This window comes from Juglans regia, chromosome 8, assembly GCF_001411555.2.
Source record: "Juglans regia cultivar Chandler chromosome 8, Walnut 2.0, whole genome shotgun sequence".
NCBI lineage: Eukaryota > Viridiplantae > Streptophyta > Magnoliopsida > Fagales > Juglandaceae > Juglans > Juglans regia.
In genome coordinates, this window is record NC_049908.1 from 2066486 (window position 1) to 2136288 (window position 69803).

Consider the following 69803-nt stretch of genomic DNA (forward strand, 5'->3'; position numbering starts at 1 on the left):
CTGCAAAATGGCCCATTCGGCAGTTAGATATCTCTAACGCCTTTTTGCATGGAGATCTTCAGGAACGAGTTTTTATGACTCAACCTGTTGGATTTGTGAACCCCGATTATCTCTCTCATGTCTGTTGCTTGAAGAAGGCCATCTATGGCCTTAAACAAGCACCCAGAGCCTGGTTTTCGAAATTAAGCACACGGCTCCTTGAGATTGGTTTTACCCAATCTATTTCTGACTCCTCTCTCTTCATTTACAAACACTCTTCTATTACCCTGTATTTTCTAGTGTATGTCGACGATATCATCCTTACGGGATCTTGTCAAACAGCCATTGCATCGGTTCTCAAGTCAATCAGTCAATCCTTTCCAGTCAAGGACTTAGGTCCACTTCGTTTCTTCCTTGGATTAGAAATTCAAAATTGTTTAAATGGTCTTCATCTCTCTCAGACCAAATACATTTGTGATTTACTTCGAAGGACCAAGATGGACCTTGCCAAACCTGTCACAACTCCCATGGCTTCTAATATAAATCTTTCCCTTTCCGATAGCGCTGCGTTCAGTGATCCTACCCTTTATAGGAGCACTGTTGGTAGTTTTCAGTACCTGTCTCTTACTCGTCCAGATGTGGCCTTTGCTGTGAACAAGACTTGCCAATTTATGCATGCACCTACCATAAATCACTGGCAAGCCGTAAAGCGGATCCTCCGCTACCTTAAACACACAGCTACCTTTGGTCTTCTCATTACACCTTCTCCTTCCTTTCACCTTCAAGCATTCTCTGACGCCGACTGGGCAGGCTGCCCTGATGACAGGCGCTCTATTGGGGGTCACTGTATTTTTCTTGGTCCAAACTTAATTTCATGGGGTTCTAAGAAGCAACAAACCGTTGCTCGTTCTAGCACAGAAGCAGAGTATAAAGCTATTGCTAATACCACTGCTGAATTATTATGGCTGCAGTCTCTACTTCATGAGCTAGGCATTTTTCTTCCCAAAGCTCCCACCTTATGGTGTGATAATTTGGGAGCCACATATCTCTCAGCCAATCCAGTGCTTCATTCACGCACAAAACACATGGAGATCGACTTTCATTTTGTACGGGAGAGGGTGTCTTCCAAAACTCTACAAGTTGCTTTTATTTCTTCTCAAGATCAAGTAGCTGATATCCTTACTAAGCCACTGTCATCCTCTCGGTTTATTTCTCTACGCACAAGTCTCACCATGGTTCCCCTGTTGGACTCGCTGGAGGGTGTTAGTGATTCAGCTTCCAGCTCTACTTCCATCTCCAACTCAGCAGCTCATGTGGCGTCCAAATCACTCAAGCAAGAAGAAACTTCTGGAAACAATTTATTGTAAATATTCTCAGTTGGTTATTGTAGTAAAATTTCCATTGGTTACTCTGTTTTGTACAAAGGCCCTTTCTGTTGTAACTGTCTCCACACAAGCTGGCAGAAAACGTTGCACGCAAACTGCTTGTCATTTTGCCTGAACAAACGTCGGCAATATATGTCTATAAATAGAATCCTTGTACACTGTTCAAAACTATGAATGAAGAGGAATTTTATCGGAGAGTGTTTAATTTACACGGAGGATATGCCTTATGATCATAAATAGTTTTTTTTTTTGGCTAAAAGCTCTCATTAAAGAGTTACATTAATATGTACTGTGAAGTGTGAACAAAAAGAGCAACGGAGCTCAACAAATTGAAAAAGTCTTTTTAATTTGAGGATATTTTCTCATTTTATTCGAATATGATCTACCTAATAAAAGCCTATTAAATCCGCGCATTAATTCTATCTACGTTTGTGACAAATTGCAGAGATAGAAGATGAAAAATAAGATTAATTAATTGTAACACAAATACGAGTAATCATACAGTAACAACTCATCCACAACTTCTTAATAAAATATTTTTTTGTTTCAAAATCTTAAATACATCAAATAATAATAAAATAATCTAAAAATATATAAAAATAATTATATTTTCAAACAGACCCGACCCAAGCTTTGATAATCTAGCTAACTTGTTCCGCAAACGACTAATCGTTTCTGCAAGACCCCGCGCATGCATGGAACTAACATGCAGCAAAATATTAATTGCGTCTAACTACTAAAATAAGAAATACCATTACCACGCACGAAGCTGAATTAATTTTATTAATATATTTTCCTAACATATTTATATTTATATTTCTCCGTTTAAGCACCGATTTGGGATATTATTCTTTATTTTGTTTGTATTTGTACACTTATTTTGAATTTATTAATTAATTTGGTTGAATTCTGGCCTGCCAGCACTTTTTTTCTTTTTACTTTTTAATTTTTTTCGTAAAAAATACAGACTCGCGCATGGGGGCTTAGTCGTTGATTGAGAAGTTGATCATGAAGTAGTACTAGTACCCTTTGAGCTTAATTAATTAAACTGAATATATGATGATGATCTGATTCTGATCCTTTCATGAGTTGCGTGAACAATCTCCCTTCAATACCACCAGTACTACGGTAATATATAACCTCTGAATTATGCGTAATTCTCGTTTCTTTTATCAAACCCCAAAACCGGCCTCTCTCTCTCTCAACCATTCGTTGATTTTAACCGATAAACGCATGATGATTCAAGGCATTTTCTTTCCGCTGTTCCCATAAATTCACTCTTCCATGAATCTTCTTTGATATGGTACGCTGCATCTAGTCCTCTCTCTCTCTCCGTCCGTTTCCGTTAAATTGAGTTGAGTTGAGTTAAGTTAAATTGAGATTATAAAATATTATTTTTTAATATTATTATTATTTTAAGATTTAAAAAAGTTAAATTATTTATTATATTTTATATTAAAATTTAAAAAAATTATAATAATGAGTTAAGATGAGTTTAACTTTCAAACGAAACATTTTCATTTTTATAATGGTTTTCATTACTCATTTTGTGTTGCACGCATATATTTTCTGTTCTTTTCTTTTCTTTTGCAAGTTTTTGTGTATACATACGTTTTGGGGCGAAGTCGATTTAGATATTGATTGGGTATTATTATCAAAATAATTTTAATTAATTAGCAATTGATCTCCATGCATGTTTGATAATTAATTACTGCATGCATGCATGCATGCTCAACAATATCAATTTCTTAGCTAGCTCTCAATTGCACTTAATTAATTAATTACTCCTTCTAGTCCTCAATCGCTCTTTTGAAAAATTGCGCAGGTTTTGATTTTTAAGAGCACTTTCATTGGATTATGTAAATGTAAAGTCATAATTTGTATAATATCACATGATTTTGCATTTGCCTATTTCACTCAAAACATATTCTTACATTGGATTATCCATGATCTATTAGTTAAAATAATAATAATATATTATTAATTTAATAATAATATTTTTTTCTAATTTATTTTTGTCATATTTTACAATTCTACCTATCATATTTTAATTAATAATCAAATTATAATTAACATATGATTGGTAAAGAAACATTAAAAATCTTAACAAAACAACTCTTCTACACTAGAGACAATATAATTACAACATCTAATTGCACCAATAAGTAAAACACGGCATCATTCCACAATTCACAGCAGTGTTAAAATCTGGAAGGATCTTGTTGCCTATGTTCATATGAAGGAAGAACCTCTTGGGTTTGAGGCTCATCAAGTGGTTCCTAATCAGGAATCTCTGCTCCTCTTGAGATCTCTGCATCAAATTCACTTTAAATGATTGGTTTAATTCAATATTGAGCAATTTAAGTTTTTTATAAATTAGGGAAGTGCAATCAAATATGAGACAAATGCGTGGCCTCTGAAATCATGCTGTTAAACTAAGTACCAAAGTCATAAAACTAGAGAAATCAATGCTAAGCTCATCCAAACTTTCATGGATCCTCACCTCCCTGGCCTCTATCGTGACAAGCCCTAGAGAGAGCCATTCTTTCAACAAGTTTAATAGTTCTATCCTAGAAACATAAGAACGACAAAAATACCAAAATTCAGATTGGTTTATTTTTCACAAATACAATTTGACATTCAGAGAAAGTCATGCTTTCAACAAGCTTAATTAGAATCAATATGACATCAATCCACAGAATAGTCACCCTTTTTGTATCTCATATGCAGTGAATTATACTAGTTAAGGTGAACATAAAAATCTAGATCATTTAAAATTTTACAAAGTTCACGATTGATTTTTTTTTTTCAAACAACAATTTGAGATATTAGAAAAACAAAATTATGAACAACTATGTGGTAACACAAATCAATCTGTGCATGGAGTCAAAATTGACAAGAAGAAGACAATCCAACAAAAGGATATGATAATTATACAGTTTATACTCCAAAGATCAATGCAAAGGAACTGAAATCAAGTCAAACAAACAAGTTTCACAGCAAATACAGGCATCCATTACACTCGGATCGTAAAGCACTCGACTCAGAACCCCCATTACACCAAGAAGCTGAAAAACAAAACTTAACAAAAAAAAAAAAACCCATGCAGTCTAGGATTCCCAACACCACCGCATCTTATTTCCTTTCTAAACATCATTTAAACACAAATACTTTCAAATTAATCATTACAATTTTTTCAAACTAATCATTACAACTTTCTCAAACTTTCAAGTAGAAAACAAAATTTTTTTACCACGCCATGTATTAGTAGGTACAAGATTCAGACCCAACTCTGCCTCAAAAAAATTTCGAGCAAAGGATGTAATCTCTTCCAAAAGTAATGAATGATTTAAAGATTCACAGTTAGTCACTTGACAACATTCACATTTAGAGGCCATAGAAATATGCAACTTCAAAATATTCTAGTCAAAAGGCAAACCATTAAACATACATTTCCACATAAATATAGAAATTTTACTTGGAATTAATTTATGTCAGATCCATTTAGCGCATGACACTTTTTCTTAAGGATCATGGTTGTAGTCATGCCAAGCTAAAAAGGTCTAAAGTTGTCATTCTACTCCGTTCTCCATATAGGAATATCAGGACCCGAGGAGAGATAAATGTGTTGTAACTTCTGTTCTTCACAGATGGGGCTCCCCACTATCTCTTGCATTTTCTCTCAGTTACCTCTCATATCAGAAAAGACCTCATCTATAGTCAAGTAAGGATCCATAATATCCGAGAGTTCACCAAGAATCTCCAAAGGTGACCAGTTTTCAAACCAAAGCCTTCATTAATAATCCATTTCAAGCTTCTAATCACCACTTTGATTAACGGTTTTAAAGCTTTCCAAAAATGAGAGTTGTAAGAAACTTGATTATGAAGGAAATGGTGAATAGGAGCTTTATATTTTGCTTGGAAAAAATTAGCCCAAAGCGAATTGCCATACATAAATTGTCAAACAAATTTCATATGAAGAGCTTTCTCTATCTCTTCCAATTTCCTAATATCGAGACCATCTTTTTCCGTAGGTCTATAGAAAATGTCTCATGCCACCCATTTCTTTTTCTTTTTGCCATCCTTACTACCCCACAAGAAATCAACAAAAATCTGATTTAACTTGTGAATGACACTTCGAGGTATGTTCATCACAGTTAAAAGATGTATAGGAATATTGGATAACACATGTTTTATTAGCACAAGTCTACCACCCTTCAAGGGTAAAGCACATTTCCACAAGGCTAGTTTCTTTTGCACTTTTTGAATCAAGGGATCTACACACTACAACACAATTGCTTTTTAGTGACGGTTGGGAAATTGTGACAGTCCCTAGACCGTCACTAAAAGGCATTTTCTGTGACAGTTTTTGGAAACTGTCACTAAAGATAGAATGAGATTTTTTTACATTCGAACGTATGGGAAATATGCGTTCGAACGTCACATATACGTTCGAACGTTATGTCTGTTTACGTTGGAACGTAAAATGTTTTGGCGCAACCGTTCGAATGTTATTAATTTTACGTTCGAACGTAAAATGTTTTCCGCCAACATGCGAACGTTAATTACTAACGTTCGAACGTTCATTGTAAATTTAAATTAAATGACTTTAATTTAAAAATTATGTATTTTTATTGTGCATAATTTGTGAACAAGTCTAAAAAATTGAATTTATATATTTATATATACACACTTTGTAATATATAAATATATATTATTGATTTATATATATTTGAAATGCAGTGATTTAGTATTAAAGTTGAAAACTATAACATCAAAGAAGATTAAAAATTGAAATGAAAAAACGATAAAAATATTCCATAATATTTTTCGTTACAAATATTAAAAATAAAATACAAAAATTGATAGAACGTAGTAAACAACAGTCAGATGATAACGTTATCCGCAAAAGTCGAACTCCGTACTTCCTCAGTCAAGGTATCAACCTTGTCGTTGAGGATAGTTACACGATGGGTGAGTTCGGCAACAGACGCCGATATAGCCTCGAGCGATCGATCGATCTTATGATCAATATGCGCAGTCAGCTGTGAGATGACCGCATCAACCCAAGCAGGCCGCACATCTCCTGCAGATGTACTCGGCGTATGCTGACTACTACTCCCGACATGACCTGGCTCAGGCTGCGTCGGAGGAACTAGATCCTCTACAGGGGGTGGCTGACGTCCCCTCGCCTGTCCAATGCTACGCCGATGCGTGGTCATGTCGAGGGGGCTCATCTGATCTTTGACCCGCTCCTCTGGCTGGGTCGGCACTCCCCGTGCAAGTAATAGTCGGCTGATGAGGACACCATATGGGAGATTATCCGTGGAGACGATGCTCGCCTCGTAACGGATCCTCTCAAAAATGTGCAGTGGCAAATCTATAGGATCTCCACGTGCCACTCGTATCAAAAATTGTGCCCGAAGCCGACTAAATGTGGTTTTATGAGCCACAGGATCGACATTTGTTGCAACAATAAGGTGCAACATGCGGAAGAAATGCAGCAGATGGTTCTGGTTGAAGGCGTTCTTCCGCTCGATCTGCATGCGATCCCTCCCGGTGAGGATGTAGAAATCTTCGTCTCGGTCATCATCCCGAGCCTCGACGCCAGTATCCTCATCCTCTGACTGGCCTGCATCATCGGCTGATGCTGGCTCACATCCCCGGCCAGTAGATGATGCAGAAGTGCCTACATCCTCACGGGGTGTTGAGTGTGTAAATGTCTGAGCACCTCGATGAATCCCGAGGTGCTCGCCGATGACATCTGCCGATACCTCAATGGAAACACCGCGTACAGTCACGGTGTGAGAGGATGCATCCGGAGGCATGTCACACATCCCCATATAGAATTCTTGAACCATTGAGGGGTATACCTTCCCCCTCAATGTGCAGATATTTCCCCAGCCTCTACTGAGGAAAACATCTCTTAGGTTCGTCTGCTGCCAACAGAGTTCGTCGAACTCATTAATTAAGACCTCTCTCTCTACCATAACAGTACGAGCTCCGATACGGGCAGTGTCCGACGTGGCTCCTTCCCTCCCTCGTTTTCGTGTATGCAGTGGAAGAGCCATATCCTGAAAATAGAAAAGGAAAAAAAAATTATTTAGAATAATGCATTTTTTTGTATTAATTTTAAGATGCTCTGGATTAACGTTCGAACGTTCTATCTTTAACGTTCGAACGTTAAAGATAAAAACGTTCGGACGTTAACTTATACGTTCGCACGTAAAATAATGTAAATAAATTTACGTTCAAACGTAAAACAAATACGTTCGAATGTACAGATGTACGTTCGAACATAAGCAGTAAACAAATACGTTCGAATTTAAGTTCGAACGTATTTGTTTTACGTGTGAACGTAAATATGAACGTCCGAACGTCGAAGCATGAATAATGTAGAAAATCACTACGTTCGGATGTTATAATTAAACGTCCGACCGTATGTGATTTACGTGCGAAAGTAAATATTAACGTTCGAACATATGTCGTTTAATAATATTCACGTCCGAATGTAAGACGATTAACGTTCGAACATGGAAGCTGTAACGGCTCGGTAATTTAAACGTCGTACGTTCGAATGTCTTGGTGAAACGTTCGAACGTTTCGACGCAGAATGGCTGAGTCGACTCAGCCATTATTGAAATCTCGAAAATTTCTCTACAAGGGTCTAAATGCCGAAATGTCACCATGTAAATGAAGTATACACTTCAAGAAACATTTCTACGGTGACTATTCGGCCAATGACTGGTCGTGGTGGCCGGAAAATGAAGTTGAAAATCCGGTAATATTTATCCGGTTTTAAACCAAACTCAATCCAAATGTCAATCTAAATCTCAATAAAATACATGTTATTTGCATAAAAGATGAATGCCTACCTTTTAGTGACGGTTGTGGCGGAGTTGACGGCGGCGGTGACGGCGGCGTGGCGGCAAATAACGGAGAAGACGATGGATACGGGCAGGGAAATGCGTTTCGACGTTCGGTTTTGGCCTTATATACATAGAACGTTCGAACGTACTTATTATTACGTTCGAACGTTTGTCAATATAATATATTATATTATAAATGTTTAAGTTATATATTAGGATGTTATATAATATTATTGACAATTAGATTATTGGTTTTTTTGTGAGTGCTTCTTATATTTATAAAGTTTAGCAATATATAAAATCCGCTCCGACTCCGACTCCGACTTGTCGGAGCGGAGTCGGATCGGATTTTTTTTTTTATCTTTTTTAACTTCATATTTGACCCACTTTTTTTTAAAAAAAAAATTTGTGAGCTTTTAAATTTCAATTTTCTCAACATTACCTGTGGGAATTAATTAAACTTTTGATTATAACAAGAAATACAACTAAATAAAACAAGTAACATAATAACATGCATTCAAAAATTAAAAAGAAAGTCCTATTGCAATAGAAACGACGCCGTATTGTATAGTAGTATACTAACTAATATAAATCTATTTTATATATTATATATATATGAAAATTTATAAAAAAAATGAATGATATATATTATTATATATGAATATTAAAAAAAAAGCACCGAAATATTAATAATAAACTAATATACTTGATATATATATATATATTAAATCTCTAATCTCTTATACTTGATATATATATTATATAAATATTAGTTATACTAATAATTATATTAGTATTAGTTATTATTAATACTATATATTATAGTATTATACTAATAGTGATATTAATACTATATCACTATTATAGTGATTAGTATAACTATATTAGTATTAGTTATAGTGATTTAGTATAACTATATAATATATTAGTATAAGTTATAATACTATAAGTTATAACTGTAGTCTATATTAGTATTAGTATTAGTTATAGCGATTAGCATAACTATATATTAATATTTGCTATAGTGATTTTAATTTAGTATAACTATATAATAGTATTAGTATAAATATTATTATATTACACTAGCTATATCACTGATAGTATTAGTATACTAATGTCTAATACTAATATATCACTATAGTTAATAGTATCACATAGTAATATAGTATTAGTAATTAATACTATAGTGCTTTATATAGTAATTTATATATAGGCTTAAAGTGGTTTACTAATAGTATTAGTATTAGGCCATAAATCTAATTATTATACTAATGTATATTAGAATTACTAATATATTTATCAAAATGAATATGTTGAGAATTTATTAGGTCAAAAAATATAATTAATACAAGATATTGTTATATAAAATTGATATGAATAATACTTTAGTTATTATACATTAGTATTATATGTTATTATAAATTTATAGATTAGTGTTTATCCATTAGTATATGTATTACAATATTACATGTTGATGTTATTATGCATCTTAGTGTTTATAGTATATTATATATACATTAGTATTACATGCTATTATATTTATACATTAGTAATTTAGAACAACATGGTAGTAATATTGTAAATTTTTAGTAGTATGATATTTACATATAGTCATATACTAAACTATTATTAGTAAATTTAGTCTTAATATTATAGTATAAATATATTATTTAACTAGTATAAATATAAGTAATTTAGAAAAACACATATTTTGTGCATAATATATAAATTATATTATGCACAAAATACTATACAATGTAGTATATATATTATATTATAAGTTAAGTATAATAGGAATATTACGTTCGAACGTTTGAAGTTAACGTTCGAACGTTAAAGTAAGAGGCGGGAATTTTCCCGCTCGATGTTTAATATCTGTGTGATTATTTAGACGTAAGGACGTTTATACTATACGTTCGAACATCAAATCCGTCAACGTTCGAACGTTAGTCAAATTAGTGCGGGAGATTTCCCGCTCAAATATGGTAACACTTTCATGAAATGTACGTTCGGACGTTTAAGTAGTATGTTCGAACGTTTATCTATAAATCTACAAACGTTCGAACGAGAAATTGTGATACATTCGAACATATATGAGGAAAGTGCGGGAACTTTCCCGCTAGATTTCATGTTATATCATAAGAAGGGTACGTTCGAACGTGTATTTTAAACGTCCGAACGTTCTGGGCGGGAATAATTTTAGAATTAACGTTCGGACGTTTAAAGTTAACGTTCGAACGTTTAAACTAATAATTTTAGAACTTAATCAGTACGCGCACGGGAGGATGCCCATTATTTCTTTTCTCCCGTGCGCGCAACAGAAAGAGAAAGAGAGAGAGAGAGAGAGAGAGATTTCGACGAGAGAGAGAGAGAGAGTTAGAGAGAGAGAGAGAGTTAGAGTGAGAGAGAGTTGAGTTAGAGAGTGAGAGAGAGGTGAGTTTTGGTAAGATAATATTTTTATTTCTTGTCTTTATTTAAATTTTATGATATTTATAGAATGTGTTTTTGTTATAGAATATTTCTAATAAGTTTGTGTTGTATTTTTTTGAAGGATTGCTTGTTTTGGGAAGTTTGAAGATTTTGATTTGTAAGAGGATATTGTGAGTGCTAGGTATATTTCTAAACTTTATCAATATGTTGTTGTGATTTGATGCTTACTTTTTATCATATTGTGATTATTGTTTGTATAGTTTGTAAATAGTTTGTGAGTTATTCTAAATATGTTGTGATATAAATTTGAAATATTGTGTTTATTATTAAAAATATATTGTCATTAGGCTTTGTTAATACATGTTTATTGCTTATTCAAGTTTAGAAATATGTTAATACATGTGGCATGTTATTTTGTGAATATATTGTGAGTTATCACTTTTATATGTTGTGATATGGATTTGATATATTGTGATAATAGTATTTAAGTATGATAATTAAATATTTATAATAATAATTAATATATAAGTAATAACAAGCATAAAAGTAACTCTTTAAGAATTATAATAATTAAAATTATTGTATAACCATTGAAATTTAAGTATGATAATTAAATATTTATAATAATAATTAATATATAAGTAATAACAAGCATAAAAGTAACTCTTTAAGAATTATAATAATTAAAATTATTGTATAACCATTGAAATTTAAGTATGATAATTAAATATTTATAATAATAATTAATATATAAGTAATAACAAGCATAAAAGTAACTCTTTAAGAATTATAATAATTAAAATTATTGTATAACCTTTGAAATTTAAGTACGATAATTAAATATTTATAATAATAATTAATATATAAGTAATAACAAGCATAAAAGTAACTCTTTAAGAATTATAATAATTAAAATTATAGTATAACCTTTGAAATTAAGTATAACAATTAAAATTATACTTTAAGAATAATGATCTTGTACACAACGAGGGAATATAATCTTGAAGAAATGTTGAAATTTCAATTTAATTGCTTGACTGTCATAGTCTCTTCGGCCTTGAGAGTTGTCAAGGTCGGACAGTTTGTGACGGTTAAGTAATTAGACTAAAATTTAAACATTTCTTCAAGATTATTCTCCCTCGTTGTGTACAAGACACGAAACGTAGGGTCACATAATCTTCCATCCCTCTTTAGTTTAACAATATAACACTACTTGAAGGTGACATTGTTAATTTAAACAACATGGAGATATTGTTGTATGATTTTTTGCTAGATGCGTGTGACATTGCATAAATACCCTTAGACCCGTTTGGGAATCAGTGTACATTTATGTGTCCACTTTAGCCGTAGGATGAATTCGATGAATTCGACCTCGACTTTAGCCGTAGCGAGGATTTGAGAACCGTGAATGAGTTGATGGCTACACTATTCCGACGTCACAAAGGACGATGTCATGACCACTTCAAGAAGTTTGAGACGTTGGAAGAGGCTGCGCAGTCTCCTTTTCAGCAGATGAAGTTAGATGATTGGAGAAAGTGTTGTGATCTTTTCGCATCTCCAGATTATCAGGTATTTTACATTTATATCTTTAAATTATTTACATTCATATTCGTTTTATACATTATATGTATACATATTACAATTAACATTTTTAATATATTTTGTAGCACTTGAGTTCTACAAATGCACAGAATAGATCCGTTCTGACTGTCCACCATCGTGCCGGTTCAAGGTCATTCCACCGTCTTGCTGAAAAAATGGTAATTAAAAAATTATAGAATTTATTTATTTTCCTGATATTCTTTCTGATAAGTACTAACATTATCTTTTTAAAATTGCTAATATTGTCGCTTTGTTAGAAACGTGATGATCCTGAAAACTTTTCCCTCGTTCATGTCTATGCTGCTGCTCACACTAATGAGCATAGTGAGTGGATGGATCCTGTCGCTGCAGATAATTATGTAAGCAGTGTTAATTTTGTTAAATAAATTTTTTATAGAACATTTTAATAGTTTATTTCTTATTTCTATTTCTTTTAATACGTTACTAATTATTTACGATCATTACCTTTTAAATTGCAGAACAAAATGTTGGAGATGCAGTCGACTTCTGCGGAATCCTCTCCTAGTGACATAGACATATTCACCCAAGTGCTCGGGCCGCAGTCTAGTATGGCAAGAGGTTTGGGACGATCTATCAAGCATAAATGTTCATCCTCCTCAACCTCATCGGCTTCACAAATTAATAATCTTACAGCAGATTTAGAAGCTGCACGGCGTGAGAATGAGTATATGAGGTCGAGACAGCAAGAGTTAGAGTCTCTCTTAGAACGACAGTCTCATTTAGAGACGCGTTTGCAGGACCAACAGAGAGACCAGGAGGAAAGAATACGCAGTGAAGTGCAAGAGCAAGTGCAACGAGAGATGATGGTGCAAATGGAGCGTGTTATGTCGTTGCAACAGAATCCCCGTGGGCGAGGGAAAAAGAAGAAATAAATTTTATCAATATTTCTGACTAGTTTTAATATCTAATTTTGTACTTTTATAAGACATTGTTACTTCTTAATTGGGTATGTAATATGATACTATTGGTATTTTGTTTTTAAATTTTATGAAATTAGTATTTCTGATCTGTACGTTCGAATGTAAATAAAAATCGTTCGAACGTTGGTTCACACTGTACCAAACGTTCGAACGTAAATACAATTGAATCGTTCGAACGTTAAACCGACTAACGTTCGAACAAAGAACTTGCATTCGGACGCTCCTTCGTTTACATTCGAAATAACGTCCGAACATTAAACGCGCTACGTTTGAACATTTACGTTTACGTTCGAACAAATATTCGAACGTTTATTGTAATTAACGTTCGGACGCATTAACATGCGAACGTAAATATGATACGTTCGAACGATATACAACAAACGTCAACTTCTCTCATTCGAACGCCAATCGGGTCGGGTATAACGTCCGAACGTTTAATTGTACGTCCGAACGTGATTTTCTGTGACAGTTCATAACCGTCACAAAAAAGGAACGTTCGAACGTTGTACCGAACGGAACACTTCCAACCGTCACTAAAAATATTTTTTGTGACGGTTGAACAGTAAACCGTCACCAAATGTTTTCTGTGACGCACTTTACGTGACGGTCATGGTGACGGTTTCAAACCGTCACCAAATATGTTTAGTGACGGTTTGCCATTTTTTTGTGACAGTTTCCTCTGTCACAAAATACACATTCTGTTGTAGTGACATGAATATTGGCACGTATACTACTTATACACATAGGTGCACCTAAGTATAAACACGAAAAAACACCTTCATGAAAACCCGTAGTGTTAAGCCCAATTGCATTCCGTGCTGTGGGCACTTGTTTAGCAAAATACATTGCAGATTTGATGTGATATACCTTTTGACCAAAAACTTTTTCATATGTGTGTAGCATATCCATACAAGCCTTTAAAGAATTTTTGGAGCCATTTAAAAATATCATAAGATCATTGGCGTAAAAAATATGTGAAATACGATGGCATCCTCTGTGAGTTTTGTAGTCAATCATCTTACCATCAGTAGCACTCTTATTAAATAATCGACTCAGCACTTCTTCAGCAATTATGAATAAGTATGGAGTACTCTTATTAATTTTTTGAATCTTCTCTCAAAATTTATTTTATCAAAAACGTAAAAGGAGAGAGTCTTGAGTTGATGAACAAAACGGCCTTTTTGCTACTTTTTCTCGATCGTTAGCACTTTGGATATTCACAGCTTGAATGAGTTTGAATGTTCTCGTTATATTCTTATTTTGTATTTAACTTTATTATCATATTATAGCATAGACTGCATAGTTCAGTTGGCATGCACGTCTTCCCCGTGTATATTCCATATCAAGCCAAAGAAACATGCCACGTACGCGTTGAACTGAACGAGGTTCTTTGGCGGAGTACCTCTTTAGCATGCAGGAAGAGTACAATATCAAGGAAGGTTTTCGAAGAAAATGCATGCCCCTTTTCTCTTTTCAAGAAGCTCTCATATCATGGAAATCGTGGGTAGAGTTGGGTACTTCATGTCCATCTTTCTCAACCTGTAGCAGCTAGCTTGCTCACTAATTTTTCTTGGCCTCCAAGTTTCTTACTGGGATCTTCAATTTAAAAATCAAAAAGCTATAACAAGTACAAGTGAGCAGCTAAACATCTTAAGCTTTGTTTGTTTTCGCAGATAAGATGAGATGAGTTGATATTAAAATTAAAAAGTTGAATAAAGTATTGTAAAAATATATTTTTTAATATTATTTTTATTTTGAGATTTGAAAAAATTGAATTGTTTATTTTATTTTATATTGAAAGTTAAGAAAATTGTAATGATTAGATGAGATGAGATGTTTTCTGAAAATAAATAAGACTTAATCTGCGATGATTTTAAGTATATATATTCGCACAGCAAAAAACATATGCTTGATTCATAATACCATATAGGATAGTAGTAGTACAATTCAAGTTTTGCTGGATCATCAACATTAATTATAAAACATATTTAATTACAAGCAATTATAACCTATACCCCAAGAAAAATAAATCAAAATGCCTCTGAAAAAGAAAATAAATAAACAGTTGTTCATGATCATAACATATGCTGAAATAGTTCTCACTTCTTCATATATAGCTGTTTATCAACCCCATCTAGCGGTACGCGGTATACCACCAAAATTGAGAAACCAAGGTCAAAACGACCGATTATCTTCGTCGCCTTTGAAACTACGCCCATTACAGTACCTTAACTCCAAAGATATCTGTCTTTCAAAACGAAGCTGACGACGAAAATTAGCAATGAAAATATCCGCTCTCCTATCAACATCATCGTCGGAATAAGCAAAGCTTTTCGCTCGTTGAACCCCTCTAAAGGAACTATTTCCATCGGACTTCTCGCCTTGATCATCTTCGATGCAGCCATGTAAGCCCACTCGGTCATTAAAGCTCAACCGGCGCCTAGTAAAAGCACAACCAACAATGGAAGCCAAACGCCATCGCCTCAGTTTGAAGCTGAGTACAAATGTTAATTTCTTCACTGCCTTCTTTAGGCGACCGCCCAGCCCTAGCCAGCTCTCTCTACCCATTAGATTTGTTTGTTGAAGTGAAACTTTCATGTGCAAAAGTATGTGGGTTTTAGACGTTTTTATAGATAAAGGAGTTGATGAATTCTTGAACAAGCTTACATGTTTTGCTAGAAGGTTAGAAAAGCGCGTTAAGCCCTCTTTTCTTTACACAAACCATTTCAATTCATCTAATCATATAATTTTCTAAAATTTTAAATAAAATATAAAAGACAATCAAAATTTTCAAATTTCAAAATAAAAATAATATTTTAACATTAATATTTATTTAACTTTTAACTTTTATAACTAAATGAGACGTAAATCTGTTTAAGTAAATTAGGGATGAATAAAAATCTAAAAATCCGACTCCGCACCGACTCTACTCCGATTCCGACTTATCGGAGTCGGAGTTTTTGTAACAAAAAAAGTCAGAGTTGGAGTCGGAGGTGGTGATGTACCGACTCTGACTTTGAATGTCCAACGCCGATATTGTACATATTTTATAAAAATATATATTTTTTATATATTAATCACATATATTTTATATAAATATAACTTATATTATTAATTAAATTCATAATATACTAGTATGAGGAAATTATTATAAAATAATATGCTTATAATATAATATAAATAGAAATTGACTAATAATAGTTTAGTATATGTAAACACCATACTATTAACTATTACTACCATGTAACACTAATGAATAATAACAACTAATATATAATAACATATAATACTAATTATATAATAACTAATGTATAGTAACATTTAATACTAATGTATTATGTATAAACTCAAATTTATAAATTTATAATAACATGTAATATTAATATATAATAATTAAAGTATAATAACTTGTACTAGTAATGTATAATAATCAATGTATAATAACATGTAATACTAATGTATAAACATTAACATAAAATAATATATAATACTAATGTATAATAATATTAATTTGTACAATGATTTATTTTTTCAGCTTTGGTTATGTTTTAATAAAATTGAAATTGAAAAAATATTTAAAAAAAAACTAAAATCTAGAAACCCAAATCCGATTAGTGAGAGCCTAAAATTGTTAAATTGAAATTTCAAATGGGCTAATAAAAAAAGTCCTAATCCGACTCTGCTCTAATAAGTCGGAGTCAGAATCGGATTGGAGACTATACAAATCGGAGTCGGAGGTCGGCATTGTCGGTTCTCAGCCTTTAGTAAACCTGACGTAAGGCTAAGGTAGAGGGTGCATGGCTTGGCTGGGATGGCATGACTGTCATTCGTTGCCGAGCACATACAGTATTGTGATAGTTACAAACGACATGTCGACGCTGAAAAATTATTTTTTCGAGGGACTCAACTCGGCTGGAGTTTTTCTCCACATAAGAATTTCAAAACTCAATGCTGGCTATGCATGTTATTAGGTGTTCTATCAACTTCTACCGGCATGGGGAAAAAATAAATAGTTGAGTTTCATGGCACAAAACGGCAAAACCATATGTTATCCCCTCGAGAATTAAAAATCTTAACCAACAGAAACGACATATAGTTCTCTCCTGAAAAGTGTTGTCGGCTGAAAGTGTCAAACCTAAATCAGACAATATTCCCAAGCAGACTTGAAAACAGAGTCTAGACTTGTCAATATTCCCAAGCAAAGCTCATCTTACGTAGTTAATGATGGACGGAAAAAGATTTAACACAGAATGCTTCATGTACGTGCTTTATTGACAAGAATTTCGCCCGACTTTTTCCACCACCAAACTCAGCTGGCGTCATTACAACTTTAAACATCCGTCAAAAGGATTCTAAGGTCCATAATAAAAAAAATAAAAAAAATTTCTTCCTTTTTTTTTTTTCCTCTTGTTTGTTCTGTGCCCATTATAATGTTAAAAGTATCCCAAACATGAGACGATTTTAAATGGAATGCTATGAAAATTGAAAAGAATCAAAATGGATGAATGCCATACAACAGAATGGTTACATATTCATGAGTCAATCTAGCAATAATTTTTTTGTCACTACTTTTATTCTGTTTGCTACTGAATGAACCATCATCAGGCTTGTATGAAAAAGTCGGGCACTGATCAGCTGAAAGCAGTGTGCAAGATAACTTCAAAATATATATCCATCCTAGTTAATTTCTATCTGAAAATGATATATGGTTTTAGCCTCTCAGTCCTGATACTGCTTGCACTGCTTCCAAAAAAACATTATGGAGAAACAAATTTTGAAAGAGACATTAACCAACAAATATGGGAACAACATTCTAACTGAACAGGCCCAAACTTAAGTGTTTGCAACCAACTGCTCAGGAAAATCGTGATGAGAGCTTCCATCCCCAGTTCTTGCAGCATCCTCATCAGTCACTTGACCTTCCACTTGTCCTCCCTCAATCTCCCCGTGTTTGTTCGACAAACCATACATCTGTCTCCTTGCTTCCCTACGAGCTGCCCTCTCGGATAGTTTCAGATCTTTAAAACCCTGTTCAAACTTGTCTTCATCCTCGGGTGAGAAGAAGACAACTTCCATTTTCCCAAGCTCTTCGTACAGCTTCTCAATCTTAGCTTTCCAGTAGAGGCCCATTTCTGTGTCCATCTTTTGGTAAGGAGTTTTCAGCAGGTACTCATCAATCCCACCTGCCTTGTCTATGCAGCGGAGGGCGTGTGTGGTGACTTTAACTCGAATATGGCGGTCTAAAATGTAACTGAAGAGCCGCTTCTCCTGGACATTCGGCTTCCAAGTTCTCCTTGACCTATCAACACAGTTTCAGAAGTTCTGAATATACGGTTCTTCTAAATTGATAAACAACAACAGAAATTCAAAATTCCAATACAGAACAAGCATGAGACTCCATGTATGTTGCAAAATAACGGATCCAGCAATAAAAAACAGTGAACATGTAGCCCATGGACGCAGTAGGGAAGACAAGGCATAAAATAACAAATAGGATGGGGTGTCTCTTCACACATCAGAGATAGTAATATGTCTAATCTTACAAGAAAGAGAGACTCATAACAGCCTTTGGTCTTCTAAACTCCACTAATACCTCCGTCAATCAACTTGCTACTAACATTGAGAATTGCATGCAGTTTACGGTAGGGAATTAGAACATGCTCGAACTTGTAGCTACAGATCAGGAATCATTTGAGGTAGATCTGGTTATATAAAGAAAAGACTAACAGGATACAGTTCCAGTCCTTGGTGAAAAACAAACTTGAAAAAAGAAAATGAAGAAAACGTACTCATCATTGCTAACAACCAACAAGCACAGCACGCAATCCCCAGCTAAAATAAAACCCTCAGAGCAAGCCATTAAATCAAGCAAAGCATTAAAAAAGGCGGAATCCAAAAGGAGAAAGCTCAGTCAAAATTCCACAAATGAATCCCATTAGCCGTATCACAAAATTCAGAACCAACACATATCTATATGCATTACCACAAAATTCAATATTTGAAATTCAAATAAAGGAATTCTAGAAATGAATTGCGGTAGCGCAAAAACATTCACAAAAATAAAGACCCACTCACGGAAACAGATCAAATACCAAAACCTCTCTAATCCTGTCGAAGATAAAATACAATCAATAGAATTGAAACAAAAAGGAGTTTATTTGAAAAAACTATAGAGAGAGAAGAGAAGGGTACAGACTTGTTGCCGCCATCTTCGCTGACGCGATTGCCGAACTGGATGTGGCGGCCAGCGAAGAGGCCGCGCTTGGCCCGGCCCATCACCACCTTGCTGTCCGGTATGCACTTCTTCAACGATTCCTTCAGACCCGGTGCCAAGTTCTTCTCCCCTCCTACATTCTTAAGCACTTTCTTCATCATCTCCTTCCCTCTGAACGCCATCTCTCTTTCTTTTACTTTCTCTTCTTGTCTGAGCTCGTTGGGTGGGAAAGAAAGGTTTAACAGAGAAAATGGATACAAGAAGCGCCTATTACTGGGTTTGTACAAAAACGAAGCTCGATTTGCGGCACATCACGGTGCCTTCTCGGTTTAGTTTTCGAAGGAGGCTAAAGGTTTGGCTGGGGTTTGGGCTCGCCTCTCCAGTAGCAATCGATACGGTTAGTTAAGTTAGCACCTAAAGTTTGCCACGTCAGCAGCTATCCAACCCTAATACTGACATGTATTCTCTCTCTCCCTCTCTCTCTCTCTCTCTCTATATATATATATATATATATTTTGCTTGAATTTATATTTATTGATCTCCATATACATATGTAATTCATTTTTTTTAAATCTACCGTATAAATAAATAAAGGAAAAAAGAGCTCTCTACAATCGCCGTAATTGATTAAAACAAAATGGAATTTACATTGATCTTCTACAGACTGAAAGTTGTTGCACAGGCAATTCTGATACAGATGTGACGAGCCTAAACAAATGTTCCGCTGTAAAAACTCCAAGAGCCCTCAAACTTGTGCTATATAAGTTGCTATATTTTACAACCACCACCATTTTGAACCTCTTTTCCAAAATCAGATCAACCACCTGACCGATGGATGTGGAGCTTGTTACGCTGGGAGGTGGACTTCTCATCATTGTTGAGAGTGGGGCATCCAACTGGACGAGAACAACACATTTATATTAGGTTTCTATTTCACTATGCATCATTTCTCAAACTCATATAGGACATATAAACACTCTTAGTTTACTGTAGTTAACTAGAGATCACATCTTCATGATTTCATTTACACGTTTAGTTAATTAATTACGAGTGAGATTAGTTCTCAACTGCAGGTCAGATATAAAAGCAGCTTATGAATGGCTAGCTAGCCGGATAAATACAAGCAGACCTCATTGCAATCTTCACGGTGCAATAGTCCGATGCAGCTGCCCCAGTCATCGATAATAGGAACAACTGAATCTCTGAAGAACCGCATAACCACTTTTTTCAAGGAGATGGTGCCTAGTAGTGGCCGAGCTGCTTCAAAAGGAATCATGATACTCTCAACTGATTCATCCGGTGATACCTAAAGGGATGCGGTGAAGTTACACAACATGAAAGAAAATTTTGCGGATTAGAAAGGTCTCAATGCCAAAAGTGTTAAGAGTGGTAAAAGCAACTCTACATTTATTACATCCAAAATAGCAACCGTAGTCATTAAAAGTCTTTAGGACCTTCTACACCTTTCACAAAATTGTGAACCAGAGAGACAAGTTATAAACCTGAGGCAGTAGGTGAGGACTGAACATGGATTTTGTAAATCCAAACAAGGCTTCTATCCGCAGGGCAACCTGCATTACAGAGGTACGGTCAAGGTGGCTAAAAAGGTAGCCCAAAAACACCATGAGTAACTTATCAGGAGCAAAAACAAAAAATTAAAAAAAAAAATAAAATCCAGAAAAGTGCCTAGCTTATCAACTACCACAAAAACTGGTGAAAAGAATAATGAGGTGCAAACTAGACAACATATCCAAGGAGGCAATCAGAAGTGAATTCAAGAGGTCACACCAAAAGATTGAGCGTTGCAGTCTTAAGCTTACCCTATTTTTTGGCCTAATATTCAATCATGAAAAGTAAAAGAGTTAACATACCAACCCTCCTCGACTTGTCCATGAAACCCCCTTCCATCTCTTAACAATATTTTTAAGGTTTTCGATAGCCACCTCAACCTGAGGGAGAAAAAAGCCATTAAAAGGCAGATATGATTGGCAAAGTTCAAATTTTATATTTACACATGCCAATAACCAAGATTACAATTAACAGTAAAGGAAGCAAGAGTTATAAATTGCCGATTCCAAAAAAAGAAGGGCATGGAAGTGCTTTTGCAAAAGCTCTTAGTTTCCACATTTCCTAATCCATAATTTTTCTTTTGTTTTATTCTTCCCTTCGTCATCAATCCTGAGTTCATATTGAACACCCCCTATGTTGTAACAGTTAATAAGAAGAATGCAATTCAGAGACAGTAGGTGAAACTTATGCTAGTTAGTTGAGGCAACATGCATGGCAAATGCCCTTTTGTCTATCATTCACATAACGAGCTCCCAAGCTACAACCTCACTAATGCAAATCTAAGTTCCACAGGCAATAACTACTATGCATCAAACACCATCAAGAAAAACCTAAGTAATTGTTTCTGGCAGATCTAATACCTGGCCATCATTTAAAGCTGCCTCCATGAGAAGATTATCAGCTTCTTCTAGAATCGTTAGGGAGATGGTTCCAGCAGTATCTGGCCACATGCGCTTATGCAGGGTTTTGACCATATCATAATCTCCTCTACCAGCAAAAGTACGCATCAAGGAAAGATAGAGATGGGGCTTTGGTCGCAAGTCTGGGTTCCCACCAGAGTGCTTTAGTATTTCTCCAAATGTACAAAGAGCATCTAAACATCACAGACAGTAAGTGAACACTTGATGTGTAGAACAACACTATATATTTTTAGTTCTCAATACATTAAAACAGAATCTGGTATCTTCCTTGCAATGTATTAAGTGGAAACAACGAGAATAATAAATTTTCATCAACAAGATTTAGATGAAAATGTTGTTGCTACTGTATAAATTACATCTGCACCACTTTTCTAAATTTTAAGTCATGTCAGCATGATGAACTGCAAAGATCTCAACTAGGATCGCTACCATATACAATCCAAATCTAGTTTCGTTGTGCAGCCTAGTCTTGTTATGGAATTCTGAAGGAAAATTCAAATGCAGCATACCCTTAATCGCACCACAATTTAGAAATGCATCAACTATTGCTGTGTATGCCGTTCGATCTATATACAAATCATGATATGATTTCATTTCCAACACAATCTTCTGAACTGAGAGCAGATCCTTGCAATGCGCAAAACCCTACCAAAGAAAGAAGGATGAAAGGTTTGTTCAGAACTTGAATTAACAAGATAAATATACAGGGGGAAGATACAGATTCTTTGCATCCATCCTTGCACAAGCTATAACATGATAATGTTTAGATACTGTACATTATTAGTACTTTTTTATATATTTGGATAATTGTTAGCACTATGTGAGGGAACAACTGACCTTGAGTAATATTGTATAAGTAACAATATCAGGGAAAAGGACATGCCCATATTTCTGTGCTTTGTCCTGACCAGAAAAAAGTGTAATTTTAGTATCTAGGCAATTCTCTTCAGCTACTAAAGAACAATTTGCAGGCTCTAAACTGGCCTTCTAGATACATGCTTGCGACCTTCATTTCCTTGAAGACATGCTTTGCTGCATCCAGCTTTTCACTCTTGACACAAGCAAAGATTAGCGTGTTATAGGTGAGCTTATCGGGCCTTAATCCTAAACGCAGTATTTCTTTATATACGGTTATTGCAGCCTGTGGAAGGCCTGTGTTTATATAACCCTGAAAGTTTCAGAGAGAAAACGGTTTAAGCAACATAATGGCACTTTAAAATTAGATCATTTGCATCTCGCAAACACGAACGTATCAATTAATTTCTTACAGACAGGTCAGCGCAGAACCTTCATTAACAAGTTGTATACTGAGACTGAAGGGTTGCCGCCTTCACGGAGCAAAAAACCATATCGTGCAAGAAGACCATTAGCACGGCGTAGATCTCCTGCACTACAGCAATCCAAGTGAGGCAAATCAGTGAGCATGATGTCATCATGGAGCAGCAGTTTGCAGCTTGATTGGAAACACAAGTAATCAAAAGCTAACTATGAATTTAGTAAATAATTTGGAATACACTGACCAGCTTCAATCAAGGCATTTAGCAGCCCGTAGATAATTGGTGCTGATAGCTTTGGACACCCCACAGCAGAATCTTGCTCCACAGATTCAAGTAATTGAAATGCTTCGTCGGTTCTTCGAGCCAAGCCCAAGCCCTTCACCATTAGATTTTTGAAGAGGTGTTTAGCAGAAGCACAAACCGCGCTTAAAAAGAGATACTTACATAAATTCTTAGCCCAGAAAACTAAAGTACCTTCAAAAGTGTAGCGTATGTAACAGTATCAACTCCACAATTGTCTGACTTTGACATTTCATCGAAAATCTGAAGCGCCGAATCAACGTCACCGCAATGAACACAGGCCTCAAGGACAGCGTTCATCACGATCGTGTTCAGCTTCCCATACCGTCTTTTTGCAGCCTTAATCTCCTCAAATATCTACAACACTCGGAAAGAAATAAATACAACGGGATTTCAGAACTTTGTTTTGAATGTGGGGAGTGGGGAAGAGATAAAGATAAAAACAGAAAGACCTGGTGAAGCTGTCTTCGGCGAGTGAGATAGACGATGCGGGAAGTGAGGGGCTTGAGATTGGGCTTGTGGGGAGAGACTTTCCCGTGTAGACGACGCCGAGCGGGAACGGAGGAACACAGAGTGGAAGAGAGAGTTGGTATTGCCGTCCGTACGTGAGAGGACAAGCAGGCGGGGATCTGATGCATTGTTGGTGGTAGTAAATGGAGAAGGACTTAGCCATCAGCCATAGATGAGACCCCAGAGAGAGAGAGAGAGAGAGAGAATGCTGTGGATAATGTGAGAAACGGAATGGAAGCTTGCAGAATTGCAGGGAAACTAATGGCGGGTAATGTTGGTGCCGAGCGAACATTAGGCTGGGAGGGCTCTAGTATGGAAAGGAACTCGGCCTGCAATCCATATTTTGGGCCTGGCCGAGCCGAAATTGTTTTCCTTGTAACATTAGAAGACAATTCCACAGTTTGAAACGCAGACGTCAATATCTGAAAGTCCATACCTCAATCCAAAACTTTCTGAAGAAGCTCAAGCCTAATAAACGGCCCAAATGACTATAAACCCCTCATTTTAAAATTCATTTTTTTTTAATAATAAAATTTATTCAAATTATAAATGTATTAATTATAATAAAAAATATTTTTATATTTGAATTTTTGAAATATTAAATCTTTGAATCTCAAAGTGGCTAATATTGATGTAAGAAAATATTTATTATTGATTCTAAATCAACGGTTTATATTAAAGATATTTACTACTGAATTTAATAAGCAACGGTTGTATTTAAATAAATTCACTCAATAAAGTATCTTATGAATCCTTAAAGATCTCTACTCGTTACAAAATAATTAAATTCACTCAAGCATTACTTCAAGAAATTGTGTCAAATCAGCCGTTATAGCTTTCAAATCCACATATTTATAGTGTTAATATTTACCTTATTTAGCGCATTGAAATTAAAGTGATGAATTGCTGATCCTTGTCAATAAGTAAACAATGTTATTCTTCGCCAGAAGACGGATAGAGACAAATTAATTGAATTGAGAGAGGAAAGAAGATAGGCAGAGAAGAAAATAATGTGTCTGGTGTTTGTGTGCGACGAGGACGAGAGAGTAGTGTTGACGCAGCCAGCACCTGGGGCGTGTCCGTACTGTGGAGGGATGATACAAGCTATGAACGTACAGAGCCAGTGGAGGTTCTGCTTCCTGCCTCTCTACTCCAGAACCAAGCGCAAGTACTACTGCACCATCTGCGCCAGACGTTTGGTGGTTCAGTAACTTACAACTGATTGAAACCTCTCCTTAATTTTTCGGCGTTTGTGTTTTATACTATATTTTAACGTTTTATGTCGGAGATCGAGAAATAGAAAAAGGTTTATTCATATGAATAGCATCAACGTCTCTAACTTACGAGGCACTTGTCATGCTATGTTTCCAATTCTTTCTTGATTGACATATGGGGTTTAGAAACTTTACAATCCATCCTTTGAGCAATTGAAAGCAAAAGTCTTCTTTCAAGTGAGTTCAAGAACTAAATTGCGCATCAATACTGACATGTAAGACATCCGTTTAATAAAATGGTACGAATTGAGATGGAAATATTTTTGTGAGACAAAAAATCTTATTTTCTCAAAATTTGTCTTCTTTTATTTTTCTTTTCAATAAAAACAATCATGTCAACATTGATACGCAGTTTAGTGCACCAAATCGTTCATACCTAAGAAGGCTATGAAAGAAAAATTGTGAACACGGAAGCTTTTTGTATTTAAACCTTTTTATTTTGTTGGGTGGCGAGGTTCAGGAACGGGTGATCTTCGGTTGAACTCGTTCAGAAAGGATAAAGGCTGGCTGAGGCTATTGGGAAATTGGGAATGAACCAAATTGGCCAACACATACATCCAGAAGTGGCAGAGGCCTTCAAAATGGAACTGTGGTTAATTGCATGTATTCGCAATGGCCATCAAAGTGAATTGATGACTTTCTGAGCCTACTTTTTAGATTGTTAAACCTCTATCTTTTTATTCAAGTGAGTTGTGGATGTGTTGCGATATCCTTGGGTCAATGGACCTCTTCGGTTCATTTGATCAAGGGCCTATCTCAGAGTACTCAGATCGGTTTTCCAGGACCTTGATCAACAGTGGCTTCTTGCTCTGCTAGAATGTCTGTTTTCTAGGACAGATGGAAAATTTCTTCGTTTTACATCCTAAGAAATAGCTTTAGAACAAATGAGTTAATCGTTAGAAATGGAGGAGAGCACTTCGAGGGAAAAAATAAGATGGACTGAAAAGGAAAGATATTATTGCAGCGTGTCTAATTCATACATATGAGAGGTGTTTATACACAAGACTTGAGCTTAAAGTGCTCTAACTAACCAAGGAAATTCAATTCATAGTTCAAGGAAATTCCTCGCGAACCCACAAAACAAAATGGGTTGTTGAAAAAATTTAAGGTTACATATATCACTTGCAGAGTTTCAACTTCTTGAAAAATGAAGAAACTGCAGATTTGGGGTATGGCTTCGTAGCAAGGCACGTTGGGATGTTTTCAGGTTGTTCTATCCACAATTTGTGAGTGATGCCACCTGCCGTGAGCTTTTCTGACAAGTTCAAGATATGAGGTTCGCCCTTCACCTCGAGAGTAACCTGCATTATTTTCCAAAAAGGAAGCAGACTCACTCAGCACCTTTACTTCCAATCACTTACATCATCCAACAAATTGGCCAACAATGAATTTACAAGCAGGCTTATTAACAGCATCATCAGGAATTCAGGTGGATACGAAACCATCCATGAACGGAAAAATCCAGGTTGAAGAAAATATTGAGATGAGAACTGAACTTGACATGAATGAGGGACAAAACAATATCATAGAAACATTTAGATAAGCATCACAGCCGGCCTCAGATGTTATATGTCGGAAGCTTACGAGGTACAATCATAAAGTTGTTCATAATAGACCTAAGGCAATCCTACGACTACAAATCATTGGTAGGCAAGTGCCCATCCCAAGTGCAATCAAGATCGTTCCCTGAGACCCATTCCCTGGATGCCAAGCTGAAAATTTGTTCCAAGATTAGTTTCATTTCATATCATTTTATTATTATAATTTTTTTAAATTTTTATATAAAATATTATTATACAGTTTCAATTTTTTCAAATTTTAAAATAATAATAATATTAAAAAATAATATCCTATAATTCAACTTTCACCATTCCTCTCGAACCATTTTCATCATCAAACTGTCAAAACCGCACCAGAGCAGAGACATATTCTACGACACTACAAGTAAAAGTTGGAAGGCGTGTTCATACAAATCAAAATATTGATCCTTCGGTTACTTCCCTTAACTCTCTACATAGAGTGAAGTTTTCAAGTGAACAAAGCAAAGTAGTTCTATGTGGGCTCAAGTCATTGAAGTTTCAGTGCCAATAATAAAATAAATAAATGACCAAAAGTGGAGAATCGGAGAAAGAGATAGGAAATGTAGAGGACAAAACTTATAAATAGGAGAAGGCTACTCACCTTATGCATAGAATCAATATTTTGGGAACTACAATACTCGATGGTTTGAGGATCGTCTTTGTGGGACCAAATCGCACACACGGAGGCATGGCAGCCCTGCGTCACCACACTCCCGAGCGGCCACGTGTCGATTAGGTCTCGCCGGAGTACCACGTACTGAACTATGACGTCGGAGTTCTCCATCTTCGCGCCGCCTTCATCCTCGGAAGGCAGTGATTCCGATCCTGCGGATTGACTCATAGAGTTCAGATGCCGAGACCAGACACCGCGGGGAGGAGAAAGGTAAGCCCTAATTCTAGCTCTTGGGAAAGGGAAGCGAGCATTGGAGGAAGTAAGAGAGAAACGAGATGGCGGCGAGAAGAGAAGAGATGCCATGACAGATCAGATCAGCTAGGCTCAGCTATTGGGCTTTTGACTCGATGGGCGCTCCATTAAAGTGAAAAAAAGAGAGAAATATTGAAGTAACTCGGCCCATTTATTAGGTCTGGTTTTCCACAGCCATGTAGTTGGGGCCCTTCGAGTTCGGTAAGAAATAGGTTGGGTCTACTGTCTACTCCGTCTTATCCTCCAACCCTCCAATAATACAGTTTTTTCGGGAAAAAAAACCTTTAACCACTGCTAAAATTTAACGTCTAGTTTAAAGTCGAGGTAAAATGAAATGTGATATAAATAATAATAAAATAATTTATAAAAGAAATACTTGGGCCATTGAGCAGTAGTTACGAGATATTTTTTTAATTTAAATATTTTTTTTATTTAATAATTAAAGAAGTATTTTTTAATAATATTATGAATTTTTTTAAAAAATAAATGTTTAAGGATATAAAAAAATGTATAAAAAAAAAGTCCAAATGATCTTATTGGAAGTATATCTCGGGTTATACTCTCGATGGATAGCACAATCTATTTATGAATAGTAATAAAATATTTGAGTTAATATATTTTATAAAATTTTGAGAAACGAGAAAAATTAAATTAAAATATTATAAAATTAAAATATTTTTTTAATAATATTTTTTTTATAATTTTAAAAATTAAATTTTTATATTTTATTTAAAAAATTAAAAAATTATAATGATTAGGTAATATGATTAGATAAAAAAATTAAAAATTATTTGTATTTATGATATTTAAATATTAAGATAAAATAGAAATAAAATGAGATACAATGACTATCAAAATGAGGCATAAATCTCACATGCTCACCCCGTCTTCTTACGAATCTGTCCAGGTGTCTTTTAATACTTGTCCAACGTACAATGGTGTTGATATTACCACACTTATTTCCTAAGTTCCTAACTACAGTTAATTTTCGATCTATGATTATCTTCCTCTTTTTGTCCTTTTTATTTATCTATAAATTAAAAAAAAAAATTTAATTACTATACTACCATCTTATTTTCATTATATTATAATATATTTATCATCATTATCTATAACATTACTAATTTAAAAAACATGATCACGTGATATCCATCCTCAATAACGTATGAAATCATCTTTATTTCATTAAATTCTTTAAGCTAGATTAAAGATTGAAATCATCTTTATTTTTTAATCATCCTTAAAACGGTTTAGCATTCAATTCAATCTTCAATATAGCTTGCCATTGCCATGACAGAAAAGCTCTTCCAAAATAGAAAAAACAAGTTAACAACCCAACAAAAGAAGGGCCAATGTTCCTAGAACGAATGGCAATTGCCAAGAAGCATCAAAGTGGCTGTGTTAACAATGTCGGACCACCATCCCACCAACTACAAACCCCATTTTGTTCAGAGTGGTTTCTATACAATAAAAAATAAAAATCTAGTCAGCCTGCAACATAAGATAAGATCATAATACATATCTGCTCACTGAACCCCAAAAAAATAAAAATAAAAATAATCCTGCCATCAGTGGAAAAGATCTCAAGTCTCGACAAACAGAAGAGGATAATATATCATATTACGATTTTTGTTATGCCTTTTTCAGTAGGCAACTGGCATCCATACATCACAGCTAAAGAAAGAAAAGAGGATAAATTTTGATTAAGAAAAACCAAGTTAATCGTCATCTTGTTCATCATTTTCTTGCAGATCTGAGAGAGAGAAACAACTATTTGACTTGAAATTCAAGATCCTCCGATCAATAAAAGTTTTGGGTACTCTCTCCTGATGACTTAAATGATGTTGTTCTTGTTCCTTATTCTCTGATGACGACGATGACCACGATGATGAAGGCGAGGACGACGTTGATGGGTATTCTTGTTGCCGTCGAAGATGTTCATCATCTTCATTTTCCTCTTCGTTCAGAACCAGTAGAGGCATAGATTTAGGGTTAGAGGAGCTGTAGAAGGAAGATTTCCTGGAAGACCATTTGGCGGCCACCAAAACTCTCCTCCTCTTGTTAAATGGGTTTTCCGACTTCTTCAGATCCTTTAGTGTGTTCACTTCCGATAGATTCGCAAAGGACTTCGATTTTCCAGTAAAATGGTTCGATAATCCCCTCCTGCATATACCAACACCAAACACACAACTGCTGCTGGTAAAAGATTCTCTCTTGGGTATTAAATTAAAAGACACGGAAGATCATAGATATAAAATGAGATTCCCTTTCTTCGATCATTTCAAGGGATCAAACAAATATTCCATGAAGAATGCACGGATGAGTTCTAAATAAAACAAAAATAATCACCAATTCATTATTTCGCAGAAAAGCCATCAACTTAGAAGGAGGAGAAAAAATTACTTGATGGGAAGAGTGTCTTCCATTGAACCCAAAGAGCCCAATCCTGCTCCCTTGAAATTGCTCAGAATCTCCTTTGACGAAACGCAGTCGTCCCCTTCGTCTTCGCTATCATCCGGCGCTCCGATCGAGGAAGAACTCTCTGAAGATTCTTCGTTTGCCTCCCGACCTTTCCCCCGCCCGCCGATACCGAATACCAACCCATCGCCATCTCCGGTTCCGCCGATGCCGTCCTCCAGGAACAGACAAGAAGACACGCTGCGCTGATCGGCAGCGCTCGGGATGGCGCTGCTCCGGTCCCTAACGTCGATGCCGAAGGTTGGACCCACAAGAACCTCCATTTTAATTTCCAGATGGTCCCGATCGAGAACTTTCGTCGCTGTTTTTCTTTCTTTTTTCCTCCGGTGTTACCGTTTCCGCCTCGGACTTCACCTCCTTTTGAGCTCCCTGAACACGGGCTACTTGTCATCAATCGACGGCCGCTCTGGTTGGTAAAAGACACAGAGCCAAAGGGTGGTTGGGAGCGTGGGATAAGATAAGAAGAGTCGTGTTGGGTGTAGGTCAAGCGTTTGTAAAAAAGACGAACATGGATAAGGATGAGCAGGTTGGTCTCTCGCCGTCTATTATAGAGAGAGAAAGAGAGTGCGCGTGGGTGCTCTGCTTTTGGATAGACATTACAAAAATGCGTCTGAGAAAAACCGAAATCAGTAAATTATTTATATATAGATAAATAGAACGAGAGAGAAACAAAAGTACGTGGAGGTCGGATATATTGTTTGGATATTCCAAGGCAGCAAGAGAGGGTAAAGAGAGAAATGCTGCTAACGCGCAGCGGCAGGATATGACGTGGCAAGGATAAGGACCAGCGACAAGTCACAAGACCAAACTTATCCTGTTTCCTTATTTTAGATCAGATCAAGGAAGGATACGGAGAGCTCAAAAACTGGTCCCCCCTAAAAAATAAGTATGTTTCACTTGCAATGCAATTTCCTCGTTTTAGTACATCTCTCTCTCTCTCTCTCTCCCCTACTCTGCACGATTCATGGCATAAACGCCGTGTTTGTAAATACACTCTGAACTGAAATAAATGAATGTTGTGTCATTTATGGTTCATATTCATGGGTGTCTCAAACGATGTAGATGAACATCACCTATCCATCCATATAAAACGACCCGTTTGAGATTAGCTGGAGATTCAGCCATTTGTAGTATGATTAACGAGTTTAACAGATTATTAGACACACCGTTTTAATGGATGAGATCGTGTATTTGAGATTATTCTATAAAAAAATGTCCGAAAAATACCTTCTATTGTTGAGATCTGACGGTATAAATTAAAGAATACATATTTATTATGGGTGCAAGTTGGTTTCTGATCTTCACAAATTTTGAGGGTAGTATCTAAAGTTCTTATCAACTAACGATCTAGACCATTTGATTACATATAAACTAGGCTTCAAAATTAATCTAGATAATTTATTCAGTCAAACTAATTCTAACCCGAATCCAACCAAACTTACTGGGGACTAAGTGTGGGCAGTTCTTGTTGGAATCGAACCCAATTCATAGCCCAAAAACCGACACTTTGCACTTAGTTGAGTGATGATAAATAGTTTTATGGGCACTATTTGATGATTGGATATTAAATAAATGTGCAAGAGTAATGCTAGAGAGAAGTTATTATAACAGTGTATACTTTGCACTCACTAAATAGCTGCTTCTAATTGATTGTTTCCAACACTCACTTGGAGAGATATATAGTTTAGATGATGTCATATTATGTGTATAAAATAGATATTTTTAATAGTTACTTCTATCTATATTTATTCAATGTACAAAGCATCACCATGATTTTATAACTTGTTGATGCCATGTATCAATTTTAATAACTTAAGATATAATAATAATAATAAAGTTTATTCGAAGTTTCTTTCTACCATCGAAACACTTGATCTTGGTCTAAAGTTTTGCATTCCGAATTTCATATAGAAATTATGATCTCCATCCAGAATATTATGAAAATAAAAAAAATTATTGTCATCAGTTATTATTTATTATCCATACCATATGAAAAATATTTCCACCTCTTATTAAAAAAAATTATAAGTATCAATGTAAAAATTAATAGTAATCTATGCATAGAATTACTTGTGAAAGAATGATAACAAATATATGTAAAATATTCAATTTGATTAATAAAGAACTATTTTAGTATTTTTAACGAGTTACGAAATCGTTAATTTTTTGTTCGTTTTTCTTTTTTAGTTCGAGACCCGATAAGCCTTCATTTTAGCTCAAATAATCTTTTTGACGGAGCACCCACCATAAAATTATAAAACGACACAACTCGAATATTTATGCTTTAACGTGTCAGGGATTTATAAATATAAATATATATATATTGAAAAATAATAATAAATTTCATATTATTTTAGAGAAGGAAAGCATGAGTTACACACCACCAAGACAATAAAATGGCACTTGCCATGTAGCAGTGTTTCTTGGTTGCGGTGGACTTTGGCTTATTGGCAGACAGATATTCCAACCAGAATAGATGGGCATGCATATTATAAATAAAAGGTAAACAATTCCGATAAAAAGAACTGACTGGAGGAAATTAGGTCAAAGTATATATGCTGATTGTAGTGGACTCATCCAATGGCCGCTTTCTTAGCTTACCCCGTCTTATCTATTTAAACTAATTTGCATTTCATTATATTAATGGTATTTTATAAATACATAAAAAAAAGGACCATAAAATGAGGCTAGACGAGATTAAATACCCAATACCTCCAGAGAGTATTTACGAAGAAGATCATTAATCACTCAATCCTAAATTAAAGAAGTAGGAAGAAGTAGGTTAAGTCTGGGCCACTTTACCATGGATGTAGATCATAAGAACTTAAAGTGGGCAGCTGGATAATGATGAATTCCTCTGCAGATTTCAATAAAAGTTGCTTAAAATTTCATGCCGGGAGGAAAGGCGACACAAACTTCATGGCATTGTCGGCGATCCCTAGTTTGTTTGAAAATTAGATGGAGGGATTCTTCTTCAGAGTGCTTAGCAAAAGGATAAGATCATCAAGACAAGTCAAAAGTTTTATTAGTCGAAAATTCTTAATTTCAACGTTATTCTCTTCGTTTACGCTGACCAATTTGCGTGAATTTCGGTCCTTATGAACCTCGTTTGCTGTCATGGAAAGGTATACAAAATTATAAAGTAATAAGTCTCGGCCCTTGTCCCTTTCGATCCTCTTCCCCCGTATATAGAGTCTTGCCATCATTTTTTTTTTTTTATTTATTTGGAAAGAATGATCAATCTTATTCATCTTTAACTTAACAAATGTTGAATATAAGGAGGGGCTCCTCCAAAGAAATGCTCTCCTCATAGAGTTAATAAACAGTACAATTGAAATCTCTAAAGACATGCATGACAGACTAGGATGGCCTGTTCTTGAGCTCTGCTTTGATGTCTTAAATGATCAAACCTACAATGCTCCATTTCCTAATCTCTCAATTAAGGTCTTGAACCATATTGAGTGCATCCCCTTCAAGAATTACTCTAAGTAAACTTAGGTGTTTGCAAAAAATTACAGCTTTGAAAGCAGCCACAGCCTCAACCAGTTTAATATTAGGGAACAAACTTCTTTGAGATCTCAATGTTGCAATCACTTGGCCTTCCCAGTTCCTGACCACCACCCCTATACCCACTCTACACCTTACTCTATCGATAGCAGCATTCCAATTGGCCTTGAAAACATTCACAATTGGAGAAGTCCAGTTAATTCCTTGAGGCCTATTTGGTTCTAATCTATTAGCACAACATTCATTAAATGCTTTGTAGTCTCTGAGCAACTGTTGAGTATTCTGAACCAAATTAAAAGAATCATCAAATTTCTCTTCAAATACAAACAAAATCCTTCTCTTCCACACATGATAGATAGTAATAGCAAAGAGATCAATATCTTCCTCATTTAGTGATGAAAACAGGTGCCTTACTAGCTTTCTAAACGATGCAAAATCCTTCATGTGTTTTTAGATAGTCTCGAAGAGTTTGTTGGGATCATTCTACAATTTTTCTTTAAGAAATGCTTTTAAATGCAAAGAATTTTATAAAAATAAACTAACAAGTCGATGTGATTTGATACTATTAGATTGTAAAATTATTTTTGTTTATATATATATTTTTTATTAATAAAAATAAGTATAATCCAAATGCACGAAGGTATATTATTTAAAAAAATAGAAAATATATTTACAATTATGAATTGTGTAACCGTTGCGTAATCGCTTTGAAAAAAATGAATAAAACATGAGACTCATATAAAAAAAATTAATTTTTTAATAGTGGACTCCATTATTTTTTAAAACGGTTACGCGGCGTTTACGCACTTCATGATTGTATGTAGAATTACTCTTAAAAAAATTATACTTATCATTTTTACATATATAATTTTTTATTTTTTAATCCTTAGCAAATATGTGGTGAATGAAAAATGAGTTAAATAACTCAATTAATTTAGCAGGATTAAGACTAAAAAATTAAAAAAATGTGTGGTGTACGTAGAATAATGAATAACAAAATTCTATTATTTATATTTCATCTAATGTCGCATTTTTTTATTATTAATTTTTTTTTTACGAACGAATAAAGGTTTTTTTTTTTTTTTGGGGAGGGATTAAAACACATTAACATGCTGATAGGTGTATGTGTAGAAATATTCAAAGGGGATAGATATCGAGTGCTAAAGAATTGAGGTGAGGGGCCGTTTATGTTGCAGGAAAACGTCACAGTCACGGACTCGCAGTGAAAGCGAAAAGTGAAAGCCGAATGCATCTTCCCAGACCTTCAGCAACGGGTTAGCTAGGGTGCATCCCCTCGTTCCCAAGGATGGAAAGATAGTCCCTTCCTCAATACTTTGCAATATTATTGGAGGCCTTTCTAATTCCAATGGCATTTAACTAGTCTTTTTTCAATTCGATTTTATAAGGTATATTTTATATTTAAGATTCTCTAGGATTAATAATATAAGATATATTATTATCGCCTAGTATTGAATAAATTAAAATTTTGGAAAATGGTATTTTTCTCGCTTGGTTTTTTTTTTCACTTAATAATTAATTAAGTATTTTTTAATAATGTTATAAATTTTTTTAAAAATATATATATTTAAAAATGTTTAAAAAATACATGTGAAAAAAAAGCAAAAAAAAAAAAAAAAACAAAACCCAGCTGTAGAGCCACCCCTTACCTAGAACATTGTCATTGCTTTCATCAAAAGTTTAGCCAAATGTAAAATATGATGAATTTATCAAAAAAAAGCTGTATTAGATTAGTCAAAGAGATAAATATGAAATTTTCAGCTACAATAAATGTATAGGTTTTTTCAAATTTGAAGGGTTACTGTTCACTCATCAAATCTATTTTTTATTCACTTTTAATCTTCAATAGTCTTTTTTATTCACATTTAATCTCCTACTGTCTTGTAATAAATAATGTAATAATCAAATTAAATTATTAATTAACATATACTTAGTATAATTATAAAATATGAAAATAAAATAAAATAATATTATTAAAAAAATAATATTATATTATTATTTTGATAAATTCAATAACTAATTCAATGTAGAGTTATGGATAAGGAAGTTTTAGATATATGAAAAATATGTACTTTTCATCAAAATTTAAAGATAAATTTGATGAGTCCAATGCTAATGCTCTTAGAGCATTGATAGTGGCTTCTCCATCTTCATCTTCATATTCAAATTTAAAGAATGTCTTTAAATTCATCTATATTGACTTATATGCATCTCTAAATTTTTGCATAGTTATAAATAGTGTTTCTTCAAATTTGAAGAAGCACTATTCATTCTTCAAACATTATTTTACTATTTTTTTCTCTTTCCAACCCATTCAAATAAACTTTATAGAATTTATATTTAAATGATTTTGATACATAAAATTTGTATTAAGTTGATAATACAAAATAGATGTTAATTGTAAAATATATATATAAAAAATAATTTTAGGAAACAAATAAAAAATAAAAAAATAATAATATTTTTTTATTATTTGGTTCAAAGATGCATAAATTAATATGGAAGTTTTTTTTTTCAAATGTAAAATTATTCTTCAAAAAATATGATTTTGTATATGAAGATGCATAAACCACTATCAGTGCTCTTAGTTAGGTTTGTATAGTGAATTGAGATGAAATGATTTGAGATGAAAGTTGAATAAAATATTATTTTTTAATATTAATATTATTTTATAATTTGTAAAAGTTAAATTATTTATTATATTTTATATAAAAATTATAATAATAAAATGAGATAATTTTCAATCCAAACTGAGCCTCTTGCCTGTTTGTTGGACATCCGAAATGCTTTCCCTAAAAGACATTTATATCATCACGAAATATTATACAGAATAGTACTTGATAATGTAAAAAGTAAAAAGTAAAAAAAAAAATCAAAATCTCTACTCGACAATATTTTCTCGCAGGATGAATGTCCTTTGGATGGCTTCAATCTCCAGTTTCCATGTTTTATTTTTTTAAAATAATTTTACATATAATTATAAAATGTATAAACGTCGTATAATTATTTTAAATGAGTAAAATTTATGATTAAAAAATTAATTTTTTTTTATATAAATTTTATACTTTATTCATTTTTTTAAAATATAATTACGTAATAATTATACAATGCACGTTGTAAATATTTTTTTCTTTTGGACGTAAATTCTCCACTTATTTTCAAGTTTCCAATGGACAGAGTACTTTCAACTTTGTTACATCATAGCCGCCCAAACACCAGAGACCAAGCTTTTATACACCCAATTCAAGGGTAAGCCCACTTGCAACGACTTGCCATTGGCGAAGAAAAGTCGAGCTTATATAAAAAATAAGTCTTCATGAGCAGACGCAATTATTGACGATATGTGGCCAAAATAAAAATAGAGCCTGGTTCTCAAATCCCCTAATAATTGATTTTTTCGCGTGGATAGCACGACTACATTCATGAATGAGAACAGATGGGAGTCAGAAACCAAGATGGCAGTAAGTTTATCCAACCAATCAATTTATGGATTCGTTTATTTTTAGAGATAGGATGAAATTAAGATTAAAAAATTAAATAAAATATATTTTTTAATATTATTTTTATTTTAAAATTTAAAAAAATTGAATTGTTTATTTTATTTTATATTAAAAATTAAAAAAATTAAATAAGATAGGATGAAATATTTTTTAAAAACAAACGATACCTTAATAATCATATGCCTCCCAATGTGAGGCCTATGTGTCGGTTTCCGCCGGATGACAAGTCAAACGTTAGTTTCGTCGAGAGGGTCGCTCCTGCTGAGTCAAAAAATCTAGGTATTGCGTCGTGCCACGGCATCAGGAACCATCCAGAATTTCCAACATGGAAAGCATCAGCCCCATCGTCATCAACGAACGTTACAAGAGAATCATCGAGACCACCAAATAGCACAATCACCGCTTGATGGACGACAAGATAGGTTTCCAACTCCAAAGATGGAATCCTATGTTACAAGAGTAACATATGTCACTCTTGTTTTGTACTCCTGTTTGGATTCTGGTGTGGTAATCTTACTCGAAAACACAGAAAGAGGAGGGGGGGAGAACAAAGACGTCAACAAGGAGAAACATCAGTTAAATCCAACTCTGCAACCAGATAGCAAATAGTTTCAGGGAGAAGCAAAGAAATTAAGAAAAAAACAAACTGAGAAAGTTGTAACATCAGCAGCATGATTAGTGACTGTTATAACTTTTTAAGAGCTAATTATGGCTGTGCTACATAAATATATTATATGAATATTATAGTACAACGCATGGATCATGAGTTGTTATACAAATATTGAGTTATGGCACTTTGCTAACAAATTACTAACAAATTCTACTAACTAATTACAGCTGACTAAGAGAACTAATTGAAACTAACACTAAAAGAATCAGTTAACAGAAATTACATATGTTAATACTCTTTGATATGCGTCCAACCCCCCAAAAAGACAAAAAATAAAGAAATAAAGAAAGAAAAGGATAAAAGACACGAACATATCATTGTCAGTAATGTTTCACCAAGATCATGGTTTATCATACGTTAGTTCTCCACAAGAACAGGCATCCGGTAAAATTGACATGAACAAGCATTTCCTTAAGGTCCCTACATCATGCACAACCTAATTCCAAAATAACTGATGACTAAAGAATTCGATCACAGCTACACCTCAACGAAAAAGGAAAAAAAAAAAAAAGAAGCTATGGCTTAAAGTATATCTATTATCTACTGAGTCACTGACCTTACCATCAGGATTGTATAACTTACTCGGACTCTATGAGATCTCATGGGTTTTCAGAACCCTTCGGGCATGGGAGACAGCCCTCGATTCCTCATTACAGTAAGACAAATTACAAAATTTCCATCAAAGGGAGAACATTAAGGAAATGAATGGGCAGTTCCTGCGCATTAGTTCTATCGCTCTAGATAATGCAATGTCCTAAATTAACCACCACGGAGTGAAGTGAATCAGGTTATCACATAACTGATGAGGCAATACGACGAAGATCATCTCTTACTCCATTGTTGAATTTCTCACTTGGCTGTCTGCCTTTGAAACTGCCATATCTCCTGGGCTTTGGCTGAAAAAGAGACATTAGCATTTTCTCCAAATTCTGTACTGTGTACTTTGCATACTTGCTGGAACTTGCATCTTGCTCCACCAAGGGTCCATAATTCTGCATGTAGCTACGATAAACTGGAACAACCACCTGCACAATGACTTGGCATGTCCTCTCCCTCAGATCTTCCTCCAACACAACCCAATTAGATTGCTTTTTGTACATGTCATCAAAAGCTTCATTGAACGCTTTCAATCTTTTCTTGACAAGATCACGGGCAGTGGCATGCCCGCCTGAGAACAAAAGCAGACCTTCCCTGCTTAAGTGATTGGGAAGCTTTCCCCAGCTGTCTCTCAAGAAGACTGTGGCATAATAGTCCTTGTACTGTTCATGTTCTTTTAACCAAGAATCGCCTAAGAGATCCCCAACCTGGGTTCCCTTCAGGTGCTTGTACAAATGCCAATGATTGTTCATTGCAAAAAAGTTGGATAGGTTGATATCCTCGTAAACATTCATCCAGGTCTCCAAGTTCAGCTCAATGGCTTTGATTATGTTCAAAACCTCATTAACAAGAAGCTTCTCTTGAAATTTCTCACGCTTCCAACTCCGGTGAATGACTAGAACTTGGATTAGGATTGACTTGTAGCCATCCCCAAGCAGTTTATTACAGTAATCGATAATGATGATTACCAATCTTGGAACACTCCCATCTGGAGGAGGCGGGGTATGTTTCTGTAACTCAACCTGACACAGAAGCTCAGAGAACATCTCTGCTGCCCCATCAATTACACTCCTGATGAGATCCCTTGTGAAGTTCTGGATTTCAACACATGCTGCTCCTCCAAACAACCGGTTAAAATCCAGCCTCAATTTGTTCAAAGATGCAAATATATCCAATAATCTCAAAAGCTTATTGGGGTCTTTCCTACTTTCTGTAACAGTCTTTCCAAATTGAAGAAAGGCGAGAATACCAGCCTGAGCAACTATCTTTGCAAAGCAATCCAACCACACATCCAATCTCATCCTCTCAAAAACATCAATACAAAGCTTATACTCCGCCTCAAACAAATGCTTCACCGCAAACTCCAAATGAGTGCCCCACCGTGTGACATACCCATCTATGCTTTGCACATCATTGAACTCGGATACTGAAACTTCAAGGTAATCCAAATCAAGAGCTCGTAAGCTCTCTCTAACATTCAAACTACGAACTTCAACATAGATTGATATGCACTTCTCGAGTCTATTTTTAGCAATTAATCTCCCAAGAATTGCTTGCAACGTTTGAATAACAGATACAGGTAAAGGTGATGGTGCAATGCACGCTTGCTTACCAAGAGATGATGAAGACATTGGAAGTGGCACACTGTGTTCAGTCAAGAGCCTCTGGAACTCGTTTTCCAACTTATTCAATGCGGCATCTAACAGCCCGCCATCAAGGAGTGCCCTCTCCCCATCATTCTGCAATTCTCTAAGATTCTTCAAGGAGTTTTTCAAATTGGAAAGGTACAGATCATCGGCGACTCTATTATCCTCCAAATACTCTACTATATCCACCAGCCACTGAATTGCCAGTCCACTATTGTCCCCAAGAAACTTCAATGCCTCCTGTAGGCGTTTCAACACCGACAAGTAGCCAGGGAGATCATTCTGGGGGTCAGATAACAAGGCCTTTTCGAGACCATGAACAGCATCAAAAACCTTGAGCACCGCCCCAGCAGGGCTTACTGCACGATTAATGTGGCCACCGACAGCAACAAGGGCGTCCTTTTCGGCTCGAATGGGTCGGACGGCAGCTCTCAATGAAGGTAATCTTTGGTTAATCTCTTCTAATCTAGGCCCAGCTCTGTCTAAAGCTAACCCTAGCGCCTTCGACTTTTCTAAGCTTAGTTTCAATGATTTGGTAGCACATATCAAACAATGGATTGTATTGTCATTCAAAGACTCCGCCATTTGAATACAAAACCCCAAAACCCTAAGAAAACAGAGGTTTGGACCTCTAAATCTTATGGAACAGAGAAAAGCAAATAGCTTCGCAAGACATTACCTATAATCAGCAGCTGGTTTTTGCAATGGTTAATCTTATGATCAATCTCTCGGGAATTCATCAAACAAGTGTTCCAAAAAAGAACAAATCTGCAAACGTTCCTTCACCAAACTTTCACCGAATCATAACAATGCACCATGAAGTGGTCTGGGAAATGTTATTTATGTAACCGAATCGGCAACCATTCTTCTTCTTCTTCTTCTTCTTCTTCTTCTTCTTCTTCGTAAGGTGGAAAGTGCGAGATAGATAGAGAGAAGGACTCGCTTGGAAATAGAGACTGAGTTGGGGATTTCGGAGTCCGAGTGGAAGCGGAGGGAGTTGAGCTGAGAAGAAGTCAAAGTGAGAGCTTGGGTTCCGAATCGGAATTATCGAAACCTCGAGAGAGAAACAGTGACAAAATGAGATGAGACTTGAGAGAATTGGAACGAAAGCTCTCTACTCGCAACTTTCTTCTTCTTGTTTTAATTCTTTCGTACGTTTTGTTCGACCTGTACCAGGCTGGTATTACCAGCCAATGTGCAAGAGCATTACAAAGTTTAAATATTTTAGACAAATAAAATCCAGAAAACCTACAGTAATTGGTTGCCATCAATTCAAGTCAGCGTCGGCACATGCAAATTAATTCGTTTACCAACTAACACCAATAATGGTTCACACTTCCTACAATTTGAATTTCTATATATCATTACGAAATGAAAATGGCTCAATTCATCGTTATAATTTTTTTAAATTTTAATATAAAATATAATAAATAATTTAATTTTTTTAAATTTTAAAATAATAATAATATTAAAAAATAATATTCTAACAATATTTTATCATCTCAACTCAACTCACTTCAACATCCAAACACAACCTTAATGACTTTTTAATGCTCCACTTGGATTATAATTTGAGTCAAATTGAGTTATGAATAGTAATATTTTATAAATTTTATTGAGATGAGTTTATTCTTTCTAAGTTGAGATTCATTAAAATTTTTAGGTTAAAATTTTTGAAATAGATCGATATGAGTTTAATTTTTTTACGAGAAATTAAAAAAATAATAGATCCTATTAATAATTGATTTGAGATGAATTCAGTTGGATCCAACAACTAAACTCAACCTAAGGCTGTTCAACCGAATCGTATTTTTTTCCGACTAGATCCAAAATCCAAATAAATGCAATTTGAATTTGGTTATATAAACTAGTGTCAGAAACAATTCAATTCAAAGTAGATGGATGTTCAATGAGACCAAAGAAAAAACATTTTTACCATATCAAAAGTATGATCTCAGATTCTCATCCATTTATTTATTTATATATATATATATATATATTTAAACTTAATTAATGGTAACAAGGCTGGTCATTGGTTAAGCCATACATTAAAAAAATATATATATTTTTATCAAGGAATTATAACATATATATGGGCTTTCCGTGTCCAAGTAGTTCGTAGTATGGGCTTTCTGTGCTCTAATTGAAAGGTCCATTCTCAATGACAAGTGCGGGTCCGAGCCCATATTGGGGTTCTATTCGGCTTTCTTGCATTGGAAGTATACTGTATAACTGCAGTATACAGTATACTTCGACGTTTGCAATACCGTTTGCTTAGCGCTACAGACGAAACTAACAGTGATATTTTCGACGTTTCACCTGCCGAGACAACGGACAGAACGAGAAGGTTGCGTTAGATCTAATGATCATGACGACGAGGATGTACGCTTTCACTTCCTATGTTTTGAATTACTTTTTCTTTTTTGCATTGTTTCGTGAATTATATTTTTCATACCTTTTTTTTTTTGGATTTTCGTTCGGCTGAAGTCTGTAATCACTGTCCGATTATCAAAGTTTTAATTGGTGGAAAATTGGAAACAGACGTTTTTACCTTCTGTGTGCTGGCTGGGAGAATGCACGAAACTGGGATTTTGAATCCTAGGGCCTAGGCAGTGCACAGTAAAGCTTGAACTTTACTTTGTCGAGTTTAGTTTCTGATTTTCTGAATTTTAACACGAGCGCTTGAGTTTTATAGGATTTACTTCTATTTTCTCCCCGACCAGACGAGGACAAACTTTCAATTCCGTAAAGCTTATCAATTCGCTCAGTTTTTAGTTATTTATTTTTCCGGACACGGTACAGAGGCAGTGTCTGTAATGGTGATTGTCATTGAGCCTTGTAACGGAACGGATTGGATGGACAAGAACATGACCCGTATTGATCTGCTCTCTGCAGGACGCAAAAAGGTCCTTTTCTTTGGCTTTGTTTATTCATTCTACATAGTTTGGAATTTCCAGGTTTGAAACTGCTATTGTCACTTCCTGTTTGGTCGCGGAGAAATTTTAGGAAAATAAAGGAACGGGTTGTAATTTGTGCAGTCCGTGATATTGAGTTCATAATGTAACTAAAATTTCGGGTTTAATAACTGTGTGGAAATGACTGAGCTGGTTGCTTTGTTTGGGGGACTGAAGCAAAAGAAAATTGAGGTTCCACTTTCTGGTTTCGATATTATCTTTTGGTATCCCAGCAATTAGGAAGTAAAGATGACTGGGGTTTTTTATAATATTATTCCTGGTGTGATTAGACGTTGATTCCTCAAACTTTGTTTGGCTGTTAGGATAATAGAGCTGAAGGTAAGGTTTGAATAGTATTCTCTTAGGCTCCCGATGATCAAACCTTTTGTTCAGTCCTAGGGTTTGGAACTTATGTTTTCCCCCCAATTTTCCCCAGTATTTTAACAACCAGACATATAATGAGTGATTGGAGATTTTAATTTTGATTTTAATTTTCCATCATCAGCTTCAACAATTTCATCAGAAAAAGGAGAGCAAAATCAGTACTGGCCATAGAAAATCATCAAGAAAATATGGTGAAGCTGAGCAGCATGAACCTGATGCTGGTGCATCATCCACTACCATATCAAAAGCATCGTATCAGGTTACTTAAAAGGAAGTTTCTCCTCATGATGATTCAGACCTGCAAATTATTCGTTAATCAGTATCGTGCTTGCTGGGAGTTGGAGAGCCAGATCTGTCATTGATTCAGTCGAGGGAAGATCAGGTAACAGATGTAGGTTGTGCCCTCCTTCTCTTTATACTTGTATCTTGATACAATTTCTGGTAGGTTAGCACATTTGATATGTGGACTTGATGTATAATTATATTCTCATTTGTTGCTGGGTAGGGGCAACGCAGGAACCTGGTGGTTTGGAATTGAGGCAATCTGATCGAAGTAGTGAAATAGTGCTTGAAGGAGAATGGTGGCTTCCTTTCTCTGAGCCTTGTGAAAGTTCTGATGCCCTTTCAAGGTTAGCTTCAGTAAAGACTGGCATGAAGGAAGCATCCTGCTACTGAGCCTTGTGAAAGTACTGATGCTCTTTCAAGGTTAGCTTCAGTAAAGACTGGCACGAAGGAGGCATCCTGCGAAGCAGAGCAAACTGGTGAGTCAGGAAAAGTATGTGCATCTGCTGGTGCGACCTTGTTGGATGGATTTTCAGCTTCCACTTTGTCTTTACACGAGGCAGATGGGGTTTCATCTGCTAATCTTGCCATGAAAAAATGGAAGGGAGAAGGTTTATCTTACCAAGAAAACTCCGCCATGCCTTTTCCGTTTGGTGACTATGAAAAAGACTCGGGCTGTTTTGGACAGTAGGACAGCAGCAGAGGGTTACAAGTTACAATGGACAATATATGCCAGACAAATCTTGTATGGATGAGAATATTAGCCTTGGTGGACCCGGTGAAACTAAATGTTCAGCTGGTGGACAGATTGTGCCACCTGTTGTGGGTGTGTGCGCAATCAGTCTGTCGCAGCTCATGGAAATGATAAGGGGGCTCACTGAAGAAGAGTTTAGGTTTTTGCTCAAGTCAAGTGAATCAGTTTCTAATTCAGGTTTGAGAACTGTTAGAATGATTTTTGTAGAAAACGGCTCTACAGATTTTGGAAGTTGAACCTTTGGTGAGAAAGTTTTAGTTGCTGGAAACGTTAGTCACTTTATTAATATATATATAAAAATAATATACTCATTTAGTTTCGCGGATATGAACTTTGATGTGTTGTTTCATAAGCTTGTCCATTTCAGATCAATTGCTGTTTGAGATGGCCTTCTCCTTCTCAAAAAGGGGGAAAAATTAAAAACAAAGGAATGCATTATGTATTGATAATTGTCCAAATCAACTTTATAGGAAATGAAGGGGATCGTGCAATTTATATTTCTTTGGTTCAGATATTGATGAGGCATTGGAATATATGGTGGCCACTACTCGGTAGTTTGCGTTAGTGACAAATTAAGTAGTACCTTTTAGCACTGGTTTCCCATTCAAATTTATTAGACAGTGATATTTGCTTTGTCCTTCCAGGCCCACTTCATGGACCACAAGTATGCACTAGAACTATTTGGTTTTATTTACATTATGTGGATGCTCCTTAGTGACATTCGGTTCATTTCATTTAACTGTTAGTTCATTGCTTTATTTTACTTTTGGTAGTTTTTTTTTTTTTATGAGAATAGTTGTGAACGCTTATATCTTATATCCAAATTCCTCTTTTTTAAGTTGCAATGCCCTTTGTAGAGCAATTATATGTTTTTTTTTTTTGCAAGGTTAGATTACGCTTGATGTAAATGATCGATTGTGGTGGGATCCTTGCAGATAAACAAAAGGACAGTGCCAGGGACTTCGCTTATACCTCAAGTCTGCAGTTTGCGCAAAGCCAATAATGACCAAGTTGCCATTTGCTATAGACCTGGATCCTAATACTAGTGGTAGATTAGAAGATGAAGACGATGATAAAGGTAAATCTAGAAGAATACAAGTATGATATCTACTCGGCTATATAGCGTTTATTTCCTTGCCATTAAGATTTAAGACAGCTCATAGTTCAATGAATACATTTCTTCTTTTTTTTTTTTTTTTTTCAATTTTTTCTTTATCCACTGTAGTTCATGGTTTCAAGTCACTTATTACGTCAAAAATTGTGCCACGATTCACAAGACCTGTTACTGAAATGATCGATGGTCTTTAGTAGGCACAACCCAATATTCTTTGTATTAGTTTAGTTTAAAACTATTCTACATTTTCTAAGCCGAAACCATTTTGAGTAATTCTACATACAACTGTGAAGTGCGTAACCGTCGCGTAATCGCTTTGAAAAAGAGTGGGGTCTACTTTTAAAAAATTAATTTTTTTCATATGGGTCCCATGTTTTATTCATTTTTTTCAAAACGATTACGCGGCGGTTACGCAATTCATAGTTGTAAGTATTTTTTCTCAACCATTTTTATACACATTCTGCCTGGGTTTCGGCTCAGGTGCGACGACCAGCTTTACGGCTCGGAAATAATCTATTGGGCCATATTGCATGCACTTCTGGCCACTCTAGTGGTTTGAGAAAAAACGTTCTGGTCAGTCATCTTCTCCTGTTACCATGACACAAGAAATAGATTGAGAATTTGTTTACTCCAAAACCAACCGAGTTACCTAAGGTTTGTACTTTATGACTGTTGTATTTACAGTTCTCTATAAGAATCGTAGAACTTGTACTACAAAAAGTTTGTGTCTGCTCTTTACGCACGTGTTTCGTGCCCGTCTAAATTCGCTTCTGCTGTTCTTCTTGCGAGAAAGAGAGAGAGAAAGTAACTGCAGCAGAATTAAGATAAGATGACACTGGCAACAAGCATACAATAATCTGTTACAAACTCAATAGAAAGGGTGTTTATTCACTCTGTGGAAAGTGAATAAAGTGATTGACTTGATCTGAACTCAAAAAGGTTAGAGATTCCTGGCCTCTAGACTAGGGCCACAAATATATCGAAGGCTTTTTCAGACTTCTGATGAGGAACATGATAAAAAGCTTTTGAAGTTTCCTCTAGGATTCTCCTCAAACCTTGCAATCCTAAAGGGCTTTAGCTCCACTCCTTCTGCCTCTCCAATAAGCACAAGGTCAGCCAGTATCCTCCCCACTGCGGGGCTCATCTTGAACCCATGCCCAGAAAACCCACCTCCGATCACAACATCCTTCCCGAACTCCCCGCCCAAGAAATCAAGCACGAAATCCTCGTCCGGTGTCATCGAATACATGCACAACTGCGTTGCCGCCGGCCCTCCGGAATCAACCAGCCCTGCCAGCTTCTCCCCAACCCATTTTTTCAGATATTCTAATCCCTTTGCTGGCCCCCATGGCCTCTTGTCCTGATCGCATGGATTCCCCCCATGCACAGCCACCTTGATCAACCCCGGAAACTCCAGCGACGGCGTGCCGTATATATACGGTTCCCCAGAGTCCCCAAACGTCGGAAAATTCCCTCCGATTGCAAACTTTGCCTCGTGCCCCTCCTTAATCCTCCAATAACACGCTGTACTCTCCAAGGGTTGTATAGGCAGCTCGAGCCCACTTACCGTTTTGACTAACTTTCTCGTCCAAGCCCCGGCGGTCACCACGCATTTTTTGCCCCAGAACTTTTCGCCATTGCTTGCGTGAATCCATACGCCCCCTTTGACGCTGTCTTTTCTGATATCTTTCACTTCCATGCAGTCTCTAAGAACAGCACCCTTTTGAAGCGCTAGTGTTTGGAACATGGACACTGCCTTCGTGGCCTTTATCACGCCGCCATACTCGGAAAACACTCCAAGAAAATTCCCCGGAATATCGAACACGCCGGAAAACTTTTCGGCTACTTGTCTGCTGTCGAGGATTTCGTGTGGGATGGAGTGTTTGTGACAAGTGTTTATGATCTCGCGGAGGCACTCGTTGTCGGACGCGCCCATTTCGAGATGTTGGGCCTTGAAGTAGACCTTGTAGCCGATTTCGGACTCGATCTCCTCCCAGAGCTTGTACGACTCCATGAGCAAGGGGTAGTAGTAGTCCTCGGGGTAGGTTGCGCGAATGGTGCGGGACTCGCCGTGAGATGAGCCTCGGTGGTGCAAGAAATCGAATTGCTCGAGTACGAGCGTTTTGTGACCCCGTTTGGCGACTTGGTAGGCGGTGGAGCTGCCCATGACGCCTGCGCCGACGACAATAACATCGAATTCTTCGCCAGAAAGTGCCATCTCAATGACGGGATGTTTTGGAGGCTACTTTTAGTGGGTTGGATGCGATGTGAAAGTTTTTTAACAAGGGAATCTCCTTAAATGCACCAACTTCTGGTGCGAAGTTTCCCGGTAGCTAGCATAGGTGATCCTTCTTTAATTGTTTTCTTCTTTTTGACAAGCCAGACTTTCCGAATATTACTAATTAAAAGTTAAAGATAAACAAATAATTTATCTAGAGCTCTCTCTTCTTCTTTCACTTTAAGATATATACTATGGTTACTTCCTTTAAATGGACTATTTTATGACAATTACCAAAGATTTTAGGTCATTTCTTTATCATTTATGGTCTCCATTAATTAAGGGTCGCCATATAATTTCTCTGTTCAAATTTTCAAACAAAATGAACAGACATGATTTTTCCTTCCAAAAAATTATCTCAACCTCGTAATTCTTAGAAAATAGTATTTTGAGTTGTTATATAAAAGGTGCTATTTTAGATCAATGAATTAAAGGGTTTTATTGTATCTTGTGAACAATCTTATTAATACTCTATAGCACGTTGAAGCAGGACAAATATGTTTTAAAAAAATCGTCGTTCTAATCAAATCTTGGATAGAGTCCAAAATTTTATTTTCTATCTTCGTGATTCCCTTACTCTCATTATATTTTCTTATAGAATACTATTTCTATTAATATAAATTAATAATTTTTGAATTAATATTTTGGGTAACGATATCTGTACAATTATTTTACACATGATCTTACAATTAATTAATGTGATAATATAATTTTATTACAAATATAAGAAAAATCAATTGAATCTTAAAATTTATAAGAACCGCTCCCTCTCAAAGATAAAATTATAATAATGTTATGTCTATATCTTTATTTAGATCACGTAAATAAAGTATTTTAGTTATTGCATTGCATTCGTTTTTGCCCTTTTATAATGTGCAGAAGTATACCTCGGCAGTGACGCAGGAGTTTCAATTTGGATCGTTACGCAACCTGAGCAGACGGTTTTTTTTTTTTAACTTTTCATAATGATAAATATTTTAATCATAAATAAATATCATAAAAATAAATTTATAAATTGATGTAATTTGATGTGTTTTATTAAATTATAAAACTATTGTTATTATAAAGTAGATTTAACTATCATATAAAATCATATTAATTTGTGAATTTATTTTTCTGAAATTATTTTATGATTGTAGCATTTTTCTTTCACAATAATTTATGAATTCTAGAAAAAAAAAAAAAATTGAACAAAATTACTTCTTGATAATAGATCTCATTTTTTTGAAAGGACCAACGTGAAACTTTGCCTTTAATTTATGGAGAAATCTATTCATCGCCATTTTTATCATCATACTACTAACATTTTCTGATGTGACATTAAATGATAGATCATCATCATACTACTAACATCTTTTGATGTGACATTAAATGATAGATCTATAAATAAAATATAATAAATAATCCATGATCATTTAACAATATATTATGGGATGATAAGAGAATTATAGTAAAAAAAAATTATGAATAATATTACTCTTAATTTATACATGGAAGTTTTATCTCTTTACCGTGATAATGTAAAGAAAAACTAACTCCCCTTTTCCCATCTAAAAATATTAACAAAGATTTTTACTCACACCTTTTACTATAAATTGCACATATCTCTTAAGGTAAATCTAATTTGTAGGCAAGACGAAGACCTCAAGAGCACTAGTATTGTCTTTTTCGTCTTTAAAATTTGAAAAAATATAGATAAAATGATCTATATTGACTTCTTTAAAAAGTAAAAGTTTGAACTATGATGAGCTACAATACTTTTAAGTATATTTTCAAATTTGTAAATGTATTGTTCATCTTCAAAAGTAATATTTTATTATAAAAATTACTTCAATTGCTTTGTTTTTCAGTTTTCACTTCCCTCGAATGCCTTTACACTTTTATTTTTGTGTTCAGTTTTAAAATATGTGAAAGAAGAAATATTATTATTAATTAATATATAATTAGTGTAATTGTAACATATAAAAAAATATTATTATTAAAAAAAATATTATTATTTTGACTAATCCAATGTAGAGTTATGGATAGAGAGATTTTGAATTTATGAAAAAAAATATACTTTTTATCAAATTTTAAAAATGATTTTGATGAAACTAATATTAATGCTTTAAGACTTCGATCATCAACTTTGCTGGAATATAATAATGGAGGTAAAAATGCCATTCGTCATTGCTTATCTATTATCATTTTATTATCATTTTAATATGTGATGACATGACTTTTTATTTTTTTTTTTATCTTTTCTTTCACTATTTTTTAAACTATTTAAATATTTTTTAAAAATAAAAAAAATCACATATTTATTTTAAAACAATTACTTAATCATTAAGTAAAAAAAAATTAAAATAAAATTTCGGTAAAAAATTTCGATAGATTTTTTTCTGTAGACATAGTGTTTTCCATCATCTAAAAAGTAATGAATAACAATATATATCAATTTTAAAAGACCCTGTACATGAGAATAATAGGATTACGATAATGTGGGTGCGATGAGCACTATGTTAGGGTCTTTTATAGGTTTGTTTTCTTCGAATGATTGTCAAAACAAGTGCTAGGTCCACGTCATGTAGACAATGTGCTGAGATGATGTTGGAACGTGCACTCTTATGTCCGGAACAACGACTTTGCATCATTTATTTAGAATTTAATTGTAAAGATAAATTTAAAAATTGAATATTAAAAATTAAATTCTGTTAGTGAATGATTCCTGGTGTAAAAATATTTGAATAACATTTTTTGTCACAAAACTATCAATTATCTCGTGCATCTAGCTTCTTATGTGAGTCGATTAATTGGCTTTTCACTCTACTTGTTGCCCACTTTAGAGTCTTTGTGGAACTTCTAAGGCTTCGTTTGGTTGTACAGATGAGTTAAAATAAAATGAGAGTTGAATAAGATATTATTAAAATATTAATTTTTTTAATAATATTTTTATTTTAAAATTTAAAAAAATTAAATTGTTTATTATATTTTATGTAGAAATTTAAAAAAAAATTAATGATTATATTAGATGAGATGATATAAGATAAAATGATTTATGAAAACAAACGAGACCTTAAAAATATAATTTCTTGATTGACAAATTGGTTTTTAGTGATAAAATAAATTAACATGATTTTATATAATATGTTATATATTTTTTATAATAAAAAAATTATAATTTGATGTATCACTTTAAATTACATTAATTTATAAAATTATTTATATACAAATATTTTATAAAGCAAATACTTTTTTTTTTTGAACATAATCAAATGGTCCGTGATTATTTGTAGTCAACGACTAAAGCAAAAGTGACCAATTCAAACCACTTGCGTGTTTGACTTTAGCCTTTAAAAAAACATATAACAAACTTCTCTACTTCGTCTTTTATTAGGATGGGATGGACCAATTTAGGATTGTTTATTCCAATTTCGATTTGGAAATCGAGTATATCCAAATTAGAATTCGAGTTTTAAATTTGGTCTAGAATCTGGACAGGGTTAGCCCGAATTAGAAATCCCACTTACCTAACTCTTATAGAGAGTTACTTATGCTTTGGACTCAAACTTTATCAATGTCGCAACCTAAACATAAATTATTTGCTTACATGTTAATAATTCAAATTTGCACATAAACTTAGCTAACAAAATTCTACCATCCTAGAGATGGAATAGAACATGCTTATAAGCATAAACATTTAGAAACAACCTAACACTCACCGTATCCAATAATCAACCCATCCACAATTACTCCCAACATATTGATCAATTTAACATTTCTCAATTTGACCAAGCACTTCAAAACCAGCCCATAGTACTACAACAATCACTCTCCACTTGTTAAAAAAAAAAAAAAAAAAATCCAAATAACCAATATTAATTCAATCAGCAACATATATTTCCAAAACAAACCACGTCCCCTTAGGGGTGATAAACGGTCCGGACCGAGACTTAGATCGGTCCGATCCGGTCCACATTTTAGAGGATAAAAAAATTTCAGTCCGGTCCACGGTCTAGGGTTTTTCCGAACCTGACCAGACAGAATGAAAAAAAAAATAATAAACATTTTATATATCATAATTGTACAATTAAAAATATAAATTTTTAAATATATTATTAATACTTGTTAATATTCTATAAATTAACAATATTTTATATATATCTTCATATAACCTATCACTATTAACAATATAAAATTTTAAATATGTTATTAACACTTGTTAATATTCTATGAATTAACTAATATATAATATCAATTAGTTAATTATATAGTAATTATATAAATTAATAATATAATTTTCATCTAATTTATTATCATTGACCATATAAAATATATTTTTATTAAGTTTGTTACATAATCCACATTAATAAGTCACTTAATTTAATTTAGTATTTTAAATAATTTTTTTTATTAATTATTAAAAAAAAAATTAGGCCAGACCGGACCGATCCGGTCCCTTTGGGTGTTCGGTCCGGTCCGGTCTGAAAAAATGATGGACCGAAAATATTCGGTCCATCGCCGGACCGGACCTGACCATTTGCAGCCCTACGTCCCCTCAACAATCCGCATATAGACCTGAAGCAACTTACACTTAAACCTGAAACAACCCATACGTCAACCCCAGACCTCCACACAACTCATAACACATTCAACACAACCAGCCCAACACACCTCATCCCACAAACAACCATGAAACTAACACAATCCGCCACAAATCAACTTCGACAGCCAACATCCACTCTTATAGCCAGCATCACATATTCCTCTTTACCCTTCTTCCAACCAAGAACACTCCCAACAAAGCAATGCAATAAGAAAATGCACGGTCAATAAATTCAACTGTCCACATATATATCGTAAACAAAATCCAGCAATCATATTTTATTCATCTCGCACACGTAACTAAAGAACTGGGCCTATTACATTGAAGTATCATACCTAATGTCGTGTGGTGTCCGATGGCATAAGCGAGCGGAGTAATGCTATCCAGGAACGAAATCACTGTCCTATGAACCAACAAACAATACTATTGTTAAGTTTCATCTTTGAAGGTGTTACACAATGGAATAACTCAAAACGAGCAAGCCGAAAAGAACTTTACCTAAGTATGTAGCGGCGTATATCGACTCAGGTGGCCCAAGTAAATCACTGCATTATCTTAGTGGAAGTGTGCTACTATGAACGGAAGACCCAAAGATTTCATGGGAAAATATGAAATAGTTAATACAAATTAGAGAAAAACAATTATACTAGAAGACACAGACAGAATTTGACAGGGGCTTACCACTGTCGAATGAGAACAACGATGTTGGCAACCGTAACCCATGAATGGTGTGAATACTCTGTGTCCGGCCACAAATAAAATTTACATGTGGGGCAGAAAGTGAGAACAGAGTGTCAGGAGTTTTCTAAATATTAGAGAGGGAGAGGGCATTTACCTTTTGTGGAAATGTGTTGCGGTGTATGGCGGCTAGCTTCTCTGTTAGAATTGAATGAAGGATGAGAAAAATAAGTTACAATTATGTTGAGAGAAAATAACTTGGAAAGTTTGAAATATATTCAAAATATGCTATCAAAGCTCTTCAAATACAGAGGAGCCCGAGAGGGTAATTTATACAGGTGAAGGAAGAATAAAATAATCTAGCTAAAAAGTACTGACAGTGGCTATTAAACAAGACATATATGTACAATACAAAACTCTATACAAGTTATCTAAACAGAGGCATAGAGTAAATTAAGGAGGATGGCTTGTGGGCATTGTCTTTACAAATATAGCAGTTATGTTTCCAAGGTGCTGAACTGCTACTGCAGATTGATGATTTTGGGACAGATTATCTGCTGACTTATCTCTTAAGTTCCTTGAATCTTGAGACTCCCCTTCAAGGTGGACGCACAAATTAAGTGTGTTCATCTTGGATAGTAAAAAATGGAATGCAGCAGTAGGTAGAGCCTTTGTTAGGATGTCTGCAATTTGTAATTTTGAACTCACATGTACTGGTGTAATGATTCCAGTAAGCACTTTCTCTCTAACAAGCTGACAGTCCAGCTCAATGTGCTTTGTTCTTTCATGGAACATTGGGTTTTTGGTGAGGTGTATGGCTGCTTGATTATCACAATATAGGAGGGCAGGTCTCGGATGGCTGGTATTAAAATCTTGCAGCAGACTTTTTAGCCATATAATCTCACAACTGGTGTTAGCTAATGCACGGTATTCAGCTTCGGCAGAGGACCTAGATATGGTGGTTTGCTTCTTTGATTTCCAGCTAACTAAAGAATCTCCTAAGAAGATGCAAAAACCAGTAGTAGATCTTCGGATCTCAGGGCAAGCTGCCCAATTTGAGTCGCTAAATGCCCTGAGGAATGGTGCAGACTTGGAAGAATATAGGAGGCCTTGGCCTATGGATCCCTTGAGGTATCTCAAGACTCGATGTGCAGCTTGCTGATGGATCTGTGAAGGGCGATCCATGAACTGACTCAAGATGTTAACTGAGTATGTGATATCTGGTCTTGTGATGGACAAATAAATCAGCCTTCCAACCAACCTTCTATAACCTGTAATGTCAATGAGAGGATCTGCCGCCAAATGAGAAAGTTTATGATTCAATTCCATTGGTGTGTTGATAGGCTTGCATCCGAACATACCAGCATCCTCTAAAATCTCAAGAGTGTACTTCCTTTGACTCAAATGAATTCCTTTTTCTGATCTTGATATTTCTAAGCCAAGAAAGTACTTTAGATTGCCAAGATCTTTGATCTTAAATTGGTTGTGCAGATATGTCTTGATGAAGTTAATTGTTTTGAGATCATTGCTTCCAATGAGAATGTCATCAACATACACTAACAATGCAACAAATTGACCATCATGTATCTTTGTAAACAAAGAATAATCTGACCTGGATTGTTGGAAACCAATGGCAATGAGAGATGTGGAAAATTTTGAGTGCCATTGCCTTGAGGCTTGCTTAAGGCCATAAAGGGATTTGTGCAGCCTACATACTAAATTTTGATCTGTAAGTGACTCCCCTTTAGGCTGAAATCCCGGAGGTAAATCCATGTAGATTTCCTCTTCTAGATCCCCATGAAGGAATGCATTGTGAACATCCAATTGGTTCAAATGCCAATTGTGAATTGCTGCCAAAGCAAGGAAGACACGAACAGTAGTGAGCTTTGCAACGGGACTAAAAGTTTCATGGAAGTCGAATCCCTCTCTTTGAGTGTAGCCCTTGGCTACCAACCGGGCCTTGTGCCTTTCTATAGAACCATCTGAGTTCAATTTGGTCTTGTAGACATATCGACAACCAATTGTTTTCTTTCCTTTTGGAAGAGTAGTGACTGTCCAAGTGTTGTTGGCCTCCAAGGCATTTAACTCATCTACCATGGCTTTGGTCCAATGCTCAGAGAGAACAGCTTCTGCATAGGTAGTAGGATCTCGGGTAGAGGAGAGGGAGAGTGTATAGGCCTTGTGAGAAGGAGAGAAATGAGTGTAGGAGAGGTAATGCTCAAGTGGGTGAGCAGTGGAGTGATGAGGTGATGGTGAAGAGGCTGAGTTGCAGTGATAATCAAGGAGGTATTTAGGTGGATTTCTGACCCTATCTGATCTTCTCGGGGGTGGAAGGGATGGTGAACTTTGTGGTAAATGAGAAGGTGAGGATAAGGTTGTGGTTGGTAGAGTGGTGGGAGGACTAGGATCAGAGGAGGTGAAGAGGGGTTGGTTGAAGAGGCAGGGTCAAGGGAATGGGGTGAAAATGAATCTCTATCATTGAAAGAAGGAAAGGAAGATGGGGAAAGAGAATTTTGAAAGTTTGTAGCCGAAGGGATGGAAGTTAGAATGGAGTCTAGAGATGGAGAAGATGGAGAATTGTAGTGGTGATGCTGGAAAGGAAACTGATTTTCATGAAAAATGATGTCTCTTGAGATGCTATACTTGTGACTGTCCAAATCATAAACCTTGTACCCTTTAACCCCTGGCGGATATCCTATGAAAATACATCTCCTAGCTCTTGGATCTAGCTTGGTCTGGTTATGTTTGAGAGTGGAGATAAAACATAAGCAACCAAAGACTCTTAAATGTGAATATGAAGGAGGAGCTGAAAAGAAGATCTCATAAGGTGACCGATTGTTAAGCACAGGAGTGGGGATCCTATTTATCAAATGAACTGCTGTTAGAATAGCATCTCCCCAAAATTTGGTTGGGAGAGAGGCCTGGAATAGCAAAGCCCGAGTAGTGGAAATGAGGTGTTGATGCTTCCTTTCAACTACTCCATTTTGTTGAGGAGTATAAATGCATGTATTTTGATGGAGGATTCCATGTTTATTATAAAAATCTTGCATTAAAAACTCTGCTCCATTATCAGATCTAATTTGTTTGACCTTGAGATTGTATTGAGTTTGTGTCATTTGGATGAAAGATTGCAAGAGGCTTCGAGTTTCAGAATTAAACTTCATTAAAAAAATCCATGTCATTCGACTATAGTCATCCACTATAGTGAGGAAATATTGATATCCTTGAGGTGTGGCTTGTGAATATGGTCCCCAAATATCACAATGGATTAACTCAAAAGGAGAAGAAGTGGAAGAAACACTTCGGGGAAAGGGATTTCTTTTCTGTTTTGCAAAGTGGCAGATATTACATTGATTAAAATCAGTACATTTTACATCTGAGGCATGAGAAGAAATCAAATTTAACCTCTGATTTGATACATGCCCTAGTCTAAAATGCCATAAATGAAATTCTTGACTTGCTGAAACTTGTTGGACACGAGATAAATGACTGGGATCAGAATTGGTTGTTGCTGGACTTTGATTGTCAAAAGAGCTTCCTAGTGAGTTGGAATCAAGGAAATAGAGTCCCTCTCGAACTCTAGCAACTCCAATCATTGTCCATGTAGCTATGTCCCGAATGAGACACTGTTTTTGAGAGAAAATAAGACACAAAGAAGAGTCTTGAGTTAATTTGCTGACTAAGAGAAGATTAAAAGTAAAAGATGGTATACACAATACTCCATGGAGAGTTAAGGTATTACTGATTTGGACAGTGCCTATGTGAGTGACTTGTGCTTTCTCTCCATTTGGCATCTGTACATAAGCTTGCGAAGTGGAGGTGATGGAAGAGAGGAGAGTGGTGGAGCAGACCATGTGATCTGTTGCCCCAATGTCCACTATCCATGTAATGTGTTTTGGTTTGTGTGAAATGCAGGTGGTCATGGATGCAAAATGGTGATCATGTTCAGAGGAAACGATAGGAGTTTTGGATGAGGGTGAGTGGTAGATTATCATACCTGCCATGTGGGAGCCATGATTGGTAGGGTCAGGTTGTGAGAAATTCTGTTGTGAGGCATTTTTTCCTTTGCTCAAGTCCTCTATGCTGAGCTGTGATGTCTGAGAGTTGGCCAAAAACATGAGTTGTTGTATTTGAGCTTGACTCAAAGCTAGTTGAGCAGGTTCTGTTGCACTGCCATTAGAAAGGTGACTGGTGGTTTGATTTGCTGAGTGATTGTTTCCTTGTTTGGTCTTTGTAAACTTGAAATCAGGAAGGAATCCAATTAACCGGTAGCACTTATCTTTAGTGTGTCCAGCTTTTCCACAATTGTAACAAGTGAGGTCAGATTTATCTTTCTTCTTGGTCTGATTGTGGGATGCTGCCAAAGCACAAGATTCTGCAGCAGGGAGAATGGCAACTCGAGCCTGCCTTTGTCTCTCTTCTTGAAGTACTAGCGAGAAGGCCTTGTCAAGTGAGGGCATGGGACTCATGATGATGATTTGGCCTCGAATGCCATCATATGTCTCATTTAAGCCCATAAGGAACTTAAAGACATAGTCTGTTTGCTGCCTTTCTCCAACAGAACCGAGTGCATCACAAGTGCATAGACCACATGAGCAGTTTGGTGATGGTCGATAGTTGTGTATTTCTTCCCATACTGCATTCAGTTGAGTAAAATACTCATTTACAGATTGAGTTCCTTGCATGATGGTCCCAAGTTGATGCTGAAGTTGATAAATGCGAGCATTGTCAGGTTGTGCAAATCTGTCTTTTAGTTTGTCCCATACTTTCTTGGCATCACCTATGAAGCAGACATTTGATGCTATCTCCTGGGAGATGGAGTGAATGATCCAAGAGAGGATGATATTATTACATCTAACCCATGGTCCATAAAGGGTGCTGGTTCCAGCAGGAGTGGTGATGCTTCCATCAAGGAAGCCCAATTTATTCTTGACAGAGAGTGCAAGTGTGAAGGATCGGCTCCATGATAAGTAGTTGGGGCCAGATAGAGGTGGAGTAATGACAACAGTATTAATGCCATCAGAATGGTGAAGAAAATATGGGCTGTTGGGGTCCTCGGATGGTGAGAGATTTCTGGCAAGAGGATCACCGATAGGTGCATCTGTAGACATGATGAAAACTGAATGAGAGTTGATAGTAGCAGAAGGAAATCAGAGTGAGGAAGATGAGTAAAAGAACAGGTCAAAGATCCTTCTCTGATACCATGTTAGAATTGAATGAAGGATGAGAAAAATAAGTTACAATTCTGTTGAGAGAAAATAACTTGGAAAGTTTGAAATATATTCAAAATATGCTATCAAAGCTCTTCAAATACAGAGGAGCCCGAGAGGGTAATTTATACAGGTGAAGGAAGAATAAAATAATCTAGCTAAAAAGTACTGACAGTGGCTATTAAACAAGACATATATGTACAATACAAAACTCTATACAAGTTATATAAACAGAGGCATAGAGTAAATTAAGGAGGATGGCTTGTGGGCATTGTCTTTCCAAATATAGCAGTTATGTTTCCAAGGTGCTGAACTGCTACTGCAGATTGATGATTTTGGAACAGATTATCTGCTGACTTATCTCTTAAGTTCCTTGAATCTTGAGACTCCCCTTCAAGGTGGACGTACAGATTAAGTGTGTTCATCTTGGATAGTAAAAAATGGAATGCAGCAGTAGGTAGAGCCTTTGTTAGGATGTCTGCAATCTGTAATTTTGAACTCACATGTACTGGTATAATGATTCCAGTAAGCACTTTCTCTCTAACAAGATGACAGTCCAGCTCAATGTGCTTTGTTCTTTCATGGAACATTGGGTTTTTGGTGAGGTGTATGGCTGCTTGATTATCACAATATAGGAGGGCAGGTCTCGGATGGCTGGTATTAAAATCTTGCAGCAGACTTTTTAGCCATATAATCTCACAACTGGTGTTAGCTAATGCACGGTATTCAGCTTCGGCAGAGGACCTAGATATGGTGGTTTGCTTCTTTGATTTCCAGCTAACTAAAGAATCTCCTAAGAAGATGCAAAAACCAATCGAAGAGGCGTGGGAGAGGTGGGATTTTTAGGTGGAGAAAATCACGGGAGAAAAAGAAAAGAGAAATGCTTGGGAGCAGCCGGAAGCCGCAACACACTGTGAAGAATTTTTTTTTTTTTTTCACCCCAGCACACTCACAGTAGAGTGTGATTTAGATTTTTTCAAAAGAAAAACTGCTAGGGGAGTGGGCTTTTGCATCGAGGGAGAAGCGTTTTAGGAATGGAATAAATCTTCTTCACACGCTATTGTGTGAAGAAGCCCCAGCACACCTAACGTGCTGGGGTGAAAAATAATAATAATAATAATAATTTTATGAAGGGTGTGCTGTGGCTTCCGGCTGATTCGCAGCACAGCCCGAAAGGAAAGAGGGAGTTTCAGAAATGAGGAAGAGAAGCCACGGGAAGAAATCTGAAAGAGGTAGAGTAGGACACATAGCTGGAAGAAACGACGTCGTGTTCTCCATGGTTGTGCTCCTCATGGGCCTAGGCCTTGACCTGGCTCGTGGGGCTTGGGCCCTGAGTAATGCATTTACGAAATAGTGGGTTAGTTTTATTTTAAAATCATTTTATTTTTTTATTTAAAAATAAAAGAGAAAAAGAAAGAAACATTAGCTTATTAAGTACGCTATGTCAAAATAAAAAATAGAAAAGAAAAAAAGGACACAGGTGCATCGTAAGGCTATTGCACTCGGGTCGTTTCGGAAGTTTTACTACTCATTATTCGACACACCACACTTATTTTTAATTTTTTTAGTTTTATTCTTTTTAAATTAATTGAATTCTTCTATTCATCATCCATATACCATATATTTGATAAGGAAAAAAAATTATATATAATATGTGATGTATAAATAATGAATAAACTTAAGCCGTTAAGTCTTCGGACTGTTAAAAGTCCGTGACACCTTTTTAGATCCTATGGTTCGGCCTGAGATGTAAACGGGCCTTACTTAAAAGCCCATTAGATAAACGAAACGGACAGGCTGCCTATCAAGTTTGGTCCAATTAGGGCAACATAGGTAATTAGAAACTTTACAGGGCCTCGTTTACCAAATTTAACTTCTTTTAAATAAAAACGTCTAGTGTTGTGGCACACAAGCCAGAGGAGAAGGGGATTTGTTCGTTCGCTGCTAGGGTTTCTCTGTCTTCTGCCAATTTTCCCCGGGGTTGATCTCTCTCTCTCTCTCCATACATATACATATATATATATATATTTATTTATGTTTATACGCGTCTTGTTAATTTCCCCCTCCGCTTACGTTCGTTTGCCCTGAAATTTATCTTTTCGTGACAAAATTATTTTTATCGAGAGCCGGAACAAGTTTTCTTTCAAAATATAGGGAATCTTGAGAAAAATCCTTCCTTTGGAAGACCTCAATTATAATTTTTTTTCTCACTTGTCAAAAAGCTCATTTCAATCTTATCCCTCAATAAGGCCTTAAATTTCATCGAGTTTGGGGAGAAAATTTCCCTTATTTCTACTGGGGCATGAAGCGAATTTAGGCTAACCTTGTTGTATTGATTAAGTGTGTATCAATGATATTTGTATGGCTATTTCTTTTTAATATATAGCTGTTATGTGAATATGCCTTTTTTCCCAGTTTGGAATATGCTTCTTTATAATTGTGCAAAAGTTTTGATGCTAGTTGCTATTTTTCTCATTTGAGCTTATTGGAGTAGTTTACAGCTGCGTCTGAAATTCTTAGAACGTTTGATTTCTTGCTGTCTGATTTTATTGCTGTATCTCATCCTCTCCCTATCCTCAATTCTTTTTCTTATTGGCATCGTGTGTCCGGAAAGAGTGTCCAGACTAATTCTGGGGTGCAGAGGCTTTCGGTAAGGAGTTTCCTCCTTGCTGCAAGTGCATCTTGGATAATTCAAAGGGAAAATCCCCTTATCCGATGGACCCTAGAGATTGTTTGCACTCAAGAAGATTTGAACCTTGGGAGCATTCCAAGCCCCTTGGCCTTTGCCACTTGAGCCAACCCCTAGGGGTTAGACATGAATTTTTAACTCTGACGATTTACTTTCTGTAGGCTAGTTTTTTAGTTCGAACTGGTGTAAAGTGTTATGACATCTTTTTTGGGACATTTTTTGTGCACGAATCGTACGTTAATTTTATCAACCTCCTTTCTTTGCATTTGACAGTTCGTTGCTGCAAAATGACTCGCATATACGTGGGAAACTTAGATCCACGAGTTTCTGAGCGGGATCTTGAGGATGAATTTCGTGTTTTTGGAGTTATAGAAAGGTAGAATAATTTGGAAGTAACTTTTATCTTTTTATATTCTTTCTCCACAAATTAGAAATGCCAATAGTTACTACTAACTCTTGTGTAATTTGAAGATATGTTTTTTCATACTGATGCTACCTCAAAATCTTATAATTTTGGATTCTTCTTTAACTCCTTGTTCAATCTAACTTGGCAAGCTGATAGATTTATATTTTCATTTTGCTTATTTGTGCTATTTTTACACCATTTTATGATTAAACACTCATTGCACCATTTTTATGAAATCACGGTATGGTGAGAAAAATATATAAAATATATGCTGTTTGAGGGGTGCCAGCATAAAGTTGTTCTAGAAAACTCTTAACCGATGCAAAATAAGCTTGCTGGCTCTCAAGTTGCTGCCTCCCCGATCATTAAACCCATGCCTTATTTTAGGAGGTATTTTCTGTATCATGTTTTGATGGGGGACACTGGACTTCTGATCCAGGGCTGAAACCTGATGAAGATCAATTGTTATTCATTATTCTGCATTTATTTTTTTATGGTATTGTCTTGGTAACTATCACTAGACTTTGGTTTTGTATTTATCATATGGGCTTATTTTTTATTAATTTTTTAATGTCAGTCAGCCCAAGTGTGACCAGATTTTTTTTGTGTTAGGGTTATATTATGGTCTCTTTAAACATAATTTTATATTGCTCTTAGCAACTTTTGATGAACAATAATTTTTGCCAGGCTTTTTTGTCTCCTCTCTCTGTTCTCCCTATGGTTTTTTTTCCCTTTCTTTCTTTCTTTGTCTTCTGTGCTTCTGTTTTCTTTCCTGTTTCTTCTGTGCTTTTTTTATTTTTTTATTTTATATATATATATATATATATATCTAAAACCTTCAATCAGTTGGGTTCTCCTGTATGTGTTCATCCTACATCACATGATAGCTAAAGTGTCGTGAAATTTTTTAGTCTTGGCAGGTGTTTAAATTTTGTACATAATTCTAAGCCTTTTTTTAAGAAGTTGTTCTGAGAGCCATTGATCATGTCTTTTATTTTACTCTTAAATTATAATTTTCTATGCAGTGTTTGGGTTGCACGGAGGCCACCTGGTTATGCTTTTATTGACTTTGAAGACCGTAGAGATGCAGAGGATGCAATCCGTGAGTTAGATGGTATGGTTGACTTTTTTAAAGTTCTTCCCATGGCCGTGCCTTTTCTGCTTTGTAATATTCTTGGTACTTATAAAAAGTCTTTCACTGGAGAACCACTGCCAACAAGATGTAATGCAGTACTTGGGCTATGCCTACTTCTCTCATCAATAAAATTCTTCTTTACCAATAAAAAATATTATAATATAATTATTGACCATGCTTAGCTTTTATAGATAGCCTAGAGACTTACATTCATTAAATATCCCTAAAATTGCATTGATAAATTTGCTATTTGGTATTTCAAATACTTAGGATAGAACCCCAAGGGGTTGGCCCAAGTGGTGAAGACCTTGGTCTTGGGGCATTACTCCCTTCAAGGTCCAAGGTTCAACACCTCATGGGTGCAAACAATCATTTGGGGCCACACCCCTTGGTGAAAAGTTAGCGATTTAACCAGTTCCGCGTAGGGAAACTTTTGAGGGTGCGGTGCACGGGACCGGGGTTTACTCTGCAGGGGTGGGTCCGAAGGGCCCTGCCTTGGAGAGGTTCCCAGACAGGATGGAACATTTTAGATCCCTAATATAATATTCAACTAAAGCATTTTAAAATAGCATTAATTACCTTCTGGCTGATGACTTTTTGTTTTCCCAGCCTTGCTTGCCACAACTCTTATCAATTTGTTTTTTCTCATTTGTGATTAGATGCCTCTAGGGTATGAAGATAGTCTTTATATTCTATTACTGCATCATGGATCCCAGTCTTGTTTGCCACAACTCTTATCAATTTGTTTTTTTTCTCATTTGTGATTAGATGTCTCTAGGATATGAAGATAGTCTTTATATTCTATTACTGCATCGTAGATTTTATATATGAGCAGGCAGGCTATAATGGGCCTTTTTAACGGTCCATAAACTATTGGTGACATTACATTTTGGTTTTATAGAAGATAAGTATGCTGGAGAGATATCTAATGGCCCTTGGCTTTTTTGGCGATGGAGGTGAACATTTGTTGTTTAAGGGTTTTGTTTTGTTGTTTTTTTGTGAGACAATCTTGTGGGGCCTGTGGTTTCAAATGGACTAGTCTGTGCTCTAGTGGACTGAAGTATGTTCTAGAAATCTTGTGAGAAGATCATTGAAAAGATGGGTCTTATTACCAAATTATGTTGTCTGCTTGAGTAAAAGATTAGAATGGAAGTAGTTCTTTGGGTCAGTCTTTGCCTAGAGAGGCTGGTTTGTAACCATTGTCTTGGTAAATACTGTGGCTAGTTTTGTAGACCCCATTCTGGCGCATTTTAAAGTTTTTTATGCATTTTAGAAACACTTTCTATTCCTAATGCATTCTCTACAATACTGCTTATATTTGTGTTTTTGTTTTCTTCATTTTTTTCACAATAGAGTTTATACTTTGAATTTACTGCTGGGCAAGCTCACTAGTTCTGTGTTTGTGGAAGTATGCACTTGCCAAAAGTCTATCAATGTTCCTTATAAAAAAAGTGTGCAGATTTTTACTGACTGAGAATTGTTCTGTGCCTTTCTATATGACCAGGCAAGAATGGCTGGAGAGTTGAGCTTTCTCACAACTCTAGAGGTGGGGGTGGTGGTGGTCGTGGAGGAGGGGGCCGTGGTCGCTCTGGGGGTTCTGATTTGAAGTGCTATGAGTGTGGTGAGCCTGGTCATTTTGCTCGTGAGTGCCGTCTGCGTGTTGGTCCTGGTAGACGTCGTAGTCGCAGTCCTCCCCGATATCGGAGAAGCCCAAGTTATGGTCGAAGGCAAGTTCAAGTCAGATGGTCTTCTTTTTTATAATGTCGCATTGCCTAAATGGTATCAATGTTTGATATTGATAGCTGGGGTGGAACTTTAAGATGGCAGATACTTCCAATCTGGGTTGGAATGAATACACTGCTATCAATATGATGCCTTTTGACACTATCTGATATTTTATGGCAGGAGTTACAGTCCCCTTGGACGATCCCTTAGACGCCGCAGCTTGACACCTCGTGGGCGCAGCTACAGCAGGTCACCACCATACCGTGGACGTGAGGAGTTGCCATATGCTAATGGGTTTGTTCCTTTGCTTGGTTTTTAATTGTATTCTTTAGGTAGTGGATAGGACCTTCCATGCCGGAAGGCTACTATACCATGTTCAACATCAAAATATAGACAGTTTACATTGCATAATGTTTTGTTTGCTATCCTTTTATGTCAGTAGCCAAAACATGAGCTGAGTCTTTCACCATCCTCAATTCGGTTGCTGGGCAGGAGCATCAATTCGTCCATATGAGCTTTAACCTAATCTCATACATGACTGTCTCTTTTGCAAATGGCTATAGATTACTTAACTACAACACAGTTGGACCGCTCACTTGCAAAATTACTATCACTAGACACAAAAGTGCATGTTTTTCATTTTATGGTTACCTTGGTTGATTAATTTTACTTTCTTTTGTCTCTACCAATTTTTTTGTAGAAATGGTTTGAGGGACCGACGCCGAAGCAGGAGCTGAGTATGGAAGCCTTGGTCACTTTGCTCTGTTATGAGGATACTGGGAATGAATGTTAATTAGTGTGCTTGGACTTCAGTATGACTGTTTAAATCGGGCGACGCCCTCAGCTTCTACTCTTGGATTTGGATAAGTTCCTTTCTTTCTTTTTGCAGTTGGATTTTTTTCCCTCTATGCTGAATATGTAGTTTCATTCTAGGAGGAGATCTTAAGCATTATGAATTTATTGAGGACAGTCCAATGAGCAAGTTGCTAAAAATCTATGCTTTTTGTTTTTTTTGATGTTGAGGTCTCTTCTGGTCCTGCTTCATTGTTGATGTGCTTCTGCACTCCCCTGGATTTCGTTCTTCATTGGCCACTGGGATCTTCAATTTAATGGTTGTGGGTCCCAGCCTGCTACTTCTGTAGATGCTTCTATTTGATTGTCTCTCCAGTTGTGATGCGCCTCCCTTCTCTTGTGGCATTTCTTTTATTTAACTTTAACGGATTGAGGAGCTGCGTCAAACACTTCTGGCAGGTATTTATATCTGTTCTACAGAAGTTGGGGGGTTCTTAAACAAGATGAATTTATTTTTGCGTGGATTTTCTAATTTGATTTTACTAAGAATTTGCGTGGATGATCCATTGAAGATTTTTTTCTTGTTTCTTTTTCTTTTGAAAAAGAGGTCTTTGATTTAAGTTTTTTCGATTTTGTTGCGGACATTGAACCCCTCAAATGTATTCGGTTGCAAATGGTGGTTAAATGTCCAAACAATCTTTACCCTTTACTTTGAAAATGGAGTAAGATTGACCTTTTATTATTGAGTTGCAGTTTACCTTTATTTGGGTGTGGGGCTTTGATGTTAGCCTTGAAATTATCTTTTTACATTACTCCATATGTGCCTGCTTTAATTTCCTTCACGTATTTTTTTCTCCTCAATATCTACTGGGTCATGGGTTCTTCTCGTGCTGTGGTTTGGTGACCTCGGCTAAAGTATGTGGTGACCTCAGCTAAGTTATGGTGTTGCTAGAAGATCAAGAACTTCAATTGTAGAGGACCCGTGGCTTTTGGCTTTAGTACCTGACTTGGTTTGGTTTTTAGTGCTAAAGCGGCTTCCTTAGTTGTTCTGGGTTTGGCTGGATGATAAATCTTCCAAAATGATCGGCATTCGACTGATTTTTGTGGTTTCTCTGCATCGTAAACAAGTTCTGCTGTACGTTATGCCAATAAGCAGTGCATTATTACTCATTTTAGGAAGGTATCTCATTTAGCCCCCTTGTTACAAGTCTTATTGTTTTTAGGGGGTAGGTGTGGAGATGTAGGGTGAGATTTACCGCTTCTAGTATCTTTCTATTGGGGGCTTTTTATCTGAACCTTTTTTTATTACTTGTCTTTTCCAATACACATTGAATTTCTTTTCGTTCAGGACTACTCAGTCCATATGATATCTGTGGCTGCTGGATATTCATTTACCCATTTTTTTTTCAAATTTGGTAGTTGAATACATAGAGGAACTGACAGGAATGGGGAAGTTATTGATTTGTTGAAAAAATATATATATAGGAAATTCCATGTTAAATTGATATTTATTACACGGCTTAAACAAGTGGATGGTGGGGTTTTTAATTTCTTTCATTTTGTCACCACAAAGGTTCCCATGGCTTAAACAAGTGTAGTTTTAAATGTTTTTGAGGCTCTCATTTTGATAAATTTTATACAGCTAAAACCTCAGTGGTTGATTTTATTAGAGTGCATTATTGCACATTTGACTAATTATTTGTTTATATTTTTTCCAGTTTAGGGGCTCCTTTTTTTAAGTACAAAAACCCAATTCAAGTTTCTCTAATTGTTATTATTCAAATAATTTTTTCCTTTTTCTAAAATTCTGTGAGCTTGTTGCATGTAGGATTATATTCATTTTGTTTGGATAGAAACGCATCTACGATTTTATTTTTCTCTTCTAATAGATAGCTCTAAAAGCCATGGGAACCTTTGTGGTGACAAAATGAAAGAAATTAATAAAGTATTGCAATTTAATATGTAATGAATAAGCTTGCAGATATTGCTGGCCAAGACGGGTCATGTCGGAGCCCATGACCCGTTACTCGTGGAGCCCATGAACAACCAAACCTGGCCCTAAGCGGGGAGTATTGCCCGGGTCAACAACTACAACTTTATTCAGCCGCGTGTATAAAAAAAAAAAAAAAAAATTCTACATATAACTTTTGAAGTGCATAAATATCGTTCAATCGTTTTGAAAAAGTGGAGTCTTATTATTAAAAAATTAATTTCTTTTATGTGAATTTTATGTTTTATTCATTTTTTTTAAATGATTATGTAGTGGTTGTACAATTTATAAATATCTTTTTAAAAAATAAAATAAAAACATAAGAACTTCTATTATATAGCAACAAACCTGTAATACACATCATAAACATGATGAATACATAAATTAAAGAGATCTATTTTAACTATTAAACAACAAGAGAAAAGGAAAACAATACAAGTTAAAATGACATGGGCCGGGTCCCCATCAAACTTGATTAGGTTTCATGCACATAGGAAACAAAAATGATTCTCTTTTTGGAATGTTTGTTTCATCAGAAGGCATGGTGGATTGGAGGGTCCTTTTTCTAGAAAAAGTCGCTTCAATATTTTTTCTCCCCAGTCACAATATTATCGTCCAATTAAATTATTTGAAAAATAATGTATTCCTGTCAGCATCACTTCTTGATATGTCAATGTGTTGGAGAGGGGTCCATAAATACCCGAGTAAAAAATAATAAGGTTCATAAAGGCACATGCTTTCACATAATCATTGGCTGAAGGTTATCAGCCAGATAACATACCCATTGCAGATTGACCCAGATAACGTTAAGTGAGTAATTTTCAACCTACGTGAATGTCAGTCACACTACCATAACTCACTTGGCACCAAAATTGCCAGCTTATGAGATGCTTTAAGGGGGCCAGCAGTTGGGTTGTCAAATCAAAGATTTTGCTGATTGGCAGTGCTTGCCAAAATGAAGTGGACCAGAGAAGAAAGGTCAGGGAGATGGGTACTTTGATCATATTGCCAACCAGAAGTATCATCTAAAAAAAGCCAGAATCAGCGTATGCCCTACAAAAGATTTCGACCCTCACAATTTTTGTATTAACCTTATAATTGAACTATACGACCCCAAAACCTCAGGCCACCCCCACATACAATAAAAGCTGAGCTTTGTAATCACCGACTTCGCCTGCCGACACTTTATTCATCTAGACTACATTCAACTACAAACTGGCACACCTAGGCACTGCAACATAATTACCAAAAAAACAAAGAAGAATAAAGACAAAAAGGGTGTGCGAGCGTGTGTTTTTATAGAGAGAGAGAGAGAGAGAGAGAGAATCTATGGTTGCATTGAATAGACCAGAAAAATGTATAAAAAGATGTTTTACATGTCTTAATCACTAATGAAGAAAGAATCTATGAAGTATAAACCAGAAAGCATCAAGCAATCTCATCCTTGGACTCTCTTGCATTCGGCAAAATACAAAGACAACCTGGGGGGCAGCAGCGGGGGAAGGTGCTAAACCGCACACAAGCAAGGGTTGATGTACACTGTGATACACTTCACGAACATAGAGTATTCTATTCCTACCTATCACGAACAATAATTCAATACCTATGGAGGATTACAATATGACCAATGCCCTATGGAAATGAGGAAAAATGGTGAGTGTAAATGCCAAGGAGAGTGATTGTGAACGTAGAAACCCTATCAGACACTTCATTCCTCCAAGGAATACAAAGAAATTCATTTTATTGAATTGGAGGGTTAGCCCTTGACTGCAATCTCCCAAGGCAAAGAGGATTGAACTTCCTTGCTTGCACTGCCCACACAGATCACTGATGCCGAGATGCACATTTACTGAATCTAAGCAGAAGGGTGCTTTTCTTTCTCCTCTCTCTTGTCCCCCCCTCATTATTAGCTCATCTGCTCCCCAATTAAATCAAGACCCACAAGAAGGAAGGTCACCCCTTGGAAAAGCAGGAAATAGAAGTGGACTCCTTGTGCAGACAACAGGCTTCTGACAGAAGCTGTGAGCAAAAGGAATGCCAGAGCAAGCTCCTTCCTATATATCTTGTTAATTTTCTTAACAGAAACTCGAGCTGCTTCTTTCTGTTCCTTAATTTGGTTCAATTCGCAAAGCTCACTCTCAGAAGCTCCTCTGTAGAATTGTGGCTGGTTTATTGTTTTAGGTTCCCTTTCAGCAGCAGCCAGTAAATCAGATTCTGATGACCTGCCAGCCTTCTTGGTGACAACCCACTCATAAGAGCTACCCAACTGGAATAATCCAGATACCATTGCATTGAATTTTGTAACAGACATGGTATTCTCAAATAGCAGGTAAGGAACAATGAAGGGGAAAGATTTGGGGGCTGGAAGAATGTTTAGGAATGACATAAATACTGGCACATAACAAATGACCCATACAGGAAGCTCAGCCTCGGGGACAAACATAGTTAAAGGAAGAATTACGCAGAACAATGTGAAGGAATAGAAGGGAAGGATGAGTTTCCTCAACAGAAAGAATAGCATTACTAAGTTTGCTTTCTTACATGCCGATATCTGCAGTATCAAACAGTTTAAGCCTTTTAGTTCAGATCAAAAGTAATTAATATCAAGGTCAACTCAGAGGTACCTTTGAAGTTAT

At 35.6% G+C, this 69803-nt stretch overlaps 11 protein-coding genes across 14 annotated transcripts in view; 3 read left to right on the top strand and 8 right to left on the bottom strand.

The window, feature by feature from the left end:
• Nucleotides 1–15381: 15381 nt before the first annotated feature.
• On the bottom strand, nt 15382–15774 carry LOC118349279. Its single transcript, XM_035693329.1, has one exon. It carries the CDS (start codon nt 15772–15774, stop codon nt 15382–15384), a length of 393 nt encoding a protein of 130 aa, XP_035549222.1.
• A 2068-nt stretch (nt 15775–17842) lies between these two features.
• On the bottom strand, nt 17843–19876 carry LOC108988738. Its single transcript, XM_018962079.2, has 2 exons — nt 19403–19876; nt 17843–18505 (listed from the first exon to the last, which is right to left on the bottom strand). Exons 1-2 carry the CDS (start codon nt 19600–19602, stop codon nt 18040–18042), a joined length of 666 nt encoding a protein of 221 aa, XP_018817624.1. The 5' UTR covers nt 19603–19876; the 3' UTR covers nt 17843–18039.
• A 149-nt stretch (nt 19877–20025) lies between these two features.
• On the bottom strand, nt 20026–24264 carry LOC108988736 (pentatricopeptide repeat-containing protein At5g10690). Of its 2 annotated transcripts, none has more exons than XM_018962077.2 (12): nt 23939–24264; nt 23661–23843; nt 23430–23562; nt 23197–23294; nt 22916–23077; nt 22747–22812; nt 22419–22554; nt 21850–22031; nt 21292–21369; nt 20923–20991; nt 20550–20726; nt 20026–20316 (listed from the first exon to the last, which is right to left on the bottom strand). In XM_018962077.2, the coding sequence occupies exons 1-12, from the start codon at nt 24122–24124 to the stop codon at nt 20065–20067; spliced, it is 1722 nt and encodes a 573-aa protein (XP_018817622.2). In that variant the 5' UTR covers nt 24125–24264; the 3' UTR covers nt 20026–20064. The 2 variants fall into 2 exon arrangements, with proteins under 2 accessions (XP_018817622.2, XP_018817621.2); XM_018962076.2 differs by having other exon boundaries at nt 21850–22082.
• A 722-nt stretch (nt 24265–24986) lies between these two features.
• Nucleotides 24987–25832, top strand: LOC108988728. 2 transcript variants are annotated; one of them, XM_035693687.1, is made up of 2 exons: nt 24987–25203; nt 25725–25832. In XM_035693687.1, exons 1-2 carry the CDS (start codon nt 25007–25009, stop codon nt 25738–25740), a joined length of 213 nt encoding a protein of 70 aa, XP_035549580.1. In that variant the 5' UTR covers nt 24987–25006; the 3' UTR covers nt 25741–25832. The 2 variants fall into 2 exon arrangements, with proteins under 2 accessions (XP_035549580.1, XP_035549581.1); XM_035693688.1 differs by having other exon boundaries at nt 25731–25832.
• Nucleotides 25833–26205: 373 nt separating this feature from the next.
• On the bottom strand, nt 26206–27889 carry LOC108988725 (putative peptidyl-tRNA hydrolase PTRHD1). Its single transcript, XM_018962060.2, has 2 exons — nt 27452–27889; nt 26206–26571 (listed from the first exon to the last, which is right to left on the bottom strand). The coding sequence occupies exons 1-2, from the start codon at nt 27824–27826 to the stop codon at nt 26389–26391; spliced, it is 558 nt and encodes a 185-aa protein (XP_018817605.1). The 5' UTR covers nt 27827–27889; the 3' UTR covers nt 26206–26388.
• Nucleotides 27890–29130: 1241 nt separating this feature from the next.
• Nucleotides 29131–30948, bottom strand: LOC108988732. The gene is made up of 2 exons (XM_018962069.2): nt 30179–30948; nt 29131–29938 (listed from the first exon to the last, which is right to left on the bottom strand). The coding sequence occupies exons 1-2, from the start codon at nt 30514–30516 to the stop codon at nt 29494–29496; spliced, it is 783 nt and encodes a 260-aa protein (XP_018817614.1). The 5' UTR covers nt 30517–30948; the 3' UTR covers nt 29131–29493.
• Nucleotides 30949–37488: 6540 nt separating this feature from the next.
• Nucleotides 37489–41353, bottom strand: LOC108988737 (exocyst complex component EXO70A1-like). Its single transcript, XM_018962078.2, has one exon. It carries the CDS (start codon nt 40774–40776, stop codon nt 38740–38742), a length of 2037 nt encoding a protein of 678 aa, XP_018817623.2. The 5' UTR covers nt 40777–41353; the 3' UTR covers nt 37489–38739.
• Nucleotides 41354–42477: 1124 nt separating this feature from the next.
• On the top strand, nt 42478–45875 carry LOC108988730. Of its 2 annotated transcripts, XR_004802182.1 has the most exons (4): nt 42478–42573; nt 42887–43097; nt 43651–44742; nt 45501–45875. XR_004802182.1 is itself a non-coding variant. In XM_018962067.2 (3 exons), the coding sequence occupies exons 1-3, from the start codon at nt 42554–42556 to the stop codon at nt 43795–43797; spliced, it is 378 nt and encodes a 125-aa protein (XP_018817612.2). In that variant the 5' UTR covers nt 42478–42553; the 3' UTR covers nt 43798–43818. The 2 variants fall into 2 exon arrangements, 1 of the variants encoding a protein (XP_018817612.2); XM_018962067.2 differs by lacking the exon at nt 45501–45875 and having other exon boundaries at nt 43651–43818.
• A 600-nt stretch (nt 45876–46475) lies between these two features.
• Nucleotides 46476–48083, bottom strand: LOC108988729 (probable sarcosine oxidase). The gene has a single exon (XM_018962066.2). The coding sequence runs from the start codon at nt 47895–47897 to the stop codon at nt 46671–46673; it is 1227 nt and encodes a 408-aa protein (XP_018817611.2). The 5' UTR covers nt 47898–48083; the 3' UTR covers nt 46476–46670.
• A 12237-nt stretch (nt 48084–60320) lies between these two features.
• Nucleotides 60321–66544, top strand: LOC108988731 (serine/arginine-rich splicing factor RSZ22-like). Its single transcript, XM_035693370.1, has 7 exons — nt 60321–60410; nt 61393–61495; nt 62551–62639; nt 64165–64387; nt 64566–64679; nt 65086–65636; nt 66094–66544. The coding sequence occupies exons 2-6, from the start codon at nt 61407–61409 to the stop codon at nt 65120–65122; spliced, it is 552 nt and encodes a 183-aa protein (XP_035549263.1). The 5' UTR covers nt 60321–60410; nt 61393–61406; the 3' UTR covers nt 65123–65636; nt 66094–66544.
• Nucleotides 66545–68480: 1936 nt separating this feature from the next.
• LOC108988734 (probable xyloglucan glycosyltransferase 5) overlaps nt 68481–69803 on the bottom strand; it is a 4175-nt gene continuing 2852 nt past the window's right edge. Inside the window, exons 4-5 of the mRNA XM_018962070.2 lie at nt 69792–69803; nt 68481–69718 (exon numbers count right to left, since the gene is read on the bottom strand). The exon at nt 69792–69803 is cut by the window's right edge and continues 102 nt beyond it. Of these exons, the coding sequence (XP_018817615.2) occupies nt 69074–69718; nt 69792–69803 (657 nt within the window). The 3' untranslated portion in view covers nt 68481–69073. The remainder of the gene's footprint in view (nt 69719–69791) is intronic.

Coding starts and splice junctions, on each gene's coding strand:
- LOC118349279 (XM_035693329.1), bottom strand. CDS start 15,774: ATGGGTAGAGAGAGCTGGCTAGGGCTGGGCGGTCGCCTAAAGAAGGCA.
- LOC108988738 (XM_018962079.2), bottom strand. CDS start 19,602: ATGGCGTTCAGAGGGAAGGAGATGATGAAGAAAGTGCTTAAGAATGTA. Junction 18,506..19,402: donor AGCGAAGATGGCGGCAACAA/GTCTGTACCCTT, acceptor CTGTGTTGATAG/GTCAAGGAGAACTTGGAAGC.
- LOC108988736 (XM_018962076.2), bottom strand. CDS start 24,124: ATGCATCAGATCCCCGCCTGCTTGTCCTCTCACGTACGGACGGCAATA. Junction 23,078..23,196: donor TATACAACTTGTTAATGAAG/GTTCTGCGCTGA, acceptor TGAAACTTTCAG/GGTTATATAAACACAGGCCT. Junction 20,992..21,291: donor GGACAAGTCGAGGAGGGTTG/GTATGTTAACTC, acceptor TCTGTAATGCAG/GTTGCCCTGCGGATAGAAGC.
- LOC108988728 (XM_035693687.1), top strand. CDS start 25,007: ATGTGTCTGGTGTTTGTGTGCGACGAGGACGAGAGAGTAGTGTTGACG.
- LOC108988725 (XM_018962060.2), bottom strand. CDS start 27,826: ATGGCATCTCTTCTCTTCTCGCCGCCATCTCGTTTCTCTCTTACTTCC. Junction 26,572..27,451: donor ATATTGATTCTATGCATAAG/GTGAGTAGCCTT, acceptor AAAATAATGCAG/GTTACTCTCGAGGTGAAGGG.
- LOC108988732 (XM_018962069.2), bottom strand. CDS start 30,516: ATGGAGGTTCTTGTGGGTCCAACCTTCGGCATCGACGTTAGGGACCGG. Junction 29,939..30,178: donor GAAGACACTCTTCCCATCAA/GTAATTTTTTCT, acceptor TGGTATATGCAG/GAGGGGATTATCGAACCATT.
- LOC108988737 (XM_018962078.2), bottom strand. CDS start 40,776: ATGGCGGAGTCTTTGAATGACAATACAATCCATTGTTTGATATGTGCT.
- LOC108988730 (XM_018962067.2), top strand. CDS start 42,554: ATGATCATGACGACGAGGAT. Junction 42,574..42,886: donor ATGATCATGACGACGAGGAT/GTACGCTTTCAC, acceptor TGAGTTTTATAG/GATTTACTTCTATTTTCTCC. Junction 43,098..43,650: donor TCTCTGCAGGACGCAAAAAG/GTCCTTTTCTTT, acceptor TTCCATCATCAG/CTTCAACAATTTCATCAGAA.
- LOC108988729 (XM_018962066.2), bottom strand. CDS start 47,897: ATGGCACTTTCTGGCGAAGAATTCGATGTTATTGTCGTCGGCGCAGGC.
- LOC108988731 (XM_035693370.1), top strand. CDS start 61,407: ATGACTCGCATATACGTGGGAAACTTAGATCCACGAGTTTCTGAGCGG. Junction 61,496..62,550: donor GTTTTTGGAGTTATAGAAAG/GTAGAATAATTT, acceptor TTTTCTATGCAG/TGTTTGGGTTGCACGGAGGC. Junction 64,680..65,085: donor GAGTTGCCATATGCTAATGG/GTTTGTTCCTTT, acceptor ATTTTTTTGTAG/AAATGGTTTGAGGGACCGAC.